General features: G+C 36.4%; 3 protein-coding genes across 6 annotated transcripts; 2 read left to right on the top strand and 1 right to left on the bottom strand.

Moving 5' to 3' along the window:
- The first annotated feature begins 33,369 nt into the window (after nucleotides 1-33,369).
- LOC141712022 (uncharacterized) lies at nucleotides 33,370-38,258 on the top strand. Of its 2 annotated transcripts, none has more exons than XM_074514778.1 (5): nucleotides 33,370-33,815; nucleotides 35,194-35,303; nucleotides 35,393-35,761; nucleotides 36,557-37,295; nucleotides 38,154-38,258. In XM_074514778.1, exons 1-5 carry the CDS (start codon nucleotides 33,575-33,577, stop codon nucleotides 38,222-38,224), a joined length of 1,530 nt encoding a protein of 509 aa, XP_074370879.1. In that variant the 5' UTR covers nucleotides 33,370-33,574; the 3' UTR covers nucleotides 38,225-38,258. The 2 variants fall into 2 exon arrangements, with proteins under 2 accessions (XP_074370879.1, XP_074370878.1); XM_074514777.1 differs by having other exon boundaries at nucleotides 33,371-33,815; nucleotides 38,142-38,258.
- Nucleotides 38,259-38,278: 20 nt separating this feature from the next.
- On the bottom strand, nucleotides 38,279-40,290 carry LOC141712023 (uncharacterized). Of its 3 annotated transcripts, none has more exons than XM_074514781.1 (3): nucleotides 39,444-40,290; nucleotides 39,246-39,349; nucleotides 38,279-38,413 (listed from the first exon to the last, which is right to left on the bottom strand). In XM_074514781.1, exons 1-2 carry the CDS (start codon nucleotides 40,225-40,227, stop codon nucleotides 39,324-39,326), a joined length of 810 nt encoding a protein of 269 aa, XP_074370882.1. In that variant the 5' UTR covers nucleotides 40,228-40,290; the 3' UTR covers nucleotides 38,279-38,413; nucleotides 39,246-39,323. The 3 variants fall into 3 exon arrangements, with proteins under 3 accessions (XP_074370882.1, XP_074370880.1, XP_074370881.1); XM_074514779.1 differs by lacking the exon at nucleotides 38,279-38,413 and adding an exon at nucleotides 38,787-38,923; XM_074514780.1 differs by lacking the exon at nucleotides 38,279-38,413 and adding an exon at nucleotides 38,853-39,073.
- A 3,867-nt stretch (nucleotides 40,291-44,157) lies between these two features.
- On the top strand, nucleotides 44,158-45,082 carry LOC141714046 (uncharacterized). Its single transcript, XM_074517591.1, has 2 exons — nucleotides 44,158-44,325; nucleotides 44,501-45,082. The coding sequence occupies exons 1-2, from the start codon at nucleotides 44,158-44,160 to the stop codon at nucleotides 45,080-45,082; spliced, it is 750 nt and encodes a 249-aa protein (XP_074373692.1).
- The last annotated feature ends 27,007 nt before the right edge of the window (nucleotides 45,083-72,089 follow it).

The raw sequence follows: 72,089 nt of genomic DNA, 5'->3' as shown, positions 1-72,089 counted from the left end.
GGGTCATAAATAGGCTTTCTGGTATTTAAAATGATTTTTAAAACATTTTTCGGAATTAAAACGGGTCGTTGGATCAATTTCGGGTTAATAAACAGGGTTCGGTTGGCCAATTCTGGCTCCGAAATAATTTTAGAATAATTATCGAGCCTTGGAAATAATTTAGAATAATATTTTAAAGCTCGAAACTATTTTTTAGAATTTTTAAATCATTTTTAAATAATTAAATCTAATTAAATAATTAATTAAAATCAATTAATAATTAATTAAATTAATTAATCAATTAATTTTCGAATTAATTGACCAATTAATGAATTAGAAATTAACTGAAATTAATTAACTAATTAATTTAGATTTATTTGTGAATTAAAAATAATTTTTAGAATTAAAATAATAATTTTTAGAATTTTCAGAAATTAAAAACGAATTTTTATAATAAAAATAAATAGGAAATATGATTTTTAAACATTTTTTAAACAGAAATCCAATTTTTGCAAAGTCTGGAAACTACAGGGACCAAACTGCATCGTTTTCAAGACTATAGGTACTAAACTGTAATTTTCCAGGGGGTCGCCGGAAAACAGTCGGGGATGGCCGGAGAACACGTTCCAGGGATGCTCAGGCCACCATCACCTCCAGATCACATCTACACAACACCAGGAACACAACCATGCAATCAATTCATCCTAACAATCCCTGAGTTGGCCGAAATTTGGCCGTGAAATTTTCCAGTTTCCGGCGAACATCGGAAAACTTCAAAACACAACTCCCTTCTCTACAGACCTCGTTGGTTCATGAAACTTATACGACTACATTGCAAATTTCACAGAGAACACAACCCACTATAACACAACATCAATCTATCACAGAATAAGAAACCCCCAAATTTCAATTAAGAACATTCATACGGGTTATAAACCCTAATTTTAAAATTCGAAAATCAAACTCAAATTTGAACATGTTATTGAACTCCAAATCAGACGTATGACATATGAAAATCATCAGGAAAACAAGCTCTACAACATGCAATCATCAAATCATACAAACAATCATCCGAACAAAAATTCATATTTTTAATAAAATAAATTCGAAAATAAATAAATTTTTAGAAAAATAACCTTGATTTCTGCAGGTGTATGGATTACAGAATCTGGTAGAGCTCTTCAAGACCTTCAGATTGGTTACTCGAGCTTTCCAAACCGAATTCAATAACACCTCCAAATGCTTGTTTGATTCTTAGAACAGTTTTAGGAAATTAGGGGTTTTCTCTGAAAATTATATAATTATCTGTCTGCAAATGATTTTGATACCAAATAAATTACGGTAAAAGACTATTTATAATTACGGAAAATTAGTATCCCGTTGGATCATTCCGGATATAAAACGGTACGTTTATTTGTAAAAACTGATCCAAACGGTATCGGTTTTCGGGATAATTATCCAAATCAGTACAATTTGTACTGCGGTCTTGGTCTCAGCGCCTGGTTACACGTATTACTAAGTGATAATTGTGATAGTTTAATAAAAAGCTCCCGTTTATCGAAAATACGGGTTTTATTGATTTACCGAAACGAATATTATATCGAAAATGTTGCGCCGGGACCCGCGCAGGACAAACCGTACGCCGGATCGAAAAAGTCGAAATATGGAATATGCTCGGAATATTACAATTAGGTTAGGAAGGAGTTCTCGAAAGAGTTTCGGGTTCCAAAAACGTAGCAACGGTTGACGTCGGTTGGTTCCCGTTTTTATAAAATTGATTTTAATTACCCGGAAAAAGATTTTAGAAATTTCATATGATTCTTATAAATCCATAAACCAATATAAAAATAATTAGGAAGATATGACAATTATCTATATTTTATTTTGGACATATAAAAATTAAAATACTCAATTAATATTTTTTTTTTGAATATTCAAGTACAGATAACACTTAACAATTAACTCACATAATAGATACTGAACACACATATTAATTATATAATAGCAAAAATAATTACACGATATATCCCGGATATTACAAGATATAGGGTTCCTGTAGCATTATAAATACATCATATTCGTCTTCCTCATCTTTATTATTAAAATTTGTAGAGCTTTTTTACACACAAAAATCGGCAATCTTGTAAAATTCGTAAAAAATTCATCATAAGTCGAAATTCAGTGATTCTAGACTTTTCAGAAAACTATTTTTATTATCTACACCTTTCATGTTTCGTGTTTTTCAAGAAAATATTGTTTAGAGGGTCAAAAAGGCTATATTCATATCTGATAAGGTTTAGAGGTAAGTTTTCGATCGATCTTACTAGTGTTTTCAAAATTGTGTACTATGCGTGTATATTTGATTATCAAAATATGGGCTAAGTGATGATATATTTGAAAGTGTTGTGTGTTATAGTATACGTATTGTTGTATATTTGTTGTGTCGAGACGATAATTTTGAATCTTTGATTTGTGTCATGGTTTATGAAAATATCGAATAAGAACTTAGGACCGCAATCACCAGATTGTCGTGACAGTTCTCTGAAAATTTAGGACCGTTATCACCGCGTTGTAGTGGTCGTGGCATGAATTATTGATTTTGAATTATTATTATTTAAATCATTAACACACATTTAGGATTAGATCTGTTCATACCTGAGCCTGTAGCCTGTCCTGGCTTATAGGTCTTACCTGGTTGACTCAGTCGCGGACTGAGTCAACTTTCAAAACTCTGCATGCATCCATTTTTCTTTATCTTTGATTGATTTTAGCCGTGATTCTGTTCTTCTCCTGCATATTATCTCAATAAAACGGTTAGGGTTTTATAAAATCAGTTATAATTGAATCAAATCGAAAGTATATATGTATATAAACATGATTCGAATGTTCGATTTGATGATTCTCGATGGATTCATATAAGAATCATCGATTTTTATCATCGAAATCATTCGTTTTTCCAACCCAAACACGATTAACCCTCAATCGTATGTTACGAACGATGAGATATGAGTAATAAGCATAGTATCTGTGTATATTCATCGAGTTTTTGAAAAAAAATGATGAACTTGATCTAGGGTTTACAGAGAGAAGGAAGAGGCGAAAAAGAAATGAGAGAAGAGGCTAGGGTTAGGAATGAAAACGAGTGCACTTAGATTAATCTAAACAAATGATCAATGGCCTAGATAAAAACGTTTTAATTTTCTGGGTTTTTAAAAATGGGCTGAAATAGAATGATTTTGGGCTGGGTTTTATATATATATAGGTTGATATGTTTTTGGGTCGTATAATGACTTTGGGCCTTGACTATTATTTGTGTTGGATTTAAAAAGAATAATATTTAATCCAAAAATTATTTATTTGTATATATTTCGAAAATAGATTTTTTATAAACCCAAATAATCATATCTATATATAATTACTAATAATAAGATATAATTTTTATCTTAAAAATAGTATATATATATATATATATGTATTTAGCCTTTATAAATCTTAATTGTAATTTAAATAATTACTTGAACAGTTTATTTTCCCGGTTAATCAAAGCTATATAAGATCTCACTAAATCTGATCAATAAATTTCTTTATTGACAAATCTGAATTTACGAGACTTAATAACTTGATTGAGAAAATATCCTTTTCATGAGATAGGCTTAAATATCCCAAAAGATAAGAATTCCATTGTCTATCTAATTTATTGATTCCAACATTCCTAAATCCATGCGGAGTTTAGCGAATCTTTCGAAATTCAATGGTTTTGTGAATATGTCAGCGAGATTGAACTCAGTATCTATATGAGTCATTGTTATGTCACCTTTATTGACATGATCACGTAAGAAGTGATGTCTCACATCTTTGGATCTTGAGCGTAATACGGGATTTTCGCTAAGATCAATAGCACTCGTATTATCACATAATATTGAGATCACTTCAAATTTTATATTATAGTCAGCAAGTGTTTGCTTCATCCATAATATTTGAGCACAACACTTTGCAGCTGCTATATATTCAGCTTCTGTAGTCGAGATGGATACGGAGTTTTGGTTTTTTGAAAACCAAGAAACTAGGCATCCACCGAGAAACTGATACGTACCACCAGTACTTTTTCTGTCAACTAAATGCCCGGCATAGTTCGAATCAGAAAAATATACTAAGTTAAATGGTATACCCTTAGGATACCAAAGACCAACATCACTGGTTCCTTTAAGATATCTCAATATCCTTTTTACCGCTGATAAATGAGATTCTTTTGGTGCGACTTGAAATCTAGCACACTTACAAACACTATATTGAATATCGGGACGACTTACAGTGATATAGAGCAAGCTACCTATCATTCCTCGATATTTCTTTGTGTCTACAGGAATTCCTTTTGAATCTTCCGTTAATTTATCGGATGTAGACATAGGAGTAGAGATGGGTTTGGCATTTTCCATTTCGAATTTTTTCAACATCTCTTTACAATATTTTGATTGAGAGATATGGATGCCTTCATCTGATTGACTTATTTGCAATCCTAAAAAGAAGTTTAATTCTCCCATCATACTCATCTCGAATTCTTTACTCATATTTTCTGAGAATTCTTTACATAGTGCATCATTTGTTGAACTAAAGTTGATGTCATCTACATATATTTGTACGAGCAATATATCATTATTTTTTTGCCTCGTAAATAAGGATCTATCGGCCATTCCCATTCTGAATTTATTTTCTAAGAGGAACTTGCTCAACCTTTCATACCAAGCTCTTGGAGCTTGTTTTAACCCATATAGGGCCTTATATAATTTATAGACGTAATCTGGATGGTTTGCATCTTCGAAACCGGGAGGCTGTTTGACATATACTTCTTCTTCTAATATCCTGTTTAAGAATGCAGATTTCACATCCATTTGGTATACTTTGATATTTTTATGACATGCATAGGCTAGTAGCATTCTTATTGCTTCTATTCTTGCTACCGGCGCATATGTTTCATTAAAGTCTATACCTTCCATTTGGGTATATCCTTGTGCGACTAATCTCGCTTTATTTCGAACTATCGTTCCATTTTTATCTAATTTATTTCGAAATACCCATTTGGTGCCAATTATAGAGGTATCACGAGGTTTTGGGACAAGTTCCCAAACTTTACTTCGAGTAAATTACAGTAGTTCCTCTTGCATTGTAGAGATCCAATCCTCGTCTAATAAAGCCTCTTTAGCGGTCTTAGGTTCTATTTGAGATAAAAAGCTAAGATGATTCACAACGTTTTGAACTTGTGACCGCGTTTGAACTCCCTTCCTTAAGTCTCCAAGAATATTTTCAAGTGGATGACTTCTTATAGTAGGAATGGCTTTGGGTAGTTCATCCTCTTTTTCATCTATTTCTAATGGATTCTTATTGACGGGACTCCCGAGATCCATATTTTCAAATTGTCGAATGATAATTTCAATATCATCTTTCTCAACATTTTCTTAATCAACAAGATCTTTATATTTCGTATGTGGTTTACTTTCATCAAATGCTACATTCATTGATTCTTCCACCACAAGCGACTTTAGATTAAACACTCGGTAAGCTTTACTATTATTCGAGTATCCAAGAAATTTACCTTCGTCCTGTTAGTGTAGGTGCCCTAGAGGCAATACATTATTCTTTTAAATCTTTATGTCAGTTGATCATTCAATAAATGTATTTATTATGACCTTAATTACTGCGATATTTTGTTAGCATAATAAATGTCCTTAGAATCATGATACAAATTGTATAGTTTAAGTACATGACTTGAACTTGAGATTATATAATATATCATATTCTTAAAGGTCCCTAGTCAAGTATTATTATATAGGACAATAATAATACATAGATAGACTAGTATGTTGTTTGACAAGATAACCACATCTCATTGGTTATAAGTATGGGGATACTAAAGTCAATACATAGGTACATGTGAGAGTACATGGTACTGGACAGACCCACAGTGAGATTCTTCATGTTTAATAAAGTCATAAGAAAGACTCACAGTGATAATGGTGTAACGATCCTTTGACTTGAAATCATTATATTTTTATACGAGGATTAATATACTTTGACTACATTAAAAGTTACTTTTAATCGAGTGATGATAAAAGTGGACATCGGGTATATTATGAGTCGTATGAGAAATATGAATGATAGATAAAGGATTTAACCCTCCTATAATTAGGAGAGATATTATTGGCCTCTTGATTGAGTGAGATTATAAAAGCATGGCCATGCTCAAATAATGATTTGTCTTGATAATCTACTCATGGATCAAGTAAACCCGGATTAAATGTTGAAGAGGATGACTAAATACATGCCTCGAGTTTAATCTATAATATGTATGGTTAAAGGGAATATATTACATGAAAAACATTAATCACGAAAGGTTTTATCTAATCACGATTTAATTATTGTTTAATTGGGTAACAATGATGTATTACTAGATACCGCTCATTGTTTATAATTTTATTAGAGAATAAAATTATTGCCAATTAAATAATAGCCTATAGGGTCGCACAAATAGAGCACTTAATGGAATATTTAATTTAAATTATGGATTTAAATTAATTGATGATTATTTGAATTTTATTATAATTAAGTAAGACTTAATTGAGATAATATAAATTCAAATTAAAAGGAATGTTTTTGCCCATAATAATTAAGTATGACTTAGTTATTAATTAAATAATAGAAATTCGTTTTTATTATTTAATCCAATACCTACTAGGGTTGGACTTTGTTGTTATGGGCCTTTTTAATCAGCCATTATAAATACATAATGATAGGTTAAAGAGGCATGTACGTTTTTGAGAAAAACCCTAGCAGCAAAGAGAGGCAGAGGCAATTCAGATCGTCAAGAAGGAGGCTAGTACATCCATTCTGTTAGATATATTTGATAATGTCATGGCTAATATGTTTTATGTTTAGTTTTCAGATCTTACTTGAACAGGATAAATCAGTACTTAACTGTTGATCAGTACTTATACTGGAAGTCAGGACTTAAGGATATCAGTACTTATGTTATCAGGAGATAATCATCAGAAGATAGATATCAGAACTTAAGTGCTGAAGGACGATCAGATAAGGACAGTAGCTGATTAAAGGAAAGAAGATCAAGATAAACATAAGAAGAGATATGCATGAAGAAGGAATTCTTTAAAGAATGGTATACTTGGAAGAAAAGATATCTGATTGATATATTTTAGGAAGCAGAATTATATTCCATATCAATTAGCGATTATCTTGTAACTATGTAGTATATAAAAACAGACATAGGGTTTACACTATAAGTGTTATCATTATTAGAGAAGATTATTCATTGTAACCCTAGCAGCTCTCGTGATATTTGTTCATCACTGAGAGGTAACAGTTCCATACTGTAACAGAGTTTATTGTTTCAATAAAGTTTGTTTTCTGTTACTTAAGTTCTTAAAGTTCGATTTGAGTGTACTATACACTGTGTTCACCCCCTCTACAGTGTGTGTGTGACCTAATAATTGGTATCAGAGCCTATCTGTTAACATACCTACAGTTAAAGATCCGAACACAATCATGTCGGACACAGAAACTCCAACTAAGCCTACCAAAACTGAGGAACCACCAAAGACACAAATTCAGAGTCGGTATGAGACCATCAGAGTTCCCATACTGAGACCATCTGAATATCCCATATGGAAGGTAAGGATGACCATGTTCCTGGAAGCAACAGATCCAGAATACCTTGATAGAATCAAGGAAGGCCCTCACAAACCAACCAAGCTCGCTGTTGCAGTTGCAGGTGAAGCAGCAAAGACCGTACCAAAGGAGAAGAGTGATTATACTGCTGAAGACATAGCATCAATTGCTAAGGATGCTAAGGCACGACACTTACTGCATAATGCCATTGATAATGTAATGTCAAACAGGGTAATCAACTGCAAGACTGCTAAGGAGATATGAGATGCTCTGGAAACAAGGTGTCAGGGAACTGACACAATTAAGAAGAACAGGAAGACAATACTCACTCAAGAGTATGAACACTTTGACTCAAAGACTAATGAGTCATTGAATGATTTATATGATACATTTGTCAAACTTTTGAATGATTTGTCATTGGTTGATAAAGAGTATTATCTTGAAGATTCAAACCTTAAGTTCTTGTTAGCTTTTCCTGAATGCTGGGATTTGAAGGCAACGACAATAAGAGACAACTACAATCTTGATGAAACAACTCTTGACGAAATCTATGGAATGCTCAAGACTCATGAGCTGGAGATGGAACAAAGAAGCAAGAGGAAAGGAGGAAAGTCAAGGACAGTTGCTCTTAAGGCTGAAGAAGAATTCCCCAAAGCAGCTTCCTCAAAGAAAGACAAGGGTAAAGCTCTTTTCATAAAGTCTGATACTGAGTCATCAAGTTCTGAGAGTGATGATGACTCAGATTCTGAAAGCTTGCCTGAGACTGATGCTGATGAGGAGATGATGAAGCTGTGTGCTCTTATGGTGAAAGGAATCAAAAAGATTGCATACAGGAAGTTCAGGAAGGGAAAAAAGTTTTCCAGGAAAGGCATAAGTTCTGATAAGAAGAATTTCAGAAGATCTGAAGGCAGATGAGGAAAGTCTGACAGAGGAGATTACAACAATGTTAAATGCTATAACTGTGGTGAGAAAGGCCACATATCTCCTGATTGCAAGAAGGTAAAGGGTGACAAAGGCAAGGCTCTTGTCACAAAGCAGAAAAGCTGGACAGACACCTCAGACTCTGAAAGTGAGGAAAACTATGCATTGATGGCAAATGCTGATAAAGAAAGTGCTAAGAGCAGTTCTTAAGCTGCTGAAATAAAGGTACCTCAGACTACTTATGCTTTTCATACTGATGATATTAATGAGTTGAGAAGATATCTTAAAACCATGTTTGTTAGTTATAGAGATCAAACTTTAACATGTGAAAGATTAACTTCTGAAAATCTTGCATTTAAGAAAAGAAATGATTTCTTAGAAAAAGAGTTAGTCATGTTCCATCAAACTCAGAAGGATAGAGATGATGCTTTTTATGTTAGGAATGAAGTGCTAAAAATAAATGAATCTCTAAAAACTGAGTTAGAAAAGGAAAGAGAGATTATCAAGACTTGGACTAACTCTGGCAAAACAACTCAAAATTTGCTAAGTAGTGGAAACTGGAAAGAGGGCTTAGGTTATGGAGAATATAAGAATGATAAAGGAACTGAAGAAATTAAGTCTGTTGATAAGCAAAAGCCAAAGTTAAAACCTGTTAAGTTTGTAACTGTAAAGTCTGAAAATGAAAAATTAGAAGTTACAAAGAAATTAACTTCTGACAAACTAAAACAGGAAAAGACAGCTGAAGTGAACATAGGCTTAATGACAAAGAAGCAGCTTAAGCATAAGCTGAAAGATGTTAAGAATGCAAACAAGGTAAAATCACCTAGGAAAAATAGGAATGGAAAGGAAGGTGTGAATAAAAGCAATAATTATAAACCTGTTCCTGATGCTTCTAGGAAAACATGTCATAACTGTGGAAGTTCTAATCATCTGGCTTCTTTTTGCACGAAGAATAAGAATATTAACTCCTTACCTTCAAAGTCAGGAGTTAAGAGTCAGTCTGTTAGATACAAACCACAAAATCCTTGTTTTCATTGTGGTAGTTTATGGCATTCCATTTATACTTGTAAGGAATATCATAGCTTGTACTATGATTATTATCAAATAAAACCTTCTTTGAAGAAAGTTTCCATTGTTCCTTCTAGTGTAAATTCTGACTCAAAGTCTGATAGTGTAAGTTCTGATAAGAAAAATGTTAACATAAACTCTGATGCTAAATCCGCTGCAAATGTTAACAAACTTAATAAGGCCAAAGGATCCAAGCAAGTCTGGGTCCTTAAAACTAATAATTAGTGGTCTTTGTGATTGCAGGGCAACAGGAAAAATATTCTAGTTCTGGACAGTGGATGTTCAGGACATATGACTGGAAATAAGGCCCTGCTATCAGACTTTGTGGAGAAAGCTGGCCCAAGTGTTTCTTATGGAGATGGCAACATTGGAAAAACATTGGGATATGGCAATATCAATCTTGGAAATGTCATAATTAAACAAGTAGCTCTGGTCTCAAGACTTAAACACAACCTACTGAGTATAAGTCAAATTTGTGACAGAGGTTATCATGTTGATTTCTTTGAAGAACACTGTGAAATTGTGAGTAAATCTAAAGGCAAAGTTGTTCTGAAAGGATACAGGCGTGGTAACATTTATGAAGCTAAGCTTTCAACAAGTACTGATGGTTCTGCAATCTGTCTGATGAGTAGAGCATCAGTTGAAGAAAGCTGGAATTGGCATAAGAAACTCTCTCATTTAAATTTCAACAATATAAATGAACTGGTCAAGAAAGATCTTGTGAGAGGATTGCCAAACACAGTATTTGCTCCTGATGGTCTTTGTGATTCATGTCAGAAAGCCAAACAAAGAAAATCTTCATTCAAGAGCAAGACTGAATCATCAATTCTTGAGCCTTATCATCTACTACATGTTGATCTATTTGGTCCAGTAAATGTCATGTCTATTGCAAAGAAGAAGTATGCGTTGGTCATAGTTGATGATTTCACCAGATACACATGGGTGTATTTCTTGCATACAAAAAGTGAAACTGCATCAATCTTGATTGATCATGTCAAACATCTGGATAAAATGGTCAAAGATTCTGTGAAAGTTTTAAGGAGTGATAACGGCACTGAGTTCAAGAATTTGATAATGGAAGAGTTCTGCAAAAGCCATGGAATAAAGCAGGAATTTTCTGCTCCTGGAACTCCAAAGCAAAATGGAGTTGTTGAAAGGAAGAATAGAACTCTCATTGAAGCTGCACGAATAATGCTTGAAGAAGCAAAGCTTCCAACCTATTTCCGGGCTGAAGCTGTGTAGACTGCTTATTTTACTCAAAATGCAACACTCATTAACAAGCATGGAAAAACACCATATGAGATGGTGAAGAAAAAGAAGCCAAATCTGAAATACCTTCATGTATTTGGATGCAAGTGTTTTGTTCTCAAGACTCATACTGAACAGCTATCAAAGTTTGATCTAAAAGCTGATGAAGGAATCTTTGTTGGATATCCACTTTCCACAAAAGCCTTCAGAGTCTATAATTTGAGAACAAAAGTAGTCATGGAATCTATCAATGTCTCTTTTGATGACAAGAAGATTACTGGTCTTGAAGATTTCATTGACCATGATCAGCTGAGATTTGAAAATGAAGACTCAAATTCTGATACTGAAAATCCTGAAAGTCTAAGTCCTGATACTGTAAACTCTGATGGAATAAACTCTGATGTTATTGAAACTGTGGTGGCTACGCCAAGGGAAGATGCACCGATGCAGGGGGAGCATACTAAAGATCCTACCACAGCTCAAGAAACATCAGAACATACATCTGGCTCTTCAAATTCTGATTCGTCAAGTTCTGATAAGCCAAGTTCTGATAGTGCTGAAAATTTAAATACTGAAGACTCCAACTCAGAGAGCATAGTTTCAGGGGGAGCATCGGAAAATGAAAATGAAGATAGCATGGATCATGGGGGAGCATCCAGTTCTAGAGGAAACCTTCCATCTGCAAGGAAGTGGACAAAATCACATACACCTGATTTGATAATTGGAAATCCTGATGCAGGTGTCAGAACTAGAACAGGTACTTCAAATGAATGTCTTTACAATTCTTTTCTCTCTCAGACTGAGCCAAAGAAAGTGGAAGAAGCTCTTCAAGATGTTGATTGGGTGCAAGCAATGCAGGAAGAGTTGAATGAATTTGAAAGAAACAAAGTCTGGACCCTAGTGCTAAGACCAAAGAATAGATCTGTTGTTGGTACAAAGTGGGTATTCAGAAACAAAACTGATAGTGATAGCATAATTACAAGGAATAAGGCAAGGCTGGTTGCAAAAGGATATTCTCAACAGGAGGGAATTGATTATGATGAAACATTTGCACCAGTTGCTAGGTTAGAAGCCATAAGGATATTCTTGGCTTATGCTGCTCACAAAAAGTTTACTGTATTTCAAATGGATGTGAAAAGTGCTTTTCTCAATGGAGAATTGGAGGAGGAGGTATATGTTGAACAACCTCCAGGTTTTGTAGATACCAAACATCCAGATTATGTCTACAGGCTTGATAAAGCACTTTATGGACTTAAGCAAGCTCCTAGAGCATGGTATGAGACTTTAGCTCAGTTTCTTCTGGAAAGTGGATTCAACAGAGGGACAATAGACAAAACACTGTTCTACCTCAACCATGGAAAGGACTTACTTCTGATCCAGATTTATGTTGATGATATCATTTTTGGATCTCTAAATGACAAACTTTGCAAGAAGTTTTCCAAACTAATGCAGTCAAGATATCAGATGAGTATGATGGGGGAACTTAGCTATTTTCTGGGCCTTCAAGTCAAGCAGAATGAGGAAGGCACTTTTATTTATCAAACCAAGTACACCAGAAACTTGCTGAAGAAATTTGGAATGCAAGATTGTTCAAGTGCATCCACTCCAATGGCCACTGCAACAAAACTGGATAAGGATACCGGTAAATCAGTAGATATTACTGACTACAGAGGTATGATTGGCTCTCTACTCTATCTAACTGCTAGTAGACCTGATATCATGTATGCTACCTGTCTTTGTGCAAGATTTCAAGCAGATCCAAGAGAACCTCACTTAACAGCTATAAAAAGAATCTTTAAGTATCTTAAAGGAACAGCTGCTCTGGGATTATGGTATCCTAGAGAATCAGATTTTAAACTAATAGGTTACTCAGATGCAGATTTTGCAGGTTGCAAAATTGACAGGAAAAGCACAAGTGGAAGCTGTCAATTTCTTGGAGGCAGATTGGTTTCTTGGTACAGCAAGAAACAAAAGTCAATTTCCACATCAACTGCAGAAGCATAGTATATTGCTGCAGGAAGCTGTTGTGCACAGATTCTTTGGATGAAGAATCAGTTACTGGATTATGGGTTAACATATTTCAAAATCCCTATTTACTGTGATAATCAAAGTGTTATTGCTATGACAGGTAATCCAGTTCAACACTCTATGACAAAGCACATCAGCATCAGGTACCACTTCATCAGGGAACATGTGGATGAAGGTACAGTGGAATTGCATTTTGTTCCCACAGATCAACAACTAGCAGATATCTTCACAAAACCACTGTGTGAAGCTACTTTTACAAGATTGGTAAATGAACTTGGAATGGTTTCAGGTTCTTTCTCTAAATCTGCTTAGTCTTGTTCTGTGTTATCAGACTTTATGCTCAGTATTTACAGAATTAATCTCATTGTGTATTCTGTGCTTAATTGATAAATGTCTTTAAGTACTGACTGTTGTCTGATATATGTTTCTAAACTCTAATAAGTGATATGTCTGTTCAAGTACCTATTCAATCCTATGAGGATAACTGTGCTAGATACTGATCTAGTAGTCTTCAATAAACAAATGATTCCATGTAAGAAGTAATTATTTCAGTGGAAATCTTATGACACTAGCAAATTCTGATAATTGAGCTTAGTTAAGTTTACTTTGTATATCTTATTACTAAGTCACAAATTAGAATAATGCTATTCATCTGTTAAGTTCTGATACTAGTAAAACTGCTGAATGTACTAAGTGCTGATAAACCTCACTTATCAAAAGAAAAAGCAAAAAGATCAAAGAATAAAATCAGGTACTCCTTTGAGATCTAGAGTAAAAATGTGGAAGGGACGACCCAAGTGCATTGCTGGTATTAAGTAAATATGCATTAGAAAAGCAAAATATTTTCTTGGTGACTTTTCACACTCTATGATTACTGGAGAAATACTCTGATAATAGCATAAATTCTGATAGACAGTCGTGACTCACTTACACTGAGAAGCCACTGCAAAATAGAATTTCAAAAGATGCATAAAATTAGCACAAAACAGTTGAGGTGGACTCAAGCATGAACTCATTCATCAGTAGGTTTCAGGACAATGACAGCTCTTTAGCAAAATTTTAGTTATGCCTTATTTCTAAGATGTACTGAAGTGACTCAGACTTTACTCTTTGTCTGTTATTTAGCTTAATGCATACACTAATCACTCCATATGAATGATGAAAATTACTGTGGTGGTCTATGTTATTTTAGATAAACAATCACTGTGTCACTTTGCACAAATTCTGAGGACAAGTTCTAGTTACACGTTCTAATGATTAAGTTCTGAAGTCTATAACTCAGAACTTGTATGAGGATTTACTAAGATGGGCATTCCTTTTTCGAGTTAAGAAATTATGTTCTGATGACTGTTAAGTTCTGATATAAGTCTAAGTTCTGATATTACAGTCCAATTTTTTTTTTCTGTGAATAACATTTGATAACAGTCTCAGTTAATAATTGAATATGTTGAAGTGGAAGATTAATAGTCACTATGGTTAGGGTTAATGGTATTTGTACCTGAACAGTCCAATGTTACTTGTTTCTTGTGCGCTTTAAACCATGTTTCCTCTTTCCAATGAATGTTATTCTTTTTCAAAGTCTAGGGAGACGAGGTAGAATTAATTCTACCTGTCAGCATTCAATTTCTTTGCGTCTCCTGGAATTCTCTTGCCTATATAAGCAACCACTTCACATCAGCCTTCCCATCACACTTTTATCACAAACTCACTCTCGTTTTTCATTTATCATCACAAATGGCTGGTTCTACAATTATGGTGATGAGACTGTTCATGTCTTTTTGAATGGAATTCCAACTCCATACCCTATCACCAACATTCCTCACAATCTCTGGATTCAATTTCCAGAGGTTATCAAACGTGATCTGGTGGCCGTTCGAAGAGAACTTCATCTTCATCGTCTCCGCCAGCAAGAGCGAATCATCCGACTCGCCATTCTGTTTGTCGAGAGTAGGAAGAAGAAGAAATGATTTAATCTTGTCTTCTTCCTGTTTTTCTTCATCATCAGCTTTGTCAGGCTTCTTAGCTAGGACTAAGGCTGTTGATGTTCGGTTTAGAAGCTTAGGGAAAATCTTGTATAAGTATTGATGTAATTTCCATTTCATAAATGTATTGTCTTGATATATTAATGAAAGTTGTTTTTACTTCAAGATTTTGTCTCTGAGTTATTTTATCTTGTGTTGATAAATCCTGATTGATATTCTGATGACCATATAAATTTTGTTTTATATTAAGTTCTGATTCGTTTTCAGCACTTACTTATCTAATTTATCTTGGTCATTTTCATGTGATGTATTTTCATAATATTAATGACCATATAAATTTTGTTTTATATTAAGTTCTGATTCGTTTTCAGCACTTACTTATCTAATTTATCTTGGTCATTTTCATGTGATGTATTTTCAGAATATTAATGATGCAGTGAAAAAATAATTCAATCAGTGATAACGGTTTAAATTTTGAATTAAAACTGTTTCTCTTGATAAATGGAATGGTTTTTCCTTGAAACTAGGCAAATGGGTAAGTAATGATTCCTGTTTTCTCGAGCCCAGTAACTGTCCGTTATTACTGCATGTCTGACAGGTGTCCAACGGTAACATTTTTGTTCAGAGTATAAGTACAACAGAGAGAAGATTTCTTTAATCTTTTATTTTCTTCATATTTTATCTCTCTCCTTACTTTTACTCTCTTTCTCTTTATTTTTCACGTTGGTTTTTCATACAGACATTATATCAAACACCTAACAGGCATACTTGAATCTCAATTTTTTTTCACATGGCACCAAAGGATTTAATCATTGATGGAGCTAAGTTTGTCCCCAACAACTATGCTGCAGTTCTTGATCACACTGAAGCTCCATCTGAATTGCACTTTGTGCAAGATCTTCTTGCACATAGTGAGGTTGGGTATGCATTAACACAGCCTGAATTCTTTTCAAGCCAACAAGTTCTGAGGTTTTGGAGGACTGGACTTTTTGATGATGGTGGTCAACGTGGAACTCCCAGTATTATCTTCCAAGTGGGTGATTCATCCTTTGTAGTCACTCCTGGTACAGTACGCAGGGCTTTACATCTTCCAGAAGATTGTACTTTCTCAATTCCAGAGGACTCAGCCCTTCGGGAGTTAATGGATGAATTAGGATATGAAAAGAGTCTGACGAAACTTGGACAGTTGAAACGGGCTAATATCAGAAGAGAATGGAGTTTCTTCTTTGATTGCATCACCAAAGCTTTTGGGAACAAATGTTCGAATTTTGATGCTATTCCAATTATGAGTCAGCACATCGGGTATGCAATTATCAATCAAACTCATTTTGATTTTGCAACTGCTTTAATTGGTTTTATTGGGGATAGGATGACAGAGGATCGAGATGTTGTTTATTTTGCTAGATTCTGTCAACTTATTTACACTTATTGTACTGATGAACCTCATTTAGTCAGCACCAAAACCCCACCTTTTAAGGTTGCAAAACGATACTTTAATGACCTGGTAAATGCTGATACTAAGAAAAAAGTGGTTAGACCATTACAGATTCCTCAGTCTGTAAAACAGATCCTAGTAAATGATGATCCTGATACTTATAGATCTGTTTACTCTGATGTCCAACCAACTCCAAACACCCAAAATCCATCAACCTCAGTACCTACCTCTCATTCTACTCAACCTACCCTCAGAACATATCTCAAATCCTATCTCTCCACTTCACAGACTGCTCAACCTTCATCTTCAGCACCTACTGTGAAATCTTCATCTTCCAAGCCAAAGAGGACAAAGAATGTTCCTCAAACACCTCAAAAGAGAAGGAGGATAGCATTGAGAGATGAATTTGATTCTGAGGAACTGGTTTCTGCTAGAGAACCTGTTGTAACTGAAGCTGAGAAAGAGATTTCTCAGAAGGATTCTGAAATTGGGGGTTCTAGGCTTCTCAAGAGGCTTAGACGAATGACAGTTCCTGAAACTCCCAAGGAATCCAAATCAACAAGGAAGTACAAGAAACAGAGGGCACAAAGGCCAGTTTCAGATTATGAAAAGGAAGCAGCTAAGGAAGGAGATCAGGAATCTCTAATCTCACAAGACAAGGAATTTGCTCCAGTCACTTCTTCTCCATCAACTCCATCTCAGGAAGCTGTATCTGACAAGGCTAACTCACCATCTGTGTCTCTTGTTGATCCAGGCACAAGTGCTGATATTGATGTTCAACACTTGGTTGTGTCTGAAGTATTTCTCTTAGAAGCTCCAACAGCAAATAATCCTTCCACAACACCTGTTACTGATGCTGTTCAAACTCCAGAGTTATCAACAACACCTTCTCTGCATCAAGATGCTGATGATCAGACTTTAGGTGAGCATCAGGATATGGCTGTTGATCAGAACTTAATATCAGATCAGCAATTAGAGGATGTTGAAGCCTCCATTGCTACTCACACTGTTGTCTTATCAGAAGATACTGATTCTTTAAGTTCTGATGCTGCAAATGCTGGAGATACTGGTGATGCTGCTCCAACTGTAGATGCTGATGAAGCAGGTCCTTCAGGACATACTCCTCAACAGACTCTTCATAAGTTTGAACTGGTAAAGAAGTTTGTTACCGGGGAAGCACCAGTACCTTGGAGTGAAACTCCTGCAGGTCAGGAGTGGACTAAGGAATGGAACTCAGTTTCATGTGTTCCAACTGAAAAATATCTTGCTGAGCACTTGACTAAAGCTGATGAAATGTTAAATTCTAATAATTTTAAAACCCAGCTTAGAGTCACTGCATTGAGTACTAAACATCTACAAGGTCTTCATTCAACTACTCATGCAGAGCTACACAAGATTCAGGAGAACTTTATCAAACAGGAACAAGTTTGGAAAATTGATAAGAAAAAGTTCTTTCAACCTACCATTGACAGGATTGCTTATATTGAGAAAACTCAAGAGAAACAACAAGCTCAGATTGATGAAATTCTAACAAATCAAGCTTCTCAGCAATCGCAACTTACTGAAATCCAATCCTCAGTGGAATTACTTATCTCTCTTTTACTACCTGCTGATGCCAAAAAGGGGGAGAAGGTAATTAAGTCCAAATGCAAAACTAACAAGACACTGCAAGGAAAGGATGATGGAAATGATGATCAAGGATACTCTGGAATGGGTAGCGGTCATAGTCAAGGTAGAAGGTTTACATCAAGACAAGCTAGTCACAGGACAAGTTCTGATACTGGGAAAAGAATAAGTTTTGCTGCTGGTAAAAGGATAAGTTCTGATGAACTTCTAGATCTTGATGAGGAAATGTCAAGACAGTTATTTCTTCAAGAAAATCCAGGAATGGACTTGGAAAGTTTAAAGGAAGAAGAAGCCAGACTTAAATCAGAGAAAGTCATATCTAAATCTGAAGCTTCTGGTAAAAAATCACTTCCAAAACTCAAAGGCATTGTGATCAAAGAAAGGACACATACTGAAGCAACATTGGTTAGATCACAACCACAGATAGATCCAAGATCCAAGGGTAAAGAAAAGGTTGGTGAACCTATCAAGGTTTATGTACCTCCTGAGGAAGAAGAAATTACTGATGAAAAGGATGATCTTGCTCTGACTTCAAGAAAAGTTCTTAAAACAACCTCTAACATGGCCCAAGTTGTTCAGAGTCAAGAAATTGTAAGTTCTGATATTCAGAAGAAGCAAGTAACCTCTGACATAGCTCAAGTTAACTTGATATCAGAAAATAGATCAAAGACACTCCTACCAGGATTCACTAAAGCAAAACAGACTCAATCTTTGAAGACTACTGCAAGTGGTTTTGAAGCAAGAGTAGTTACTGGAAAGGAAGCTAGAGATAAAACTGGATTGGGAAGTACTGATGAAAGAAGAGTAAACAACACTACCAATGATCCAACTTCCTTGAGTGAACCAGGTATTGGAGCAACTCCTGAGAGATTGAATCAACTGAAATCTATACAGATGGTTTACCATATCTACTTGAAAGAATACATCATGTTGTATTTCATGACAGATGGTAGGGTTTATCATATAAGACAAAATGCCATTCCATTGAAGTATTTTGAAGAATTGGAGCATGTACTTTTCTTACTTCAAGTGGATGACAGAATAACAGGGACTGCTGCAAACTACTTAAAAGAACAGATTCAGAGACAGAAAAGGCTTTATTCTGTTAAGTCTGACAGCATATATGTTCCAAAGTACAGAGATCACAATGGTGATATTGTTGATATGAAGCCTAATACTGCACAGATCAGAACATATCTTGGTATTAAGGGACTTGAATTCAATCTAGAGTCTGACAAAGCTTATGTCATAAGACTAGATCAGGAGTTGAGAAAAGCAAAGATCAATGATCTCAGAGCTGCAATCTTTCAAACTGGTGAAGATACTGCAGAGCTTAAAGATGTCAAAAGGAGAATGATTGATGAACTCAGATATGCTGAGAAATGTTTGTTGAAGAACTATCTCAGAACAAATCCTGACATCAGAGAGATCAGAAAATGATGAAGCCAAGTCGAAGATCTACAACTGCTTAAATTCTGATATTTATACAGACTGAAGTTGTTATCAGAAGTTGAAATTGGTAAAAGCTTTAAGGACTGTAAGTTGTAGTTATCTAGTCTAATTCTCATGCATTTGTACTTAATGTTTTTGACATCATTAAATATCTGTTAAACTTGTATATTATGTTAATTTACAAGTTGGGGGAGATTGTTAGATATATTTGATAATGTCATGGCTAATATGTTTTATGTTTAGCTTTCAGATCTTACTTGAACAGGATAAATCAGTACTTAACTGTTGATCAGTACTTATACTGGAAGTCAGGACTTAAGGATATCAGTACTTATGTTATCAGGAGATAATCATCAGAAGATAGATATCAGAACTTAAGTGCTGAAGGACGATCAGATAAGGACAGTAGCTGATTAAAGGAAAGAAGATCAAGATAAACATAAGAAGAGATATGCATGAAGAAGGAATTCTGTAAAGAATGGAATACTTGGAAGAAAAGATATCTGATTGATATATTTTAGGAAGTAGAATTATATTCCATATCAATTAGCGATTATCTTGTAACTGTGTAGTATATAAACACAGACATAGGGTTTACACTATAAGTGTTATCGTTATTAGAGAAGATTATTCATTATAACCCTAGCAGCTCTCGTGATATTTGTTCATCACTGAGAGGTAACAGTTCCATACTGTAACAGAGTTTATTGTTTCAATAAAGTTTGTTTTCTGTTACTTAAGTTCTTAAAGTTCGATTTGAGTGTACTATACACTGTATTCACCCCCTCTACAGTGTGTGTGTGACCTAACACATTCCGTAGTCAAGTTCGTGAGACGTTCTTGAAGGTGCTCGTGTGGATACTATAGAGGTGTTTCTCCGAGAGGTAGACACAAAGCATGATAGCTAGGATCTCCGTTGAGTTCGTGAAAGTTAAGCTCTTGAAAGGTATGATTTGTTATCTCCATAATCTGCCCATAATTATACATGGATCCTGTTTTTGGGTTTCGAAATTTTTGTTTTATTTACGTTTATCCGCTGCGTTTTATGCCTTCGGAACCCAACACGTCCGACTTAGGATCAAATTTTGTAAGGTATTCTTTTGAATTTAATATGAAGCATTTGCTTCCGAATACTCGAAAGTAGCTTAACTTTGGAGTTTTGCCAAAATAGAGCTCATAAGGAGTCTTTTGTTTTATAGGTCGTAGCAAAACCCGATTAAGAATATGGCAAGCCGTCGACATGGCCTCGGCCCAAAAATATTTTGGTCGACGATATTTATTTAGCATTGTGCTAGCCATTTCTTGGAGTGTTCTATTTTTCCTTTCAACAATTCCATTTGATTGTGGGGTATACGGAGCGGAAAAATTATGTGTAATGCAATGTTCATCACAAAAGTTGGTAAAACTGGAATTCTCAAATTCTTTACCATGATCGGTTCTTATATAGACCATGGTCGTATTTTGTTGATTTTGAATCCTTTTGCATAGAGAGGAAAAAGATTCAAAAGCATCACTTTTGGCTTTGATAAATTTCGTCCACGTAAATCGTGAATAATCATCTACGATTACCAACGTATATGAACAACCTCCGAGACTTTGTATAGGAACCGGACCAATAAGATCCATATGTAATAACTCGAGAGGTCTTGAAGTAGATACCATAAATTTTGCTTTGTGAGAGGCTCGAATTTGTTTCCCTATTTCGCAAGCTTCACAAGTATAATCTTTTTGATAGTTTAACTTTGGTATACCTCGTACATGGTCTTTAGTTGATAAATTTTTTTATCAACTTCATGTTGGCATGTCCTAATTTTCGATGCCATAGCCATGGATCATCATTTATAGTGATTAGGCATACGCTCACTTGCTTGTCATATCGCATATATAAATATTTTTATTTCTGGGGCAAGTGAGGACCAACTTTCCGGATTTATCTAAAATTGAACAATGAGTAGTGTAGAAGATTACCTTGTATTCATTGTCGCATAGTTGACTAATGGAGAGAAGATTGTACTTTAATCCGGTGACTAGTTGTACTTCGGAAATTCTTACCTTTCCATTTTCGATATCCCCGATGCAGACAATATTTCCTTTGCTATTATCTCCAAATGTTACGCTTCCCGCGGTAAACTTTTTAATGTTGTTCAAGAGTGACCTGTTGCCGGTCATGTGTCTTGAACACCCACTATCAAGGTACCATATGTCTTGTTTCACGGCAAGACAAACCTACAAAACAAATTAATTGAATTTATAGGTACCCCTTTGTCTTGAGGGTCCTGGGGTTAGTAGATCATAAAGAGCATTTGAATATTTATAAGCATAGCTAAGCATGTCATTATCTTCCTTAGGAACATGAACCTTTCTAAGTACATACTTCCTAGTTGGGTAATTTCTAGATGTACCATAGAATCTAGATTGAGCATGATAAGCATTATGTCTATTATTATCATGAAGATATGCATATCTAAGAAATTGTTGTCTTTTAAGTGCATAATCATTATGGTTGACATGATGTTGGCTGCTTCTATTTGGAACCGTAGTAGGTTGATGAGACCTTTGTTGCCTTTGATCTTTATATTCCATATTTTTGTAAGGCACACCCTTATCATCTTTCTTATATGATTCCTTGCAAATCCATACATGTTTCCCCTTAATTTCACCATTCTTGAATTTACAATATTGAACAGTGTGTCCAATCTTGTTACAATAAGAACATTTATACGATGTTGATTCGGGTGAAGTCTTAGTTGGTGATACAAATCTCCGAATATTACTTTTAGGGGGAGAATTCTTATTATATCCTAAACCTTCATGATTGTATGAGGTTTTTGTATGCACCATTTGATCCAAAATCTTATTGCCTTTTGTAAATCTTTGAAGAACATTTTCAAGACTTCAATTATCTTTTTGTAAGGCATCAAACTTGTTGTTAAGGATTATTTCTTGATCCTTAACTTGAGCTATGAGCTTATGATTTTCTTCTTTCAACTTTTGAGCTTCAATTGTAAGCTCGTTGATCTTTATTAGCTCATTTTCTTTATCAAGATTGTCTTTAGAAGATGTTTCTTTATTTTTAACACTCGATTCCATTTGAATCTTTAGGTTTAATAGATCAACGTGAAGTTTACATATATTTTCATTCAATTGAACCTTTTCACGTACCATCTCTCCCTCTTTGAGGATTAGTGATATATTCTCTGTTTCAAGGTTGATTATATTTTCTTGAAGTTTATTTACTTCAACCTTGATGAGATGTTTTTGATCTTTTAGAGATGTAATCTCTTTTTCATCTTGGACTCTTGAGTCCATCATCCGAGTATACTCTTTATTTTGAGTATGATGTATTTCTTCTATTTTCATTTTCTCGGACCATACTAAGTGAAGCCTTTGATCAACATCTTTGTATTTATTTTTATATTCTACCACAAGTCCAATTAAATCATGCTTATTCATGTCCATAAGTGATAAATTAGATTCATCTAATAATGACTTAATTGAGACGTAGTTAGATGTTACCTCTTCATTTGTAGATGAGACTTCCCTAAATATAGTTTCTTCTCCGAGAGCCATCAAGCATAGATTCACCACTTCTTCACTAGATTCCGGAGCTTCTTCATCTTCACTCAAATCCCAACCATTTTCAGCCACGAGACTTCGTCCCTTTGAAAGTTTAGTACATTCACTTTTATAGTGACCGAGTTGTTTACACTCAAAACACACATCTTCTGTTTCCTCCGGAGATGTATCTTTTGGTTTTGGAGGAGTGTAAACGGGATGAGTAGTAGAGACATTGGCATTACTATAGGTATTCATATTTTGATTGCCTTTGCCTTTATTGTAGCTCGTTGACGGAAAATTATTCTTATAGTTGGAAGAATAATTTTGGGAGTAATTAGGCCTTCCGTTAGAGTTACAAACTCTTTGTTGATTATTTGTTGATTTTAGGAAGCCTTTTCCGTATCTTTGAGCTTTGCTTTGAAGCACACGACGGAGTTGTTTCGTGAGAAGAACAATTTCACTCTCATTGAGATTTTGAAGTTCCTCGTTTAACTCCTCATTATTTTCATCTTCATCTATTAATATGGCCTTTAGTGCCATATTTTTCTTTTTGTCCTCCACTTTTGGAGCAACCTTTTCCGGAATATTATCTTCTTCGTAAGCACGAAGATTTTCGAAGAGGTTATCAATCTTATACTCATTTAGATTGTGCATTTCTTTTATAGTAGTAACTTTGACTTTCCAACTTGGAGGTAGAGATTTAAGCACTTTTCTATTCTTTTCATTTTGAGTATAATTCTTTCCAAGTTGAGATAATTCATCGATTATACAAGTAAATCGTGTTTCCATATCGATGACATTTTCTCCTTCTTGGAGTTTAAAATTCTCATAATCTTGGATCAATGTTTCCATCCGAGAATCTTTTATATCAGTGGTTCCTTCATAGGTTACCACTAATTTGTTCCACATCTCTAGTGCCGACTTGCAATTATTTACACTTTTGTATTCTTTTTCTGCAAGTGTACTTGTGAGAACCATTTCTGCCTTGGCGGCTATATTCATTGTGGCTTCTTCCTCGAGATTGTATTCACTAACCTTCTTTTCGATGAGGATGTCATCGACAATTTTGGTAGGTATGCGAACACCGTCTTCGATAGCCATCCAAACTTTGACTTCTTGAGATCTTGCATAGATGTGAAATCTAGTTTTCCATTTTGCAAAGTTGGTGCCATCGAACATAGGAGGTCGTGAGCTTGACAATCCTTTACCACAACCAACGGGATTAATATACGCCATTTGGACCACTTTTTGTTATGCCTGTAAATCTGCAAATCACTTAACAAACAAGTTAAAAAGCACTGTTCTGATACCAATTGTTAGGTCCCGTATGAGGGATATGTTAAGCTAGAAGGGGGGAGGGTTGAATAGCTTAATTACCAATTTAAAATTTATTATGGCATTTTAAAATAATTTTATCCCTTTTCAAAACTTTATCGAGTGGTTATGCAGTTTATATGTGTGGAAAATAAAGTGCAAGGAAAGAAAATACCACACGGCGATTTTATCTTGGTTCGCGATGGCGCAACCTCTAATAGATCCGCTCACCCCTACTCCAGTCCCCGAGCTCCTCTCCCGGACTCGGGATTTTCCCTTAATATAAACTCGCTCCTTTAGTAGGAGGAGAAGCCTTTACACCCTTACAAATATTTATCTTGGTGTATAAAACAAGGGTCACCACCTCAAAATAAATGTAAATCCTACACAACTTATGTTAGACAATAACTCTCCGCTATCTCTTCAAAGTTGATGTAGATCCCTTGTGTGGACTTGGCTTCCTTAGCTTTCACCCGTCTCGGATCTTAGTATCCGGTCTTAGGTCTTTCCTCTTCTTCACGGTGCAAATACGACTAACTCCCCTCTAGTGCGTATGAGACTTGGGTCTTAGAACGAAGATCACCTCACGTCACCTCACCTCACTGTGAAACTAATAAGACAATCCACAAAACACAAAGTATAGAGATAATATGTGTTGAACTAGTATGTTACGGTACTAGCCCAAAAGATAGTATAATATTCAAATAAGAATATTAATACTCTATATGTATACTTGACTTGAGATATAAAATGTTATATCAAGTATACTTTTGATTACTCTGTCTCTAAGGATTATTTGTTAATCGGAGTAATATAAGAAGTCCTTTTGTATAATCAATATAAATTACGACTTCTTTGATCTTCAAGCTCAATACGTATACTTAACTCAGAATATATATTTATGTGTCAAGTATACTTATGATTACTCCGTCTTTGTAAAACATATGTTTATCGGAGTAATAAGAAGTCTTGTATATATGTATAAGCACTATGGCTTATGACTTCTTTTGTATTCTTCTTCTTTCGATTATATATTTATGGATCGAAGAAACTTTGGTTACAATCTCAGAATTGTACCTATCCTTTTAAGCTCTTAGGCTTATGGATTTAGTATACTTATGATTTGACGATTATGTGGTCAAAGTGTACTTTTAACTTCAAGCAACTTTATAGGTTCTATGATTCTTAGCCAAGGTCCAAATAATAGAAATGCAAGTAATTGGCTTTGAATTTGTGCTTTTGAAGTTTAGGTGGATGATTACGAAGTTTACTATTGATCGACTTATAATCCCCGGCCGGAACACTGAAGATGCTAGAAGGGGTTATAAGTGATACCTTTCGTAATGATACTATATACACAAACTATGCGTTGACCAAGATCAAGATAAATAAAATGCAAAGTAATTGGTCAACTCGTGTGATTAAATCCACCTTCGAAGATTAGACGGATGATTACGAGGTTTATATATATCGAATAAAAACCCCACGGAACACTAAGTTGCTAGAAGGGGATTATACGATATCTTTCGTAATTGGACTATATACACGAACTATGCGTTGGCCAAGATCCAAATAATAGAAGTGCGAGTAATTGGCCAACTTGTGTGATTTAATCTGTCTCTTATATTTGACAAAATTACGAAGATCACTATTGATCGATTTATAATCTCTCGGAACACTAGAGATGTTAGCGATATTATAAAACGATACCTTTCGTAATTATACTATATTCACGAAATATGTTGGTCAAGGTCGAGATAAATATAGTGCAAGTAATTGACCAACTGGCGATGCCATATATGAAATCTCACTCGTGAGGAGTTATTTAGAGATTTATGAAATCTCACTCGTGAGGAGTTATTTAGAGATTTAAGTACTTGTATATTATAGATCTTCTTCCTTTAGAGCTTCGGTTTGAAGATCAAGTACTTATTCGAATTCCGAGTTCGAATCTTCCTTTCTAATCTTAGAGAACCTTTTTATAGGAGATCTTGTATTAGAGATTGAGATGAAGTAAGAGAAATTAAGTACAAAGCTCAAAATAGAGAAAACCAAAGAAGAAGCTAAAAACTCACCACTTTTGGAAAATGGTCGAAAAAGTTCGTCGGAGGTTCGGCCGAATTTTGGCACAATGGACGAACTTGGGCAGCCCTTCGGGAGGCCGGAAAGTGGTGGTGGATGAGCTCACTTGGTGGAAACAAGCTTGGTTGGGTGAAGCTAAGCTTGGATATCAAAAATCTTAAGTACATGTGTATATATTTAAGAGAAAGAAGGTTTTTGAGAAGAAGTGTGTGTATAGAATTTGAAAGATATGAAGAGAGGCACTTCTTGAAAAATTTCCAGCAAGTATTTGGCTCTTTAGCTTAGTTAAAATGGGTTGGGGTGGGGGTTTATTTATAGAGGAAGTTGGGTGGAATGAATGTTTGAGATTTGAGAAGGAATGGATGGTGGATGAAGTGTATCACATGGATTGATGACATGGCAAGTAGGTTGTATTTCTTTGCAAGTGGTAAGGAAGCACAAGCTAGTATTCATTCAAATCTCAGCTTATATATATATATATATATATTCCTTTTCTTTTAATCATTCTTTAATTACTTTAATTTAGGATTAAGCACCATTAATTATGACCACCCCAAAATCTCTTAAATAAATATCATAAAAAATATAATAATTACCTAAATATTATAAAATGATGTCCTGCAAAGTTTGGTCAATAATGGTCAATGGTAGCTAGGTCAAACGTGGTCAACTGTGGGACCAACTACCTCGAAATTCGTGCCCGGACAAAAATTCTCGAAATGCTATAATTTTTTTTACCATGCATATAAAATACCATTTAAGTGACTCATACAAAATTTCAAGTCATTCTATTATGTGGAAGTATTTATTTATATTTAAAGCGATTCTGTCATCCTTTACTTCCGAATAAAAATACTATTGGTTTTGTAATGAAAGAGATGGATATTTTGACCAAAGTTTTGACTTGTATAGATACTTAAAATATCTTTCCTATTATATAAAATGTATTTGAGTGGTGGGAAATATTTTTGAGTATTTTTGAGTAATTTTCTCCGAGAAATGCTGATTTTACGAAATGGGAGAAAATTACTTTACGAACACACATAATGGGTGTAAAAATGGATATTAATACTTCAACCATGAATATTAGTAAATTTTGAATAAAAACTCTTTTTAAGGATGTAAAATATATTTAGGAGCGAAGAGTAAAACATTTTTGATTTAGCACGAGATCTCTAAAGAATATTTCTGATATATTCCTTATTCGAGCTTGTTGCCTTATTGATGTTGCAACTGTGATCTTAAAAATATCATAACTTGATATTTCTTATTTGATCAAATTGCCTTAGAGATATATTCCATAAAATATAATTTTGATGTTTTTAGAATAATGAAATATCTCTTTTATAAATAGTCTTGAAAATAATTTAGCTGATTTGACTATTTGACTTTGATCTGGATCAATTAAAATCATATTCTAATGGAGAGGATCTAAGTGTACTAAAATATTATATTTAATCGTACAAATACCAAAATAAATAATATATCGAAAATATCCTTTCAATCTTCCCCTTTTTGGTATTTGCCAAACAAACATAAAATTTAAAATTTTCAAGTGTGTGCTTGCACTTGGTGTATACATGAGTTTTAAAATATTTTTGCACATACAGTTTATGGGACTCAGCTTGATTCCTCTCTTAGGATAAATCCTGCAAAACCTTGTTAGATATTTCAAAAATATTGAAGTATAGTGATTATCTAGCAAAATTAGGCATTTGAAAAATTGAGGGGGTCTAAATTCATTTAAGTACTCTTTTCCCTTTTTATTTCCCTTTAGTTTACAATAAAACACTTTAAATTCTCTTCCCCTTTTATTTGGAACATAACAAAAAGTAGGTGAATCCCAATTTAGAAACTATATGATCATGTTAAGACATGGAATATGTGAAGAAGTGCAAGTAGTTTTTTATTGGTTTTCAGTTTCATTCATGCAGTCTAATTTCTGATTAAGCATGGGAAATTTTTGGTTAAGTATACATAGCTTGAAGCAAACAATCATAGTTTTATAGTCCTTATAGTTAGAAAACATGTTAAGTGTAATTCATTTATACACGTTTTATTTGGCCTTGTAGCATGCACAATTTCGGATTTTAAGTCCCTGCTAAAATATGCTAATTGCAGTTTAAAGATATAACTTCTTTTTATAAGAAAACATTTACTTACTTATACCTTTTAAACTAGTCTTGTGATTCGAGTTTTTCCATGCATGACTTTTCAATTTAAAGAATTATCAAGTATATATATCAAACTTTGTAAGCCTTAACTAAGTTCAATTGCATGTAATTTTGTGATTTTAGACCTTGATCAAATCATACTATGACATTTGAAAAAAGCATAGTTTTGTTTTAAGCAATCACAAAAAGAGTTTTATTGCAAATACAAACTTTTTTACGCAAGTCTTTTAAACTTGAACTAACATATATAACTGTTTATCCTTGATTTTAGTTCAGTTGCATGCATGATGTTTTAGTAGAAGTACGTATGACCGTGTCGAGTTATACAGATAATACAAAGTACAGTCTTGCAATAGAAATTATTACACATGTGAGAGCCTAATACATTCTATGTCTTTGTATTTTTACATTTCCAGAAGACTAATACATGCTACTTCAGTGCTTTTTATCTAAACTCATAACCGTTCTTGCAATTTACATGCGATAATCACTACTACATTCTAAGGAACCAACTATTTAGATTCAAATTGTTCTAAACTGATTCTAACTTATCATGTTATAAGTTAAATAAACAATTATTACAATACAGTTTGAATAAGTCCAACAGTGTGTACCTTTCATACCTGAGTGATGTGTGTGAGTGTGTAAATATCAAATACACTTCTTTTGCATTTTGTTTGTGCACTATGTGAGTTTTTGAGAAATGAACTTGTTAATCTGCAAAATGATTCGTATATACAGTTCCTAATCCATATATATATATTCTTTGAACTAGTGGACTGAATACAACTGGTTAGTAGACTAGTCAGATTTAAACAAAGTAGTTGTAGTTCTAGGATATCAAACTGTATAACTATCTCAATTATCAGCAAACTGAAATCATTTCCTTAGTTTATCAGTACAACCGTTTAGTATATTGACAACAGTACCTGTAGATGCATATTAGTGATTCATAAAGGCATAAATACAGTATTGCAAGGGAATTTAACAGAATGCAAATTTTATATTTACAAAAGCCAAAAATGTTCCTTTTCAATCAGTGTGGTTCACTGATTAAAAAGAACAAACATTTGCACATATCTTAACATTACAAAGCAAAAAGAGTGCATACACTCTAGAGAATTACAAGTCCAACATCTAGTTCCATCATTACAAACAAAGTTAAAGATACAAAAGTTAACATCAGATCAGCAGAGTTAAGTAGCACAGAATCAAACACCACTTCAAGTTCAGCAAACACAGATCATCCAACCATATTTCCATCCACATCACAAACATGAATCAGATCAGTTAAGAGTTTAATGGGGGGTCCTCTAGCATCCAAGCATATATCCTCTAATTCCTGAACTATATCTAAGTCATTAGAATCCGGAACTTGGAATGAGCTCACAATCTCTAGGTCAGTCAAACTAGGTTCCCCTAGGTTTGATCCAGCTAGGTTCTCTAAATAGGAAATTCTATTCTTACAGGATATAGTTACACTTTCTAGGTAAGCCACCTTGTCCTTAATCTCCTTATTTTCTATTTTAACCCTTTTAAGTTCAGTTTTAAGCTCACTAATCACGACTCTCACAGACTCATAATTTGAGAGGAAGATGTCTTCTTCTCTAAGTACTGAAGGAAGTACAGTAGGTTCAACCTCTTGAGGTTCACAGGTTGTAAGGGAGATCTGAGGTCTTATATGGTCTTTGGTGATATGAGAATCACCCAAAGTTTACAAATTTTTCAGGAAGGTGAACATTACACATCAGAAAGAAACATGTAATGAGAAGACCATAGGGCATGTATCCTACCAGATTAGCATTTATCATGTTTAACAAGATTACATAGGATATCAGAGCCAGTTATTTCGGACTCCAAATTGGGATTTGACCTGTTTTTCGAAAAATACTCGGAATTTGACCCATTTATCACATATGATATCAGAGCCGACTCTCGAAAGCTTGATTCATCAAGTTGCCGGAGGTGGGAATACGAAGGTTGGTGGTATTATCGTACAATAGACAAAGAACCGGAGGTGGGGACACGAAGCCAACAAATATTGTTCCAAAATGGCTAGAGAGGCAACGATACGGACCTATGGGCCATCTGTTATGGCCTGACGAGGACGTCATGAATTTAAGTGGGAGGGTTTTTAACACCTCAGTCTCGCATCAAACAGATTTGAGAATTCTGTTATATTTATAAGGCAAAGTACTACTACTACTATATGCACCAATACATCATGATCTTTTGGGGGTATGCGGTGGGTTTGTTGTTTACCCAAGTTGGTTGCATTTGGGACAATATGCTTCAGTTTATTTCGGACTCGGAATCGGGATTTGACCTGGTTTTCAAAATATACTCATGATTTGACACGGGTTGTCACATAAATAATCCATATTATAATGTGTCTAGTTACATTGCGTAAATTAACATCCATGGATAGCTCTGCACCGCCCATACACTTATTTGTAACGAACCAACGACTTCACTTAACAAATACATTTTTCATGCATATTAGTTTGGTTTTCTATTTTTGATCATGTTTAATCTTTGATATATAACAAACAACTCGTGAACAATAATATTACACATTAAAAATAGTTAAAAACCCACTTAGACCAACTTATTATCAGTTTCAATGGATTTCTGAATATAATATATGGTTTTAATTTTAAACTTTAAATGTTGGGAATATTATCAAAAATTAAGATATATTTAATTTTTTTTTAGTTATAACGAGTCGAACAATTTCGAGTCGATCTCTAGCTGCACATGTCAAAACTCGGCTCAAACTCGTTTGCTTAACACACATATCTTCGAGTTCGAGCTCGAGTTTGAGTTCGAATCCTTAACAAACCGAGCTCTTATCGAGCTGTGCTCAAATTTGTTCACAAATAGTTCAGTTCATTTACAAATATGTTGTATGTTACCCTCATATGCTCTACATATTATCCTCAATGATTGTGAATATACTCTGCGACTAGTACACGCAATTAACAATCTGTGTGCGAATAAAATAGTGTGAATATAACATTGAATATACAAAAGAACGCACGAAAAAAGATATAAACAAGAGATTTTCGAGTCTAGCGAAGACCTGTCTCCTTAAAACTAGCTCGCCTCTCACCATATGTGCGAGACGATAGTCTCATGGGATAAAACGATAAAACGACGTTGTTACGAGATTATAGTCTTCGACGAGTTTGAACACGCAAGTCACTATCACCAGAGCGAATATAGTTTGTGTTTGAGTGTGTATTGGACTACATAGTATTAACCCTGTAATGATATTATATTGGCGCAGAAAAATGTGTGCACTACTCATCATATTTAATTAATCGTGTTCATTAAATTTTGTTTGAAATGAATTAATATACCAAAACTGAATCGAATTATAAATAATAAATTAATGATTATTTATTTACACGCCCAAACCCCGTAAAAATAAAATTTATCAAAACTAATCTTTGATTAGAGAGGCCAATTTTCTGCTATGTTCGCACGTCGCACAAGCGGAAAATTCAAAGTCTCCACAAGTCTCATATTTGCCCCGAAATCTCGTAATTTATACATAAGAGATAAAATGAACACCTTACTAACACATTTGGAAACTCCACAAGTGTTCCTGCTGTATAATATTTTTCATTTCAACGGGAGAAATATAATTTTGGCACTAGCATTTTTCACTCTTAAAGGATGATTTTTAAATAATCATAACTCATTCATCTCTTAATCATTTTAAGTGATATAAAGTGTCTTGCAAAATTCACAGGAAGGAGCATACATTTCAAACATCACTTATTACGCACACGCAATACTTATTCACTTAATTATGACTCAAAAATAACTTGACAATATGGACATAAAATCCACATTTTTCTAACCGTAAATCTATATACGAACACTTAATTTGTTGTTCGAGAGAGAATATATTTTTTTTAAGATGCAATGAAGTCTAAACTTGTAGAATGATAAATAGTCATAAAATTAACCAAGAATCCAATAACATGCATGCAAGCAACACTATTTCTACATTTGCCCCCATCCATATACAAGTTGTCGAACACAAAATAAAATCCACAATAAAGTATGTAGTTAGAAATCACGAACGGTGCTTTCATAACCAATTCTATTAGCCGATGCAAATTACATTAAAAAAGAACCTACATTGACGGATTATATAATTTCAAATGAAACGTAATTGTAATTGTTAATATAATAAGAAAATAGAAAGTGAGCGGAGTGGAGTGACAAAAACTTCACCCAAACTCCCAAAGCCTCCACTTTCTTTTTATCAATTCACTTCCTTTTTTCATAGTCTCTTTCGCCTTTGCTTCTCCTCCACGTTCGGTAAACAAATCTCCAAAGCCGAATTCATCTATTTACACAATTAATTGTTTTGATTAGAAAAACAATCAACTAAATTATGTTATTTTTAGTATTTGAAATTGCAACTAATATTTACACATTTATGAATCTTTGAACCTGGATAAAAACATTTCAAAATACAGAGTGAAAATACTTCCATGTGTCTCATAAGAAAAATCTTATACATGTTAACAAATAATTGACGCAGTTGTTGAGCTATTATTACCTTACGGAGGTTAAAAATTCGATTTCTGTAAACACCTGCACCAGTGTAATAAATAAATCCCGTAGGTATAAAGTGTGATTTGTTTAAATAAATAAGATAAAATGGTGTGGGGGACAGGGACAGGGACAGGGACATAAATATTTATCTCTACGTAAATTAAGATAGGTCCAGTTCAATAATAATATTTCCGAATGTGCGTGTAAAAAAACAGATGTATATGTAATGTACACTTATTAAAAGGAAAAACAATAAAAAAGTGGCTGCAACTCGGTGACAGTTGTGTCTAGAGAGAGAGTGGAGAGAGAGTGGCACCATCAACACTTGTTCTTCATCACCTTCTAAAATACACACACTAGTCTTGTATCTATAATCCCCAACAATACTCTCTCCCTTGACTTTGTAATTCAAGATAATAAAACAGGTGAGTTGGGTTTGTACAGATGCTCTTGAAATGGGGAAAATCAGTGAGCAGCAATTGCCTTTGCATCAACAACAAGTTAATGGAGATGGGTCTCATTTTAATGGCTTTGGGATCTGTTTTTCAATGGGGGGTGTTTGTAAAGTTGTCAGCTTTAAGTGTTTTGTGGTTGTGATTCTTAGTGTTTCTGTGTTTCTGGGTGCTATTCGTTGGGGCTTGCCTCATCATGCTAAAAAATCTGGTTTTGATGCTAAAGAGTATATCAAGAATGGTGGTATGGTTTGATTTTGTGATTTTCTTGATTAATTTGTGTTTTTGCTGTTCTTTCTTGTGATTAGGGTTTTGAATTTGATTGTAATTGTTCATTTGGCTTTTGGGTATGTGAATTTTTGGGGTTGAATTAGTGTGCTTGCTTACTTTATATGTTTTCGGTATCGTATGCCAAATGGGATGAGCTGTTTTTAATGTATATGTTACTATGTATGTCTTAAGTTTGTTAACTTAGTTTTGCTGTTTTTTGTCTAATTGTTGTGAAGGCAGTAGGGGATTTTGTTTTGAGGATTTGAGAATGTGAAGTTCGTATTTGGAAATGAATTTATGTGGAGTATCTTAACATATGAATTTCCATTTATGAAGTGTCCTTTGATTGAAGCCATTATTATTATTATACCTTTGGTTATTAGCTATAACAATCATATGTTTCTGTGGGTGCTTGTGCATTGCTTGTGGACTTGTTTCAATAGCTGTTGAAAAGTTGTCTGATCAAGTAAACATACTCGTGTTGGAACTTTAGAATGTATATCATGAATGCCTAGGAGAACTCTAGAATCCTAAATTTTACTTGATATATTCTAGAACTCTAGCACAAGAATGTTTAAACTTCAATTTACTAAACAACTTACAACACATACTCTAGGTCGTGTTCATAATATTCTAGTGTATCTGAATATACCCTAGAACTGTAATATAAGTTTCATTCCGTTCTCACGGCATTCTATTCCGTCCAAGTGAACACAGCTTTAGGAGTTTGGGGTCGGGGGAGAATGTGTATCATGAATGCCTAGGAGAACTCTAGAATCCATAAAGGGTTCAACAGGCAATAATCTATAAAACATAGAGGATTTCTAGGGGTGCGAGCTACAGTTGTTAGTGGTTTTCTTAGTATTTTCACATTGTATGATGACTAAAAGTTCACAATAATCGATCTTTGCAGGGATTTTCCCTTTCTATTAATTCATCCTGAACTAAGATTCAAAATTAGAAAGATAAGGAACTTACTTAGTGGAAAGAATAGAGAACCTTTGAGTTACATGGTGCACGATGTACGTACATATGACAATGTTTAGTAAAATAAGTAGCAGCTTAGTAATTTATCTTTCAATTGGTTGATATCATATTCAGATCATGTTTATAACATTATTTTAGTATACAAATTGTCTTTTTCTCTCAGACTTTGCACCTTAGGCTTTATATTCTCAATTTTCTGCCTCAGACTACGCAGTTTAGGCTTTATATTCTCAATTATGAATGATTTTAATATCTCATTGTGTGTACAAGTCTTAAGATTAGCTTTAACCTTTTTTTATTAGAAATCCAAAATTGCTTGCTGCTAGTTATCAACAACATAATTAGTACTTTTATTCTGATTACAGCAACGGTTCAGGCATACTTCAGACTGCAAAAGCCAGTTTCGGTACTCATTCCAGTCATAAGTAAACTTGAATATGATATCAATGAGGAAATAGGGGTCCCTTCGATGAAGGTTCATACTCAATATTTACTTTATGCTCTTTGTATTGGTTTCAGTTTTTTTCATTGTAAAAATAATTTAATGATTGCCTAATTGTTCAGGTTGCAATACTCTCAATGCACCCTGCACATGTAATAAATTCGACGGATGTTATCTTCGGCTTGCTTTCTGATCGCATGGATGCTCCAGTAAACACAGTGTATCTAAGTGTGCTGAGATCATCTTTGATAGGGGTGTTTCTTCAACAGATAAACCTGACTCTGACCAATTCAACATTTGGACAACCAGCTTTGTTTGAGATTTTAAAATTTCCGGGCGGTATCACTGTAATCCCTGAATCTGTTTCCTTATGGCAGATACCGCAAATCTTCTTCAACTTTACCCTCCATAATTCGATTTATGATATAAAACAAAATGTTGGTGAGCTGAAGGAACAATTGAGATTGGGGTTACATTTGGCACCAGATGAGGTATGATACCATTTTACTTTCATTCATTTACCAAGGCAAGTGGTTAATATGAGTTTTCATAAAGGGTGTTCTAGGGTCTGTTTCTTCCGGGATTGGATGAGTAGGATTTAATATATTGTTTCAACATAGCTGAATAATAAACCCCATTGGAAATTAGTGAAGCATTTTAGCGCATGTCCAATGGTGGTGTTAAAAGAGATGCTATATCTATGAATTAACATTGATGTTGCTATAATTTCCGCATAAGCATGCAAGTGGTGGGAAATGAGTTCTTAAAGTAGCAGTGACCAATATAATTGTGCATTTGAAGATTATGTAGTTGACATATAGGTTTATTTACATATGTTTGGTGTCATTTTTGAAACTATACATTGGAGCACAAGTTCTATTTTAACATCAAAAATCACTTTTTGATTTCAGAATATAGGAATATCTATATGAATTTTAACACCACTGTTGGACATGGTCTAATACATTTTGTAAGTTAGCTGATTCTTTGTAATGATCAATGCATTCAAGATATATTATGGTTTATCCAAAATAATAATGAAATGTGGATAAATAATAAATTGCATCTGTGATTCGTGCTTTATACATTGTGTGTCATAAAAGAAAAATTACGAGTACCCGCTGCATCCTATGTCCTGGGTATAAATTGCTTGGACAGATTGTTTTCTTCCTAGTCAACATTTGGCACTTGCATGTACTGGTGTCAACCATAGATTCATCAGAAAATGGCACACCCTGAGCTTGTCTATATCTGATCAGAAACTAATAACTATGTTTTGAGTGCAGAACATGTATGTACAGCTCACAAATAAAATCGGCTCAACTGCAAATACCCCTGTTACGGTTCAGATTTCAGTTACATCAGACCTAGGGGGCATAGTACCCCAGAGATTAAAGCAGATTGCTCAAACAATCACAGGGTCTCCCTCAAAAAATCTTGGCCTTGACAACTCTGTTTTTGGTAAAGTAAAGCAAATTAGTCTATCTTCATACCTCAGGAATACTCTTCATGCTTCCTCTCCAACACCTTCTCCTGCACCCTCTCCGGGAGGAAATGAATATGTAGAACCTTTATATCCTTCATATATTTCTCCATCGTATTCACCTGCTCCTTTGCCCCACCTCCATCATAGATCACCTTGTCATCATGACTGTGACGCTCCCTCACCATCTGATGGTAACAACCCTATTACGCCAAGCCCTTCTGTCAGTCCTTATTATTCTCCAACCCCCATATCAAATTCTCCCGAGCCTTCAATTGTTTATACTAGTCCTCCTCACCCTAGTCCACAATGTGGTTCTGAAATTTCACCAAGCCCCGCACCATCATGGTCTAAGCCACTTTCTCCAAGTTACTCGTCTCCATCTCCAACCCTTTCACCTCATTCTTTGACTCCTGCAACTCCCAAGGCTCCCTCCTCTCAGACGACCCCAGGTCTATCCCCTCTGCCATCTGTAGCCTATAGCTCCAGTCCAGATGAGGAAAGGAGAAATGGGAAGAGTTCAAATTCGCCATCCTCATCATGTAAGTTCGTATAACAAAATTGTGAATATTTTTTAATTTTCTCTCTTAACCTGGCAGAGTGGTAAATTTATTCTTTAAATAGCATATGTTTGGTTTACAATATTGCTAATTCCCCAATATGTATATAGTCACTCTATTGTCCATGCTGAATTTTTAGTTACATATTTCATATGGAATATAAGGGCATGGAGATATTTAAATTAATTCATAATGTATGAAGTATTTATCCTTTGGTTGAAAATATTAAAATGCAATGGTGTTTTTAATGCTTTTAAAAAACTTGCTTTATACCTGTGTTGCTTCTAATCTTTATTTAGTTTACTAATGAATGATCTCGCCTCGCCCTTGTTTAAATTGTTGTATAACTATGTAGTTTGAAAATTGTCAGCCATCAAATGTATCCTTTATTTTAAAAAATTAATAAAATTCACGGATAGGGCAACTTTAGTGCATTGATACTATAATTTGCTATTCAGTTTTTTTGTATGATGCAAGAAATGTACTTCAAGCTGCAAGTGCAAGACTGAATTCTTTCTTCTGTGTAATGGAGGGGATACACTGTTTTATAAAGGATTAATGATCCAAATTCCAATAATCGAGGCGCACAAGTATTCGAGATCTGCATCATGTTACATTTAGCTTATATCTATTCTTGTTCCAGTTCAAATGTTAAACAATCATTTAAAACTCAACTTAATGGGTTATAAACTAGGAATATGTATGGCTTCTGCTTGATTGTACTTAATTATCATATATCCATAATGCTTGCGTCATCTGCTAAACCGGACAACTCTTTGTTGCTGAAGGTTATTTTTGATATCTTTTTGTATTCTTCTTACTTGGCAGCTTATGTTACAGCCCCTCCTTTGAAGACCGGGACGTTCTTGATCGTCATGCTCTTGGCATTACATCGGTTGTGCTGGGAATAGAGTTAACTGGCTTCTTCTCAAACTATCGGCAAATGGTTGTGTTAAGCGTAGAAGAGATTATATCTTGCAGTTTTTCTCTTGTCAACATGGTTGAAGTGTTTTGGGAAGTTCTTTTTTGGGGCATATGATTTACAAAATGGAGAAGTTGTAGACTGAAGCCAAAAGGTGGCAGACCTTCTATTATACATCCTGATAGCATGTAAACATCAGAAAATTTTCCCAAAGGGAATTAGTGAAGATGTTGGGTTATCAAGACTAATGCTGTGGTGCAGTATTTCAAGAAGACCTCCCTAGTATAAGTTAAATGTAAATTGTAAAAGTTCTTTTTGAGCATCTGCACCACTAGCTAAGCATAACATACAGAAAAGAAAGACAAGTTTGACTGTTCTATATTTTGAACATAACTGTAGTTTACAAACTCGTGAAGCAAGACGCGAGATAACAAATACATGAAATGACTATACAGTGCATATTCTGAATTTATACTTGGATGGATTGGAGTTTAGGCTGTTAGGTTATTGTGCGTATCATATGAAACTGTACTGGTGCGCCATGCAAATCCCTTGGCAGTTGATCAGCTTCGATTTCTTGTTTGTTAATTAGTTAAATGGATAATTTATAGTTTAGAACCCTCAGCAATTCTTCCGCCCAGTTTGATCAAGAGCTATATAAAATATATGGAAGTCTTGCAAGACCAAGCTGCAATACTTGCAAGAGAGATTAATAATGAAAAAGCACAAAACTATACTGCAATGCTCTTACAAGAGAGGTTAGTTATGAAAAAAACAGTATATACAACTGCATCCCTGCCCTTCAAATTGTCTTTGCAATTTTAATTTTGTCCTCATCCTAAAGCCAGATTTAGCAATCAAAATTGTTAACTCTGAAGATATTATGCCATTGAGCTTGAGTGGCAATTCGAAGGACGTATATGCAATTTGCGTCTTAAATTAAATTTGTATATTATATAAACATGACAGCCTATATCCATTTTAAGTGGTGCTTTGGTCTAAAAACTTACCTGGCCAAGAAGCAACTGAAGCAGCATAAGACTACATCTACTTACAAAGTTGCACCAGTCCCAGGAAGAGAGATTTAGCTAAAAAATCATCCACCAGGATCTATCTGCAAAAATATGTACAAGTTCTGTTAAACACAATATCTGCCATAATTACAAATTGATGCCATTTAAAATGATTTATTTAAGTATAAAACTGACCTTCTGTAGAAGCAGAAGTCCAACGTGACAGTAAATTGAAAGGCCACAATGAGAGCAATACTTGAGTCCAGTTCCAGCTTAACAAATTCCTGGCTACTCGAATAAAGTCCTCATCATTTTGTTTGTCATTGTTTGCGGGATCATCTGGTAGCTCATAGCGACATACTGGACAGGAATTATGCAGGTGCAACCATGGAACAATGCAATCTGAATGGTAGAAATGTCCACAAGGCAGCTCTTTCGCTTCCCCACCAACTTCAAATGCATCTTTACAAACAGGACAATGAGAGTCACTGATCAAATGGGAGGGTGTTAGAATCAAAACTGGTAACCTTTCAATCGCAGAAGCTGGTGCTGGACCGGGGCCAGGTCTCAATTCTTCCATTTCATCAACTGAAGGCTCAGGTTCCTGGTGGACATATAAGCGTTCGCGTGGAGGGATGTGTCTTTGTGGCCGAGGAGGTCCTCCAACTCGCAGAACAATGTCATCGTATCTACTCTCATAATCAGGATTAAGTGATCGGAACGGGTTGGGCTCTAGCATGAGATTTAAGTAGTCTAATGCACCAGATGCAGCACGTCTTGATGATCCGTAGACATCTAACAGAAGCCTGGGTCTTGACACATCAAATTCGTACCATAAGTCGCATAAACAAAGAGGGCAACAAATTTGAGATCTAGGCATCCGGATTGTCCGTTGGCAATGTGGACACCAATAGTAATGGTTCCTTCTCATTCTCTGGACTCCATTGACAACTACGCGAGGACGAGGAGTCAAAGACATTGTGCTGGAGATTATTAGGATAATAAGATGAGAATTTACTAGAGGAGGTCCTCAAATTTTGAGGAGGGAGAAATTTGATAGAAGGTTTTATAGGTGAAAGTTTTTGTGAAAAGAAAAGAAAGGGATGGCCTAATACTAGTTTATACAGATTCTGTTTTTGTTGCTTGGAGAAAGGTTTCTATTTTTCCTGTACAAGTTTTGTAGCTTAATTATGATGTCTTCCTATAAACAAGCAAAGGATAAGTAAGGTCAGATATCAAGTTTCATAGAGGCTTTGAACAAGTGCTACTTCTATCTTTTCATTAAACTAAGGGTGTTCCTTGCAGGTGAATATGTTTATTATTTGAGAAGAGCTGAAATTCAACCCATATCCAATTTGCAGACATAAAAATTTGAAATGATAGGAAAATAATTCGATCAATATAAATACGATTTGAAATGATTTGTTATTAAAATTTTATTATCTTAACTAAATTAGACAATTTCCCTAATCTTCAATTAATTTTAACTCGAGGAAAATCGATTGTTAATGAAAACAAACAAAATTCAAAATCCAATATTACCGCCCTTACAACGTCATATATGTTAGGCTGGGAGTTAAACCCACAGTTGGAGGCCTACGATAGGCCCATGTGTCAAGTTTGGGCCCAAGTATATATGGGCCGATAATCTGGATTAACCAAGACGACAAGGTCTGCTGCCCATAAGGCCCACTATTCCCAAAAGGTGGAATGGGCCGAAGATAGTGGGGAGGGACATTAACTCAGACCGGAAGATATATACACCTGGGAGGGGTTCAGTATTCACAAACACAATCATCAGTATTCTCTCGTATTCTTAATTACCCTATTTCTAAAATCGATTAACTTATACTCACACCGGAGGTGAATCGGTGGATCATCCCTCGCATTCTTCTCTTTGCAGGCCGAAGTCTACTTCTTTGGACGAAGACGAGGTCAACCGAAATTAGATTATAATATTTGGCGCCGTCTGTGGGAATACATGATTAAGTATAGAGATCTGAGACAATGACTAACGACAACGGTGACCAAAGGCCTCCAGGATTCCCTGACCCAAAACCCAACCACACCTTGCAATCTGTTATTACTCCTCGAAATTTGGAGACAGATTTCGATGAGGAGGCTAAAATAATCCCAACCCCTGAGGAACATGCCATGTTGAGGAAGTTGAGGGCTGAGCGAATAGTTAAAGAGAAGGGAAAATCGAAAGAGGCCGAGGAGGCTGAACATGCGAAGGCTAGGAAGAGGGAAGCCGACGCGCTGAAACTCAATGACATCAAGCTGAGAAGAGAAGAGTTGAAACTGGAGGAGAAGGCGCTTAGGGCGTCGCTTGAAGAAATCGAAGGAGCGAAGAGTTCTCGAAAGGAGAAACAGGTGTACGCTGAGGAAGATGAGTCACAGGACTCTGACTCATACCACAAGAGAAGGAGAACGAAGGTCGTTTTGACATCGAACTCTGATAGGAAGGAAGACGATGACGTGTCCGGCACTAGACTTTCCAGGCTAGAAAAGGCCATGTTTGGGGACAAAAAGTTCAACAGGGAACCGGTCGTTACCGAGGAGATTGAGGCGTATCGGCCACCCCAAGGAGATGAGAAACAATTTCCGAAGATGACAGAGTTCAATGGAAGGGGAGATCCGGAAGATTATTATGACAAATATGAACTATTAATGACTGGCATGGGTCACAGCCAGGCGATGCTGTGTAAAATGTTCAAAACGTACCTGAAGGGGGCAGCGTCAATGTGGTAAAAATTACTTTGGCCACGGTCGATTCACTCCTATGAACAGTTGAAGGGAAAATTCATAAGGCACTACTCACCTCTGTGCCGAAGAGAGAAAGACACCGAAAGCCTTATCCACTGCCGAAAGAGGGCGAATGAGTCCCCAGGCGACTATCTAGCCAGGTTCAAGGAGGAAGCATGAATGGTGACCAATTTAAACAAAACCAAAGCTATGGTATACATGACTACAGGATTGGACCCGACTAAAGGTAAGAAGATATTGTCCTCACTTTAAGATTATCCCCCTAAGTCCCTTAATGATATATATGTGAGGGATGAGAATATCCGAAGAAAGATGGAGATTCTGGAGGTGTATAGAGAGCCCCGAAGAGAGGATCGAGAATGAAAATGAAAATGGCCGATCACAAGAAGAATGCAGACAAGTACTGTGACTACCACCAAGATAAGGGATATAACACCGATAAATGTTTCCATCTGAAGAAGTTGATAGAGAGAATAATTAAAGCCGGAGAACTAAACGAATTTATGAGAGACCTAAGGGACAAGCTGGAGAAAACTGACACGAGAAACACGAGGCCCGAAGAAAGGTATCAGGGAGAAGTGAAGACCATTTTGGGCCCTTGGTCTGGACAACAAGAATGCTAGGAAGAGATATGCTCGACAAGTCTACTATTTATTTCAGTTCAGCCCCGCCAGACAGGCCATGCCCCTCTCCTTCACTAAAGAGGACTATGAGGACGTCATACTACCTCATGAGGATCCCTTGGTCATCAATTCCATAATTAGAGAGAACAATATATGGAAGGTGATGGTAGATGGAGGCAGTTCGGCAAACATATTATTCCATCGGACATACACTAAGATGAACTTGGCAGGACAAGAAATGAAGCCGTGTCGGGAGGCACCGCTCGAAGCCTTCGGTGGACACCACATCCCTTGTGAATGTACAATCACTCTTCCCGTTCTTATTGGTAAACTGCCATATACTGCTAAAAATAGGTCAAATTCTATATTGTGAGAGTGGAGAACCAGTATAATGCATTCCTCGGCTGACCATTCTTATCTGCCTTCCAAGATGTGGAATCCATACCTCACCTCAAGCTGAAGTTCCCCACAGAAAAAAGGGTAGGGGAAATGAGGGGAGACCAGGAAATAGCAAGACTAATTATGCTTGAAGATCTTGACAAAGGCAAAGAATATGAAGAAAGTGATTCAAATGGGAAAAGAAAGCGTTCGGAAGCCGAATCAAGTGGCAGTAAACAATTACTAAACGTTAAGTTGGAGAAATTCGGGGCCGACGACCGAAGTGGAAGAGGTCGAACTATACGCCGGGTGTTTGGGAAAGATGGTCTGTATAGGTAAAAATATGAAACCCGACCTGAAGGAGAAATTTATTGCAGTAGTGAGAAAATACCATGACGCCTTCACATGGGGTCCCGAAGAATGTCAGGGCTCTATCCGATGACGGCCAAACATTGTCTAAATGTGAAGCCCGAGGCTCATCTCGTCCGACAGAATAAAAGGACATTTGCCGCAGAGCGACATAAAGTTATCGAAACCGAAGTTGAGAAGCTATTAGAAGCCAAGTTTATTGAAGAAATTGAGTATCCAGAATGGATCGCCAATGTAGTGGTGGAAAAGAAAGCAAATAATAAATGGAGGATGTGCGTAGATTACACCGGCCTCAACAAAGCATGTCCAAAGGATCACTACCCCCTGCCGAGCATTGATCAGCTTATAGATGCCACGGCCGACCACTAAGTTCTTAGTTTCCTCGATGCTTTTTCGGGATACCACCAGATTGCCATGAATACAGCAGACATCCTGAAGACAGATTTTATTACACCAAAGGGAACTTACGCTTATAACAAAATACCTTTCGGACTTAAAATGCGGGGGCAATTTTTCAACGTATGGTAAACAAGGTCTTTAAAGAACAAATTGGCCGCAACTTGGAATGCTCTGTGGACGATATTATTGTTAAGTCGCTTTTTTGAGACCATGCCGAAGACCTCCGAGAATATTTTAAAACTTTAAAGAAGAATAATATGAAGATCAACCCAAGCAAACACATATTCGGAGTTGCTAGTGGAAAGTTCCTGGGCTATCTAGTAAGTGAACGGGGCATAGAAGCCAACCTAGAGAAGATAAGGGCAGTAATACACATGGAGCCTCCGAAGTGCATTAGAGACATTCAAAAGCTAACAGGCCAATTGGCGGCACTTCGGCGTTTCATATCAAGGTCAGATGAAAAGGCATTATCCATTTTTGCTGTGTTGAAGGGTTCGAAGGCTTTTGAGTGGGGTCCCGATTGCCAAAAGGCTTTTGAGCAAGTGAAAGATTATCTGACTAAGGCCCCCTGCTGATGAGGCCGAATCCAAATGGAACGCTGCAACTCTACCTCGCTGTATCAGACCGAACTATGGGAGCAGTGCTAGTGAAAGAATATGAGGGCAACCAACATCCAGTTTTTTATGTATCTCATATGTTAAAGGATGCTGAAACCAGGTACCGAAATGTCGAGAAGTTCGCATATGGGTTGGTCGTGGCCACCCGAAAATTGCGACACTACTTCCAAGGGAGAACAGTGCAAATAGTGACCAATCAGCCACTCAAAAAATTCTGACAAGAGCCGAAGCCTCAGGGAGGGTGGTCGCTTGGTCAATCGAGTTGGGTGAATATAATTTGGAGTACATTCCGAGAACATCCATAAAAGCCCAAGCACTAGCCAATTTTATGGTAGAATGCACTTTCTACGAGAAAAAAGGACCTCATGCCCGAAGAGCAATTGATTCGGCAACCGGGAAAATGAAAACTTTTGTTGATGGGTCAGTAGCTGGATCAAAATGCGGGGCAGGCTTTATATTGTCGTCCCCCGAGGGATCTGAGATTTGTCAAGCCATTCGGTTTACTTTCCTCCTCACCAACAACGAAGCTGAATACCAAGCCTTGCTAGCTGGATTAAGCTTGGCGAAGAACCTCGAAGTAAAACATTTAAGGGTGTTCAGTGACTCCATATTGGTAGTGAAACACTTCTCGGGAGAATACAATAAAGGGAGCCGAAAACTCGAGCCTATACCGCCAAAGTAAAAGAACTATCTTTGTCTTTCCTATCGCTTGAACTAAGCCAAATTGCTAGGGAAAACAATAGTAGAGCCGATGCATTATCTCGGCTCACATCGGCCGAGACACAAAGTCTCACCGGGTACATTTATCTGACCGAGGTGACGACCCCTTCGATCTACAAGAAACAGTGCATACAATTCAACAGATGATAACGTGGATGACGCCGATTTTAGCCTTCTTAGAAAAGGGAACATTGTCCCTCAGTAAGAAGGAAGCGCAGAAAGTCAGATACAGAGAAGCCAACTACACCATTATAAATGAGAGACTTTACAGGAGGTCGGCTTCATTGCCGCTTCTCCGATGTCTGGATACGGAAAAGCAGAAACTTGCTCTAGAGGCGGTCCATGAGGGCATCTGCAGTGAACATCTCACCGGAAGGGCTTTGGCCTTCAAAATTCTCCGACAAGGTTTCTACTGACCGACCCTAAGGGCTGACGCAAATCAATACGCAAAGAAATGCAGGCAATGTCAGTTATTCAACCCAATTCCGAAGCAACCCTCGGATAAGATGATTTCAGTATTGAACCCCGTACCCTTCGCCATGTGGGTGGTAGACATCGTGGTAATCTTGTCGACTACCAAGCAGGCAAAGTATTGTATAGTCGCCATCGATTATATGACTAAATGGGTGGAAGCTCGTCCTTTGGCCACCATAACCGAAGAGGCGGTGAATCAATTCATGCTGGAGCAGGTCATACTGAGGTTCAGGATCCCCAAAGTATGTGTATCTGACAATGACAGTCAGTTTATCAGAAACAAGTTCCGAACTTTTTTACACCACTTCAGAATCCAACATAAATTCAGCTCTGTGGGACATCCACAAGGAAATGGCACCATCGAAGTGGCAAACAAGATTATTTTCGATGGCATTAAGAAGAGGTTAGGCGAAGCAAAGGGGCTGTGGGATGAAGAGCTTCCCTGGGTCTTGTGGGCCTACCGAACGACACCAAGGTCGTCCACAGGAGAAACTCCCTTTTCAATAGCTTATGGGACATATGCACTCCTACCAATCGAAGTGGGCCTCGAGTCCCATCAGATGAAAGTCTTTGAAGTTGAAAACAACGAGGTCGGTCTCTGGGCCAATATAGATCTATTGGAAGAAGAAAGGGAAGCGGCCAATAAAAAAAATTAAAATACCATCTAAAACCGCCCAGTACTATGATTCGGGAGTGAAAAGGCGAAGCTTCTTTGTGGGTGATTTAGTACTAAGGGAACTAGCCACATCTATGCCCACTAAACAAGGCAAGCTATAGCTAACTGGGAAGGCCCCTATGCAGTTTCTGAAGTGGTAAGGCAAGGGACATACAAGTTGAAGACCATGACCGGGGAACCGATCAAAAATACTTGGCACGCTTCTAGACTCAGAAAGTTTTTTCAGTAAGCAATCCGAAGCCTTTTTAGCTGATTTCAGTTTATTTAATTCTGTCATTTAATTCTGTATTGCAATTTGAATTCCCCAAAGGAAAGACATGTATGAACAATTGTGTGTCAATGAAAATTATGTGTTTCCAGTTCCCATTTCAATTTAGCAATGAATAATACATTCCTAGTTATATATTATAGAACTTGAATTGCAAACTTCGGATAGGGACAACAAACAGGCCAATATAGTGTTTATCCAAAGACATGCATTATGCTTTAAAAAATTTACTAAGGCCCAATATAAGGCTGAAGAAGTAAAAGTTCTACAATTTTACTAAGGCCAAATTGGTGGCTGGAGAGGTAAAAAGTTTTAAATTTTACTAAGGCCCAATATGAGGCCTAAGAAGTAAAAGTTCTAAAATTTACTAAGGCCAAATTGGTGGCCGAAGATGTAAACAGTTTTAAATTTACTAAGGCCCAATATAAGGATGAAGAAGTAAAAGTTCTAAAATTTTACTAAGGCCAAATTGGTGGCCGAAGATGTAAAAAGTTTTAAATTTACTAAGGCCCAATATGAGGCCGAAGAAGTAAAAGTTCTAAAATTTTACTAAGGCCCAATATGAGGCCGAAGAAGTAAAAGTTCTAAAATTTTACTAAGGCCAAATTGGAGACCAAAGATGTAAAAAGTTTTAAATTTACTAAGGCCCAATATGAGGCTGAAGAAGTAAAAGTTCTAAAATTTTACCAAGGCCCAATATGAGGCCGAAGAAGTAAAAGTTCTAAAATTTTACTAAGGCCCAATATGAGGCCGAAGAAGTAAAAGTTCTAAAATTTTACTAAGGCCAAATTGGTGGCCGAAGATGTAAAAAGTTTTAAAGTTACTAAGGCCCAATATGAGGCCGAAGAAGTAAAAGTTCTAAAATTTTACCAAGGCCAAATAGGTTGCCGAAGAAGTAGAAAATTTTAAATTTACTAAGGCCCAATATGAGGCCGAAGAAGTAAAAATAATACGGGAAATAATGACAAATTTAAATGGAAATGAAGATGCACCAAGGGTAAATATTTCAAAAACAGTCTGAAGGCAATAAAATATCCAGCCCGGAGGCACAAATATGCAAGCCCGAAGGCATTTAGTTCATACAAATTTTCAAAATAATTACAAATACTAGATTAGTCCGAGAGGTCTTCATCAGGGCCAGAAGAAGCAAGAAGAGGCTCGTCAACAACAGCCTTCCCGACGGGGTCGTCCATGCCTGGTTCAAATAAGGCTTTATAATCCCAGCCCTTGTTGTGAGCCTGAACAACCACTTCGTGGAAACCCATATGGAAGCACCTCTTCTCGGTAACCTCCAGCTTCTTCTTTTTCTTCCGAAAGGCCTTTCTTGCAGCTTTTAGTTGGATCTCCCTCCTGGTGACCTTTGTCTTCAGTTGGGAGAGCTCTTCTTCCAGGTTCTTTTTATCTTTCGACAAAGCTGAGGCCTGCCCCTCGGACACCGCAAGAGCTTCGACGCCCTCTTTAATTCTTCCTCTGCCTTGGTCGCCCTGACCTCAGTATGTGAAACCTCCTGCATCCTCGCATGCGTATCCTGGACCTTGTCGTCCACAGCAAATACCCAAGGAACAACATGAAGCAAAGCAACAAAAGGGTGTTCAGTTAAACAAAAAAAGGGGGCAGGAAATGAAAAGACTAAGGAAAAAGACATACCATGGTGAGGCGAGCAATAAGCTCGGTGTAGGCGTCCAACAGATCAACCGTGGCATAAACCGGCTGGTCCTTCGGAAACATCAAACCCCTGCACAGGTTAGGGCCAACCTCTCTGGTGGCGGCAGGAGCCCTCGAGAGGATAGAATCGGAGCACAACACTCCCCACTTCGGAGTGTAGGTTTCAATGACTTGGCCACCAGGAACCCGAAGCCGTTTACGAGGGTCAGAGGCAGCCTCAGAGGCCTCCGGTCGATTCTCCCCTGTTAGCTCCAAAGAAGGAGTGTGAGAATGAGGAGGCGAGATGATCGGCTCCAGAGTGTTAGCATCCTCGGGGCGAGAAGATCCAGTAGCCGCCCTCTCCAAGGCCAACTTCTCTTCAGCCTTCTTCCTTTTCCTCTCCAATATTGCTTGTCAGGTAGACACTGCAAAGAACAAAATAGATAAAGGAAGTATCAGACGCCGAACAAACGGGGCACAATAAATATATAGACGAAAAAAGAAAAACTTGAAAAACATATAAGGGAAGGGTGTTGCCATTACCTTATAGAGCGAAGAGCCAATCCCTGTCCTGACTACTAGTTAGTGGGACTTTGGCCATCTTCAGAGATACCAAAGAATTATAATTTGTTGCTTCTTCATGTGACAGCTTTGGCATCACTAGACGGCTTGGTTCGACTTCACGCCAAACTCCGAACTCCTCCAGGTAAAGGCCGGAGATGTAGCACCAGTGCGTGTGGCTCTTCTTGTTGCTAGAGTTGGTGAAACACCAATCCCCACGGCCAGACCTACGGATGATAGTGTATAACCCCGCACTCTTCCCGTTCCGTCGAAAATCATAGTGAAACCAGAATAGACGGGAAGAGGGTTCGACGTTCACCGCCATGCAACGGCAGTGGGAGGGATTGATGTGGATGAATCCGTTTGGATCCATCTGGGCAAGTGCTATCTTCATATGCCAAAAAAGCTTCTTCAGCAACTTCAGAAGGGGAACCCAAAAGCCGCATTTAAAGGCAGCTTCGGATATCCCGATGGCACGGCCACCGCAGCTTGAAGGCATATGAGGGAAATTGTAGAAGCGATTCGATCTCTTCGGCTGGTAAAGGTGGTAATACCCCCTCGGTATCTGGTATTTAGCATAAAATTCCTCTATATTCGAAGACTTTATTGCGTCGGATTGTTCGCAGTAGGAAAGGAAGTAATGCTGCTGAAGTGGGCCGGACCACTTGGTACTGGAGGTCTTCCGACATGTAACTGATCCATAGCTCTGCATCCGAAAATGAGGAAAAATTAGCCATGTACTCAGACCACATAATCGAAGATAAAAGAAAAGATGAAATAAAGGCGGCCGATTACAACATGCCAGGATCGATTCGGGAATGAGACGAAGCACTTTCTGGGGGACTCGAGGTATCGGCTCCCAAAGTGTATTGTAAGTCTGGAGCATCCTGAAGAATGTCCAAGACTCACAGCACACCTGCATGCCATCTTTAAATCCCAACGAGACCTCAAATAAAAAGAAAAAAGAAGAAGAAGAAACAGAGTAAAACCCGAACACGGTTCCAAGGGTCAAAGATTGTTCTAAGAGCTTGAAAATTCTGAAGAACGTTCAAAACCCACAAACAGTCTGCTTTGGCCTCCCCTAAAGACCCCAAAGCAAAATGCTAAGGAAAGAAGAAGAAAAGAAGAGAAAAGACAGAAAGATTCGTCCTGGTAACCCCCTACCCTACCACAGAGGCTATTGAAGGAACTGAGATCTTGCGTTACCCGTAACTGGTTCCCTGGAAGAAATGCCCTTCTTTGTGCAAAGAGTTTTGTAGTCGCGGAGAAATTAAAGTGAATAGTTGTAATAGAATGAGGATATATATATAGGGGAAACAGGGATATGACCCTTGAGATTTCTTATCCCAGAGACGTTGGTTTTGAAACCAACGGGTGAGATCCAACCGTTTAGAATTCAACTGTTAAGATGAGACTCGCATGTCTCGAGACGGACAACTATTTTCATTAAGACAGGCGTAGTTCCCCAACCGACGCTCACCACTGAAGATAGCTCATGGGCTGAAGCATTTGGACTTCACCTCAGAAATCCATTTGTAGCCGAAGCCCAGGGACATGTTGGAGGCCCACTACGATAGGCCCATGTGTCAAGATTGGGCCGAAGTAAATATGGGCTGAAGATCTGGAGCAACCCATTAAACAAGACGACGATGTCTCCTGTCCACAACGTCCACTATCCCTAAAAGGTGGAACGGGCCGAAGATAGTAGGGAGGGACGTTAACTCAGTCCGGAGGATATATACACTAGGGAGAGGTTCAGTATTCACAAACACAATCATCAATACTCTCTCATATTCTTAATTACCCAATTCTAAAATCGATTTACTTATTCTCACACCGGAGGTGAATCGGGGGATCATCCCTCACATTTTTCTCTTTGTAGGCCGAAGTCTACTTCTCTGGACGAAGACGAGGTCAGCCAAAATTAGGTTATAACACCAACAAAACTTATTTTTGTAGACCTCTCAAAAAGTCTCGTAACAATAAAATTAACCGACAATGATTATAAATTTTCAGTCTGCCCTTTTTCATAATCGATATGCAATGACCTAACAATTTTTTACATAAGGGCTGTCGAATTTTATCAATTAAATATTTGACACGTAACTATTTGATTGCAAAATAACTTTCGAATTAGGGAGAATTTTAGAATGCTATATAAGATCCAAATGAGATCAATTTTAAATAAATTAAAATTTTAGACATGAAATCAAAGTAGAGTTGGAACTCGACCCAGATTTTTTAAAAAAAAAACAAGAGTATTAGGTTATAATATGATCCTAAAAATGCCACTCATTAATACATACTGTAAGGTATTAGATACGTCAGTTAGTTAACATAGGATTAAAAGTAAAGATCGTAAGAGCTTGAAAATCGTAATTCAACGGACATACATAATCAAGTAAGCATGGAAATAAAAACTAGTGCAAGTCCTAGTTATTAGTCTACCTTAATTTGTGATAATAGAGGAATTTGTTAATAATAAAATTTAAAGTTATTTGTCAGATTTAAGATATGCGATGATGGTCCACTACCGAAAAGAAATAGGTTTGTGATGGTTTTGTGTTTTGTGGTGGGTCTGATGACTGAGATCAAAAAAATGATAATGGCTTCGACTTTCATATTTTTCAATTTGTCTACGTATCCCGTACTTAAAGGGATCAAGTCTCGCATATTTTGTGAAGAACATGTAAATCTTATGAGTTGGAGTTTTTGTGGATAAGTGTTAGGTATGAAGTTCAACACATATGGGGTGATAAATGTGTTTTCTTGATTTTCTTTGATTTTACTATCTTGAAATCAGATTGTGTTTTGGCTTTGGAACTTCAACAGTTAGATGTAAACTTGTAGTGATAAATAACTTAATGTAAAAGACACAAGCAATTTAAACTCACTTGATTTATATTTAAATCAAATTTGTTGTGCTACACATCTGTGTTCTTGAATAATAAGAACTCAACTACTTCTCTTGAGAGAATACAAGATTTCTAGATCTATTTTGTTATTTCTAAATAAAGGCCCCGTGACATATTTTATAGATCAATATGCACAGTTTACAGAAAATGCACTAAAATGGACTAACATATTTACTAAAGCCCTTTTTACTATTTCCACTTTAAGTGAAACAAATCTGCATACAATCTAACAAGTCTGTGACCCTCCTTTGTCTAGTCCATCTTGGCTCTTGATCTTGCATACTTCAAGCTACATTTGTAGAATTTCCGTTTCAGTGATAAAATAGTTTGTTGACTGATAATTTTGAATCTTCAAGTCGTCATTAATCTAAGTTTTGAGCTGTTATCTAGATCTATTTTACTGTATAGAGAAGTCACATATTGATATGTATAATGACTTATCGATATCTCTACTTCTATATAAGTATTATGACTTGTCGATATGTCCACTTCTCTACATGCAGTTTTGACTTGTCGATATCTCCATTTCTCTACATGCAGTTTTGACTTGTCGATATCTCCACTTCTCTACATGCCTTGGACTTCTCTACAAGTAGAATGACATCTCTACAAGTAGAATGACTTCTCTATAAATATAATGATATCTCTACAAGTAAAGTGACTTCTCTATAAGTTATTCTGACTTATCGATAGATATCCCCGTTCATCTTGATCTGTGACTTACGATATGTGACATAGAACATTTTTTCAAAAACAACATTATTCAATTCCAAACTTCTATACTTCTCTCCGAGGCAAGATTAGAATTGATCTTCTTTCAGAGTTTATTCCTTAGCTTGATGGTTGTTCATAGAAAAATCTTCCAGTTTAATCTCCTTAACATTTTTACAGACTCAAGAGATACAATTATAAAATACAGAATATTATCATATAACTAAATCTTAGGGTTGTCATGGTGACTTAGTCTTGTTATGTGCATGTATGTCTTGCACAACAATCTCCCCCAATTTGTGAGAATATTACGTGTCACAAATTCATGCCTGATAACAAGACTAACCCAAAGCTAAAATTTAAAAAGAAACTAATAGATTGACAAAGTCCAGGTTTTATACATGAGAGGCATCTTGTAGTTACACTGAGAATTGAATTTAAAGATCAACTAAACTTTTCAAATCTTGATTGTTCTCTAATCAAATTCTTGAGCTCGACAAGATATAAAAGTTCTTCAATTATTTCAGTCCCTCTTAGAGCTTCCACCAGTTTTAACCATTCATTTACTGAGTAACTGTCAAGATATTTTATCCTGTACCTTGATAATCTATGAGTCTTGATATTCAAAAATACACCATATTGAGAAACTTTACTCAACCCTTTGGCTTTTAGTTCATTTGACCTCTTCTCAAACATCTATATCCTTAGCCTATTTGATGGCATATGCCTCCTTCTTAGCCTTCTTACTTGCATGCCTTTCATCTCTTTCTCTCAATCTTCTAGCCATTTCAACCTTCCTCATTTTTGTAAATGCTTCATTCCCATTCATCAAACTAATCAATCTTTCAAGCTCTACTGTAGAGTAATTTTCAATCACTTATTTGTTGACCAAGTTGAATGTGCCATCTTTAAAATAAATTTTCACCCCTCCCAGAGTTTCTACACAGACTTTACTATTTTTTTCAGCTAGTTGATTGTTGTAATCATCATCTGACATTTCATCAAAAATTGGTAGAAAGTCATCTTGATTAAAGCAGTTCCAAAGAGCACCCATTTTAATTTCTATTTTCTTTCATTATCTCCTAGTAGACTTGACATGAGTTTTGATTGGTGGTAAGTATGATGGGGGTTTGATCAGTATCTTCAAGGAGGTATGATTGGCTAGGATAGGTATTTTAAGTAGAGAGTTGGCTGTAGGTTTGTAAAGATATATAGGCTTGAGGGTTTGGATGTTTTGAGTTTGTGTTTGGCTAGGGATTTGGGTTGAGGTTTGTGGAGTTTTAGATGCTTGGCTTATTGGTTTTTTTTTGTATCTTTATCATCTCTTCCACTCTTCTTACTCTCTCCATCTTTATCACCACCTTTCTTCTCATCTTTTTTCTGAGAAGCCTCTTTCTGACTGCCTCTACCTTTACTAGATTAACTAGGATTTGAGCCAAAAGATTTAGGTTCGCTTTTCTTATACTCATCATCATCATCATCATATTGATCAATATCTTTTATGTTTATATCAGTTTTTGGTAGGAGGGCATTAACATTGTTCACATATCTTGATAGAATAGATATCATCTCAAGGTCCTCATCAGACTTGATCTTCTTGGTTTTCAAGCATGTCTCAGTGATCATCATGGTCTTCTTATTCTTCATCACACAGTACTTTGGTATTAAAAAGTGTATGCATTTCTTGGTAATTGGACAAATGTAGGCCACTCCTTTGTTAGGTTTAAGATATGCCTCATGAAAAGCTTCTTCTTGGCCTGATTTGAGTTCCCAAAGTAATTAAGTGTCCTAAATGATCATCACTTTGACTTTGTTTATAAAGATGTCCAGTTCTGACGCTCTCTTTGATTTGAGAAATGCTAGTGAGACTTGCATACATTTGTCAACTCCAGAATCATTTATGTTAACCACAACTCTTTTTTCCTTCAAAATCTGTCTGATGACTAGTACCACTTTCAAGAAGTTCACATTGTTGTTGCAACTTTCTTGTAAGTGTGATGGTTTAGATTCACTGAGACTCCCAGGCCTTGCATAAAGTCACCAAACTCTTTGTCATAAAAAGGACCTTCAACTGGCATCATTATTCTCTCCTTCATTCCAACATCTGTATTTTGACTAGTAGGTTTTAGCTTGGACTCCATCTCCCTCTAGGTTTGGTAGCAAAAATATGAAAATCCTGGGGGATCTATGTCCTAACAACTTGTGGTGTTTCTTGAAGAGGTACTTTGAGTGCACCCATGATAACTCCCAGTGACACCTTTATCTGCATCTAATAGTAATTTTGGGAGTCTATCAATATTTTGATGTCACTCTGTTGACTCTGGACCAATGATGTGAGTTTAGTGACCTTAGAGACAAGAGAATTGTTGGAGGTTGTAAGCTCAACCACTTGATTTTGGAGAGATTGAATTTGATCAAATGAAGTAGATGAAGAAGGCAATTAACTTGTAGATACTCCTTAAAAAGATTCTTGGACCACTCTTCTAATCTCTTCCATCATTAAGGCAGATGGTTCATACCTGGACTTATAAAGTTTTTCCAGTTTGACCTTGTTGTCATTATTTTGAGAAATTTGATTCTGGATAATCGTATGAATGGTCACAAAGGACTCATTTAGTTGCTTAACACCGACTTCCATAGATGTGAGATCTGGTTTGGCCACCTTATCCACAAATTTGCTAAAATTGTTCTTGATTTCCCTTTGACTTGGCAGAATCTCATCAATTTTAGCATTCACCATGTGCTTGACTTGTTATTGATGTATGTCCAGTATTTTCTCTAAGGCTTTACCAATGAAGTTGAATGACTTTAGTTGAGCTTTGTGAATCTCTGTGACATCATCATAAACTTGTTGTGATATAAGCTCTTTAGCATTGCTGTCAAGAATTATGATGTAGTCTTCCCTGAACCTTGAGAGAGCTTCCTTCATATCAATAGTGAAAGATTTAGATAACCAATCATCCATATTTCCATCTCTCTCAGCTGCATCAACAATTTTTTGGTATTGGTCTTCAACTTCCTCTCTGTAATTAAGAAGAATTGCTTGGTAGTCCTGGTTTGACATATCAGATGTGAGTAGTTGTTGAGTTATATCTACAAACCCTTCTATCTGGTCTAGAAGCATTTCGTCTACAGTTTGCGGTTGAGCCTGTGTATCTTAAAGCCAAGTGGTAAGAAGATATGTATGTTGGGTAGAATTGGGAGTTTGTTCAGTGTTTGGCTGTATAGTGGTTGAGGTGGATGGTGTACATGATACAAATGTCATATTTTGAATCACAGTGGGAACTATGGTTATGACAGTATGTTGATCACTTTGAGAGTGATCCTCCATTTGAATTAGATGGGAGTTGACCAGGCACTGTTATGTACCATGACCTCAAACTCTTGTTCTTCTTGCAAACTGGCACTTGAATGTGCTATTGTACTTGCCTCCCCATTAAGTGGATCATTGGAAATTGGGCTCCTAGTTTCAATTTTTAGTACAATTTCAGCTAGGTTTTTTAGGGGATTTGTTCCTGCATGAAAAAACTCCTATTGAATTGGAGGGGATTTGTTCCTGCATGAAAAAACTCCTATTGAATTGGAGTGGATTTCAGTTGTGGTAGGCTCCTGTAGGTGTTCCTGCATTTGTGTTGCTACAGGACTAGACGTCATAGCTGTACTAGATATTGTACTACTCCTCATGTCAGGCATGGGGTAAAGATAAGTTCTAAACATCTCCCACATAAAGTCAGTGACATTTAGGCTTACCTTTACCCGATTTTTTGTATTTAGTGATCCAAATAGAATTTTGGACACTGACTTACAAATGCTTATTTGACTTACATCTATTCCTTCAAGTAAATGTATATCATTCACTTTATGATTTAAAGTAAACATAATAAATCTAGGATATAATATTTCTTTACCTCTACTGACCAAATGCATGGTCAGCCTTGTGCTTAGCTCTCCAAGAATCAGACTTCGAACATTAAAGTATTTGTCATATGCCATTGAGTACACCAGCTTCTGGACCACACTTGAAATATTGTCATAACCCGTCTTCCTGCATGTGAATGCCCTGATAATAGTGTCAAATACAAAGCTCTATTTTTTCCTTAAATACTTCTTATTGAGCCTGGACAAATCAACTTTATCACTGTAATTGATAAATCTTATGAACTCAGAAAGTTCCTCTGAGCTAGGAGCTATACCCATTCTTTCTATAGAGATGCCCAGTGCCTTGTTTATGTTAGTTGCATTAAACTCCACAACCACACCATTGATTGTGCAAGTTACCATCATGAAAAATGTTTGATTATCATCTATATTGGTGTGAAGAAAATAATGTTCCAGAATTCATTGAGAACATCCAAGTATAGTACAGGGTTGGCCGTTAGGGCTCCTACAAGTATAGTACAGGGTTGGCCGTTAGCGATTCAAATCCACGTCTTCTACTGTATTCCCTGACTCTCCTTGGACGAAGTGTGGGCTTCGATCTCCCAAGGTGTACCTCTCCTTAAAGCTCCGAAAATCCAAAACCCTAACTGGATCCTTGAGAAAAATGGCTGCCTCTCTCAAACCCTAGGATCTTATTTCATTTTTTTGTTCTCGTGTTCTCACCACATCTAGCTTCAGGAGAATTAGAATATTTATAGGCTACAGTAGGGATCATGGACAATTAGGTCGGGCCTCCAAATGACATTCTGGGCCATGCCCAATGTCATTAAATATTAATTCAATCCACTAAGGAATTAATATTTGCATTACCTTTCCTATTTTCGTAAATTTGTGATTTAATTCGGCTCCCATATTATCTGCTTATGAAATTCCCCATGTTTAAGATATCGAATATCCATTAATTAATTTAATTTCTGACAATTAATTTAATCAATATCTTTTATCCTTGATCATCCACTCAACCTTATAATTGTGCAAAAATAAATCTGCCTGCAGGACTAAAGCATAATTATCTTTATGAGCTTTCAAGAGGACATCATCACCCGAAAATATTTTTCGGACACGGTTTCCTTTTATAGTCAACTCTGTATATAATATCATTGCCCAATACATAAATTCGCAATTTAAAATAAATTACTTAATGTATGAATCAAGACATGTGCATTAAATACAAGTGTCAATCACAATATCCATATAAAGGGCCTAAGCAATAATTATATCTGTTATACCCAAAATTTGGTATTGGATCAATGCGGGTCAAATGCAGACTACTTATACTCGGTGTTGTGTTGTATAAGGTTAGGACGCGCCTAGGTGAGCAGGACGCGTCCACAATTTGCGGGAGTATTTATTAAGGATGATTTTGTGGTAAGGAGGTTTGGAAGCATTTACCTGTTGAATAACGCGTCCAAGGATGTAGGACGCGTCCACCATGGTGAAAGTATCTGACAATTGTGGTCTTTTGGCAATTGAGGCTTTAGGACGCGCTAGTCATGCTTAGGGCGCGTCCTATCACTGTGGAATGATGTGAGAGGTAGTTGTTGAGGAAATAATACAGGCTTCACGAAGGTGAGGACGCGCCCAATCTCTTAGGACGCGTCCTGTGTTTGATTAGTGCATCCTCATGAGGATAAAGCAGGGAAAAACATGCTTAGAAGGGCGCAATGGATGATTATTTCTACTAACATATTTGTTGCAGGTACTTGTTAAAGAATTCCCTCCTTAAGACGGTCAAGGAGGGGGATGTCCATGAAAAGCTTGAAGGCCTCCAGGGGTATGCCTGATGATTGAAGGCCTCCTCCTGTATTCAACGGGTGTCCTCGTTGGGGATGTGGGGTTAATGTTATGTGTGCTTTAGAACTCTGTTCTTGTATTCAACGGGTGTCCTTGTTGGAGAATTTTGGAGTCATCCTGCACTTTGCACCCAAGAGCTTGGGATCACCTGTCCTGTTATCTGGTGGGTTATCCTCATTCGGGGGACAGGGACGCGTCCGACATTTGGGGTGAACCGTGGCTATACCTGCGTCCGTAAATCAAGGGAGATAGTTGTAGTGGAGTGTTATTCTTGCGTAGGGAGATGCATTGTCCGTGAAGTCCTACGATTACGGACGAGCCTTGGGCCTTCGCTGTTGGGCCTCATAGTTGGACATTCCTAAAGCTAGCGGAAGATGGATTCTGGATGGGCTTCTACCGGACCTAGGAATAAGAAGTCTAAGCCCATTATATTTCTTGTTCCCCAAGAACTATGTCAGGCTTGATCCCTATATAAAGGGTACGTAGGCACATTGAGAGGGGTAAGAAGTTGAGAGCTGATAAAGGAGCCACCACTTACTCTGATCAATCTCAGCCTAAAATAACCACAAACCACCAAACACCACTTGATTTTCTGGCGAAGAACCACTGTCATAGATCTTAATTCCGGTGAAAAACCTCAAACTTTGTTGTTACCAGATTCCCCCATCAACAATATCGTAGAATCTTAGTTCTTCTTTATTGTCTGAACAAAAGAGAAAATTATTCTACTATTTTGATCCCTTTCAATATGTACAAAGTATACAAGCATTATTCGATAGTAAATATATACTATTTCTAAATAATACTTCAGCCCTTCCAGTGGTTTGTCTAACACCACTTAGACTGTGAACCTTTATTATATTATATAAGGAGCTTGACAATCTAATCTTCTGTTATCCCATTTAATACTAGATTGTCTATAATATATAATATACAAACAATGTGAAAACATGCATTCAAGATTCTAAATAATTATTATAATAGTATATACTTCAAACGAATAGTTCAGTATAAACCCTAACAATATCCCACTTATATTCAAGCTATTCTTTGAGTATATCAGTGTTTATTACAATCAATCCACTACTAACTATATAACTATGTGACCAAGTGTCTGACTCCTATCGCTTCCACGTGCTCCTGAAAAGCCTTAGCTGGTAAGCTCTTCGTGAAAGGATCTGCCCGATTATCCTTTGACGCTATATCAGCCACAATAATATCTCCTCGCTTAACGAACTGTCGTATGAGGTGATAGTTACGCTCTATGTGTTTCGCTACCTTATGGGCCCGTGGCTCCTTGGTATTCGCCACAACACCAGTATTATCACAATAAATCATGATTTGTCATGGTAAATTAGGAACTACATCCAAATCTAGCAGGAAGTTTCAGAACCATATAGCCTCTTTGGTTGCCTCAGAGGCTACCATATACTCGGCTTTCATGGTTGAGTCTACAATGCATTTCTGCTCCACACTCCTCCATATTACGGCTCCACCTCCCAAAGTAAAACACATCCCGAGGTGGACTTTCTCTTAACCTTATCTGTTTGGAAATCTGAATCGGTATATCCCAGATGCAACAAATCCGAGGACTTGTAAACTAAAATATATACTCTTTAGTTCTACGCAAGTACTTGAGTATTATTTTTACTGCTCTCCAATGTTCCTGTCCTGGGTTTAACTGGTATCTTCTAACCATGCCCACAGCAAAACAGATATCAGGTCTCGTACATAACATAGCATACATTAGGCTTCCACATGCCGATACATAAAAAACTGCCTTCATGTTCTCTATCTCCTTAGGTGTCAAAGGACACTGACTCTTTGATAGAGAAAATCCATGCCTGAAAGGTAAATTACCCTTCTTGGAGTCCTGCATGTTAAAACGAGATAATACCTCATCTATGTAGGGCTCTTGAGATAAAGCCAACATCCTTTTCTTACGATCCCTTATAAATTTGATCCCAAGGATGTATGCTGCTTCACCTAAGTCCTTCATTTAAATTTATTTGAACAACCATGCCTTTATTGAAGACAATATTTGTTAGTCCCTAACAATGCAGCAAGAATTACAGAAGGGGGGGTTTAATATAATTCTAGTAAACTTTTTCTTGAACTATAAAATGTTCTAACTCAAACTATATATATAAGTGTTTTGATTTACAAGGTGCGAAATCACAAGTTAAATAAATCAAAAATACAAAGTAATAAAAACACGAGTCTTTAAAACTTTCTGGTGGATTTGAAAGTATCCACCAGATATATATATATATATATATATATATATATATATATCGAATTAAGAACTCTGTGAAGAACAAATTGTCTAGCAACTGCTTTACAAGTGAACAAACAAACTACAGAGAAATTCTTACAGTTACAGCTTTTTCTATTTCTCTTCTAAAAGTGTTTTCTTAGTTATTTGTTCTACTAGTTACACTTGGTTTATATATCACCAAGTTTACATGGTAATAAGACAGGATAATAAAACAAAACTATCAAGTCAAACTCCATGCTGCTTCACTACTCTATTCCAGCATCTTTGAAAATCTTCTTAATCTTGCATGGAAATGATAATACTTCTTTGTTCTTCATTTCCTGTTAAATAGGCTTCCACATTCCTTTTGCAAACACCCAACACATGTGACTGTGTTGTCACTGTCAACAGATGTTTGAATTGATCATCCGCCGGGTACATGCTTGTTATCCGTCGGGTTGCCTTGTTGATCATCCGTCGGGTAGCTTTGTTAATCATCCGTCGGGTAGCTATTTGACACTTGACTTCATTTCACTTATGCAAAATTACAAGACATCTTATATTTACAATTAATTAACCTATTCTGCATATCTAATAATAGTCAGTATGACTCATATGCTACTACAGAATCTATACAAAGTTGTTTGTAGAAATGTGCTACAAGACTTATTATTACATATGCTACTCACTCGATGGATGTCAAATCATCATCCGTCGGGACTATATTTGAGTCATCCGTCGGGACTATATTTGATCATCCTTCGAGTGCTACAAATTTCACTAAGTTAAATCTACTAAGGTGTTTTGTTAATGTAATCATCAAGTTCACAATATATTCCCAACAATCTCCCCCAATTTATGCCTACTAGAATTATAGCCATAAATTAAGAGAAACTCGATGATAACAAAACACCCTAAAAATACAAATTTAAAAGGAAGTAGATAAAACTAAAAAGTGCTGCAATATTTACTGAAGAATTTACAAGACAAAGTGTACAAAGATTTGCTCACAGTCATTTTCAAGGTGCTACTCTAGTCTGAGCAGATTGATCTATTTCCTTGATGGTCTGGATTTCTTTCCAAGCTTCCTGTTATTTTCTTTTATCTGATTTTGGAGCTGTCTGTGGAATTCAAGTTCATCAGCTTCTGACAGATCTAGCATTTCTTGCATTTCCAGTGGAGTCTCATTGCTAGAGATGCTCAGCTGGTCCTCTAGTCTGAAGAATCTTCTAACTCCCTTATCATCCAAGAATTCTATCAGCCAGTAGGGCCTTATATGCACTCTACTTTCTGTGTAAGGAATAGTTAAAGTCTTTGGGAGTGCATCTTTGGCTCTAATACTCCTCAGTTCTTCAATCTTCTTTAGAACTAGTCTTCTAGCTGTCACATTGAATCCAAAGTTCTTCTTGAAAGATGAATAGACTTTTATCAGTATAGATTGGCTCTCTTAAAGAATCCTATGAAGTGGCCATGTCATCTCTTTTCCTGCCTTGTACTTGAATACTAGCCTTTCAGGTAGATTCCTGTAAGCATCAATCCCTCTAACTTCTTCCAGTTCATCTATATAGAGGTTTAGATCATAGAATTCCTTGATGTCACAGATGTACATGATATCTCCCTTGTTGACTTTGGTTTGAGCTTTGGTTAGGGACTTGGATCTGAGAGTTGAGGGCTTCACTTTCTTGACTGCTCTGGTCTTTGATTTCTTTAGCTTCATAAAATGAGGTATATTTAGTTTAGGAATTGGTAGACTATCCCAGTCTATTGGCTCATCCTTTGGAATGATAGGTTCACCATAGAAATTCTTGAATGGATCTATCTTGAATTCTTCATGTGCAAACAGGGCATGGATGTTTGAGTTGTTGTAAAAGTAGACTCTTTGAGAAAGTAGTCTTCCATCTCCTCATCACTGAAATTCAATTTTCTCTTAGAAGGAAGCTTATATCTGAATTTTCTTTTCTTTTGAGGTGCTTCTTGCATTTTCTGATCTTTAGATTCAGTGGTTTTTAGATGGTTGTTCAGGAATTTGTTGTGTGGGTTTCACAACTTGCAACTTGGCCAATATAGCAGCTTGCTCCTTCTTTTGTTTGAGCTTTTTAGCATCTAGAGCAGCTTGCTTCTTTTCTTGCTTTAATATTGCCTTTTCTTCCCTTTTTGCTTCAACAAATTGAGGGTGTCCAGCCACCACACAAATTTCCTTACCATTTCTGAAAAACTTGGCAATTATCCCTTTTAGAGCTGAATCTGCAGGATCTTTGTAGAATGCTATAGACTTGGCCAACAGCTTCTTCTCATCAGGCTTTGGTGTTTCATACACTATGTCCAAAGGGTTCTTGAGTGAAGACTTTGGGTAGTTCACCTTTGGATTCATGATTAGATCTGCCTTTGGGGATTTGATGTAGGATGACTGGCCTCTCTCCAGATAGTTCATGCTCATATCATTCACAGAAATTTGCCTGACTTGAGAGTGATGAATGACTGATTTTTCTGGCTTCTTTGCTAGACCAAATTTCTTTTGAATATCCTCATCAATTTTCTCCCAGTTGATTGGACTCAACTGCTTCTTCTCAACTGCTCTCAAAGTGGCTGCTACTTCATTTATCAGATCAATGTTATCTTTAGCCGGTGGCTTTGTAAAAGCAATTGTTGGCACAATTGCTTTACTCACTTGAATTTTAAGAACTTTTTGCCCCCCTTCACTCCTAGAACTCTCTTTCTCCCCCTTTTTGTTATCAGCAAAAAGGGAGGAGGCTGTGCAGCCACCAGCTTCTGAAGCAAGTCTGTTTGTTGAGCTTGGTGTAGATGGATTGTTGTAAGAGAAGCTTCCATAACAACCATTCTTTTGTCCAAGGAATCCACCTTGGTTGCAAGATCAGAGTTTTTCCTGAACTGTCTTTTGATGTCTATCATTGTTGTCTCTGGAAGTCTATCTTCCAACTTATCATAGATGTCTTTCTTAAGTTGTTCAATTTCATTTTTGATGAGGGAGACATTTTGACTTTGTTGGTAGCCTGAGATTTGCTGTAGTTGGAGAGAAGCAAGATGTGCTTGCAGAAGCTTCTTGGTGCTAGCATTTGTGGTTGATTGAAGTGCAGACTGTGTTTGGCGGATAAGTTGGATGAGTATGGTCTTGAAATGGCGATCATCACATTTTTTGAAGAAGGCCCATGATGGTAAGCTTGATCTGGAACTATGGCCTACTTCTCCCCATATGTCCAATGGCTCTTCTTCACTATCTCCACCCTCACCTCCAAAGAATTCTTCTGAACCACCAGTCTCATAATCAACATCACCAGCTGTTGAGGACAAAGTTGTGATGGCATCCTTAGCTCTTTGCATGGACTGTATGGGGTGCACCAAATTAAACATTCTTTCTGCATTGTCATTGCCCTGTCCAGCTAGAAGTTGATATGCTGGAATATGGTGAGTAAATGTCTCAGCATCCAAGGAGGGAGAATCTATAACAACTTGAGTTTGCTGAGATAGTCCCTCCCTGTCTGCATCCTGGATAATCATTAACTCACTTACAATGACATCCACCCTTATATCTCCAGTACCTGCATTTTTCTCATTTTCTCTCTTTTCTTGCATCAAGGTCTCACCTTGGCTCCCCACCCTCACACCCCCACCTTCACCATCTAAGGTGGGACTCCTCACACTCGCTTTTGCCAGTCTTGAAGAAATGGATTGGATCACTCTTTTCCTCTCCTTTTTCCTGGGAGCAACCCAGACTCTCACTCAAGTCACTACTTTCCCTCAATCCTAATAGTGATTGCACAATTACTAAGTCATCTACACTTGTAACTATAGTTGAGCTTTGGAGTTGTGCAGAGACACCCGACGAATGATAAATATCCATCGGGTTAGTAATTTGACTATCTGACGGATGACTGCTGTTAGGCACATCCGTCGGGATACTATCACTACTCGACGGATGAACAATATCCATCAAGTGAGTAGAAATAAATGAGTGTGGAGTGGAGACTATTGTAGACTCTGTGCAGATTGATGAAAATTTTGGCACAGATGTCTCAACAGTCTCAGAAAGAAATGACAAGTGAGCCAACAAATCATCTAGAAGATGATGCTCACTTGCATGGATTTTTGGTTTCTTTAACAGAGTTAAAGATGGAGAATATGGTTGAGATGTTTGAATCATGTCAACATCCAAAGAGTGTGTGGGAGAATTTGGTGTTTGAGGTGTTTCAATTTGTACAGATTTTGGCTGTGACTCCATATTTGTTGGAGCCACATCAATTTGACTATGAGATGGTGCAGTGACTGGGTCTTTAACTCGAGTTTGCACTATGTGTGTACCCTGTGCATCCCCAAGGGTTTTAGTTTTCTTCTTTCTTGTGTAAGTTTGTGGTGAACTTGTGTCCCTACCCCTTTTGTTCTGTGCTCCTGGTTGAGAGCTTGTTTCAATAGTTACATCCTTTTGGGAGGATGAAAGTCATGAAACTAGAGTTGAGCTTTTGTCCTTATTAACAACCACAGTTTGTTGGGAAACTGTGGTGTGGCTTGGTTTGGGTACACTATGCTCACCATCCTTATTCTTAGGGCTTCTTTAATTTTCACCCTGTCCCTCTGTAACGCCCCCAAATCCGGGGTCAGGAATCTGGGTCGTCACACAATCCTTCAATCATGTGTAACCTGCATTAACTCAATAATCTAATAATTTCATATCACAGACCCCCAATCTCACACACTCACAAGTTATAGCCTTAGAAACGACGTACAACAAGTATCATCTATTATTAGAACTCAAATATACTTTACAGGATCTCAAATAATTATTCATAACCTCTACATGAAGTTACAATAATTACGACTGATATCTTATACCTATCTGATACTCTGGCCCACTTGAGACAAAGCTGCCAGTGATTCTCCCCATGACTGCAAGCGACTAAGTCTTACACCGGCATGCTGGTTATCTGTTGTGTTGTGTCATTTAAAAAAAAGCAAGAGTGAGCTATAATGCCCAGCATAATAATGTACAGTGTGAAAATGACTGTATGATAAACTCAAGTAAAACGTCATATATGATGTTTATGTTTTATTCAAAAATAGTTTTCATTGGTGATACACACCTTCTTTTGAAAACAATTCTCTAGTGGATTTTATTATCCTGCGAATACCTTAATGGTAAACCCAGCACCTAGGCTTGGGTTACGGTATTGCATCACAATTCCAATTGGAAGAATAGGAAATTCACTGGAGCCACCATATACGATGATCAGTCGTACTACGGAAATAGTAACCTTTTCTACATGTAGATGGACGATTCCCTTTTATTATCAGTTATCACCCTGGCCGCATTTGGGCTTTTTTTGTGTCCATCCCTCTCAGGTACACACTTCGTGTCTATCCCTCTCAAGACACGATTTTGCGTCCATCCCTCTCAGGTACGCATACTCCACATGTTCATCAGTATATAATATACCTTCTCATGTGGTAGTAAATTGGTAGTCTCCCCAGTCCACGAAGTACTGGAGTCTACCCCTCCTTGTCCTTGTAAGAATCTCATCATAAATCTGGAACTTATATTGTTCCCCAAGCATATTGTTTGTTGATAGGTACACTTTGATTTGTACGTTTATATATGTACTTTCGAGAATTTCCGGAGGAAGTACTAAGGATGTGAGTTGACCATTGTCAACATATTTGTTATATAAGGGGGAGTTTCTTTTGAAACTATAATCACAATATTTAAAATAAGTCGAGATAATATTCTCCGACGATCTGAAATTATTCGAATGGTTTTCCGAAAATCCAAAAGTATTTTGAATCAGGTTCTATGATTTTTAAATCATAATTAAACCATTGAATAACTAATGCTTAATAATCAAATATTAATCGTTGAATAATTAAACCTCAAATAATTATACTTTTAAAAGAATATTTGAAATAATATTTCTCAACTAATATATGTTTAAGTAATATAATAATCTTTAATATTTAATCGAGTCTGAAATAAATATTCACTGGAGAATACTTCTCCCATAATAAATGAATAGTAAATAGATATTTATTATTCAAACGATAAAGTATAGTTGAGGGAATACGATCTTTGGAAATCATTTTAATAAAAGTTTGAGGTGTTTAGTATTTTGTAAGTGGACGTTGAGTCCTTTTAAAACGTACTACTATGGACTTTTAATCGTCCTATAATATCACCGGGATGATCACCGGGTTTTTATCTTAAAATCCCGACTGACTCTCGGTCTTATACTTATACATCACGCTCTACTATAGCGTTAATATTCTTAATTAAAACACATCTGGAATACTTCCGGGTTTTCATCAATTTTTACCGACTGACCCTTGGTCTAAATCATATACGTACCACACTACTCGCTAGCATTAATATTTTCAAATATAAACTCCTCCGGATACTTCCGGGTTTTTATAACTTACTACGACCGACTCTCGGTCTAAATATAACATTTCAACTCGGTATGAACATATACCAAAAATTATCAATAATTGAGCAATGTAATATATCTCAATTTCGTAAAACCGTTTAAAGCAATCTCATGCATTTATCACAGTTTGTAAAATATTCACAACACAACAGTTCTCATAAGGTAGGGTTTGAAAACTTTCCTGGGTATCTTGAGGTGAAGGATGCTCTAGGTTCCGCTTGGAAATCTATAATCATAAATAAAATTCGTTTTGTTAGGTACCGTTCTAATTTACGGCGACTCGCACTCACGCGCTACTTATTATGCACCCTCTCAAATTATATTACCCTTATTATTTCTTTAAGTCCTTGTTCTTATTATGGTCGTTTCCTTTTTCGAAGTGTCTTAAGTCCGTTTTCATTTTCCTCGTCGGCTCCGCTTATGGATTCTATAGTTTTCTAGTCGCGCGGTCTCGGCTCCGATATTTTTATAAAATTGAAAAATAATTATTTTCACTTGAAATTTTTATGACAGTTTTTAAAGTCGATTTACTACTCTCTGTAAAAATTTCATGATTTATGAACATTATTAAGTCGATCTTTTTTATTATCAAAGTTCGTAATTCGTAGCAGTTTTTGTCGCGTAAATCACTTTTAGTAAAATGCCCATAACTTTTGATCCGTAAATCGGAATCAAGCGATTCAAGCGCCTAAAAGATCCTTATAACATTGTATATCATAATCAAGGGTTATTTTTAGTGAAACTACAGTTTAACTCTTCAGGATTTTCTGCAGAAACTTAAAGTTACGTTTTGTTTGTTTTAGCGAGATTACGGTTACGACCGGAGTTTCGTTTATGCCTTAAATTTTTATAATACCACCAACAATCAACATATCATCATCACCACACTAACTCCTATTAAGAACATCATGTTCTTGAGGTAACAATAAGCAACCTTAAATTTACTTAGCTAAACATCAAGATTACAACAATACTTCCACCAAAACTAGGTTTACAACTATGTTCTAAAAGAATCTAGAACTTAAATCTTAAATAAGGTTAGGTCAAAGATTTCTACCTTTCTTGAGAGCTTGAGATGTGTTCTTGATGATGGTGAAGTCTTGGGAGTGCATAGTATGGTTTTTTTGAACAACCATTAAAATCAAGAAACCAAAGAAGAGTTACTATTCACACTATTCATTATCATCTTTGTTGAATTTATTTCACCCATCAAACCTTGATTAAAAGAGCTCAAAGATTTATCTTACCTTGTTTTGGTTGGTATGAAGCTTGAGAATTAATGGGAGGATTTATCCATGGCTAGAGCTTGGTGATTTGAAATTGAATTCCTTGTTTAATTAGAAGGGGTCGAATAGAGTTGTTTAGGGAGAGAGAGAGGATTTTTTGTGTTTACTTCTTGGTTGCTTCTTGGAAATAATGCAAGTGATAGCTTGTATTGATTTTTATTCTCTATTATATCTTAGGATTTGATTTATGTTGGCAATTCTTGGACAAAAATTAGTTAGCCTTTGTAGTTTACAAGCTAAGCTACTTAGCTAAGCTCTTTAGCTTACTATTTGCTAGCCCTTGGTTGATCATCCTATACCTTAGCTTACTATTTGATAAAGTAACCATGGTTAATTTTCTACCATGGTTAGTTAGTGTGTTATGTTTATTTAATCGTTTACGCGTTCGCTCAGTCGCTTAAACGTTTTCGTAATAATTTCTCGTAAACGGTTCGCGACGTAAATCCTTTCGTAGTTATTCCTTATGTTTTGAATTATCATACTTGGATATAAATCCGTAGGGTTTTAAATTCGTAATTATATTATAATTCCCGTAATCCTCGATGATTCGTAAATATGGTCGTTTTTCAAAGTTCGTTTTCTTCGAAAACTAATAGCGTTTACATACACTCATTTGGTACGTATAATCATAATATCAACTTCGAAACTCATTTTCTCATGCACAACATAGTGTGGGCTAAAAAATTTTTCCCGTCTGTCAGGGTTAATATTCATTTAGCATTTTATAAGGTCTCAAAAATTCAAGTTAATATATTACTATTCATAAAGGTCTTTTACCGATGTTAAAAATTTGGATTCTTACACCCTCACCTGTCTTTCCCACCTTCACACTCCCCTCTTTGTGTTTAGTGGATTTTATAACTGGCATCTTTTGAGAGACACCATAGGGGACTTTCTTTGTCTTTGTTTTTGAAACTTTGGTTTTGGTATCTTGGGTAGGCATCTGTCTGGTCATTGACACAGATGCCACTGCTACACTAGAAGGCAAAGAAATGTTTGAGTTTGGAAGAGTAGAGACAGTTGAAATTACCTCACTTACCTGAGGTGCCTCCATTACTGGAAAGTAGAACAGTGACACCTCTTTGTGGTGATCTGCTCTATTGAGATCTGCAATAATTCTTCTTTCTTGAACCCAACAATTTAATTTGTTGGTTGGGTTCTCAATCACAATGTCCTCACAGAGGTGGTTAGCAAGCATCATGAAAAATCTAGCATAATAAACACTCTTATCCCTCTTATTAAGCTCCCCTAACTTAAACCCCAACTCAAACAAGACTAGATCACTAAAATTGAAGTATTTATCAGTTACCAGCATGTAAAGCATGTTGAGCATGGAGATATTAACAAAGTCAAAATTGCTAATTTTACCAAAAAATACTTTAGTAACTACATCACACATGTAACTCCATTCTTTCCTAAGACCCAATCTCCTAATTTCACTTAATTTAGAGATGGTGAGTGCATAACCCATGGAGTTTAACATGTTAACAATATCAGTGTCTGTGTGTGGAGTAGAAACAGTATTATCAGGAATCCTAAAGCATGCTTTAACAATATCACTATTAACACATAATTCCTTACCTTTAATAGTAAAAGTGATGGCCTTGTCAGTTGAGTTGTACACTGCAATTGTCCATATTTCCTACACAACCTCACAGTAGATAGTGGGAGACTCTAGCATGGCATATTTGAGCTTACAGCCTTGCACAAAATCCATCATTTTGTGGTAGTCGCCAGACTGTTGAATCCCATTGTTCACTAGATTTGTGAAATTGTTCTTCTCATTGATAAAGCCAGTTTGAGACATGATTTTGACGACTGGTGCCATTGTTAGAGAGTAAAAATTACAGAGAGAGAGAGGGTAATTGCTTTTGAGAAAGAAAGAAGTTGGAGCAGATGAATTGAGAATGATAAAAGAAAAGTAATGAAAATGAATTCTGCTTTTATACTATCTCAGAAAATAACTGTCAAAAATAATAAAGTAAAATAAAGTGACCAATAAAAATTGCCCAAAATAGCCGTTTAAAAATAAACTGTAAAAATTTCATCAATTATCCGTCGTGTTATGCTTACAAACCATAAGTATACTCGATGGATAATGTTCAGAGTATTAACGGCTAGGATTGAGACAATTCGATGGATGAGGATAAATCAATTATTTGTCGAGTTATAAAATATTCCAGAAAAATAATTAATTTTATTAACAAATTGTATTCCGACGGATGATCGAACTCGATGGATAATGATCATCTGCCGGGATGTAAATTTTGACTTAGCCAAAATTTTATCCAAGACTGAAAAATCAACTAAATTTCTGGCTGCATTACAACTTGCAAAATATCTGAAAAGATTCAAGAATAATTAAGCATAACTAACTCACTTACCAACCTTGAGAACGTGGATTAATCCAGTGGCTTGCTAAATATGTCTGCAAGCTGTTTTTCACTTGGAACAAAATGCAGTTCCACAGTACCATTCATTACATGTTCCCTAATGAAATGATACTTGATGTCTATGTGCTTTGTTCTTGAATGTTGTACTGGATTCTCAGTAATGGCAATTGCACTTGTGTTATCACAGAAAATAGGAATTCTTTCCACTTGCAGACCATAGTCTAGCAATTGGCTTTTTATCCACAAACTTTGTGCACAACAACTGCCAGCAACAATATATTCAGCTTCTGCTTTAGAAGTAGAAACTGAATTTTGCTTTTTACTGAAGCAGGACACTAGCTTGTTTCCTAGAAATTTACAGGTTCCTGTTGTACTTTTTCTATCAATTCTACAACCTACATAATCTGCATCTGAATAACTAGTTAGATCAAAACCAGAATCTCTAGGGTACCAAATGCCAAGTTTTGGTGTACCTTTGAGATATCTGAAAATTCTCTTAATAGAAATTACGTGAGATTCTCTAGGATCAGCCTGAAATCTAGCACAAAGACATATAACAAACATTATATCTGGCCTACTAGCTGTTAAGTATAGAAGTGAGCCAACCATGCCTCTATAACTTGAAATATCCACAGACTTTTCAGTAGTGTTTAATTCAAGTTTAGTTGCAGTGTCCATGGGAGTTTTTGCAGATGTGCAATCCATTAGTTCAAACTTCTTTAAAAGAACATAAATGTATTTAGTTTGACTAATGAATATTCCATCACTAACTTGCTTAACTTGTAAACCAAGAAAGTAAGTTAGCTCTCCCATCATGCTCATTTCATACTTACTTTGCATCAATTTGGCAAACTTTTTGCAAAGTTTTTCATCTGTAGAGCCAAAAAAATGTCATCTACATAAATTTGAACAAGTATGCTAGAGCCATTAACATTTCTAAAGAATAAAGTTTTGTCTACAATACCTCTAGTGAAGTGATTCTCTAAAAAAACTTTGACAAAGTGTCATACCAGGCTCTAGGTGCTTGCTTCAATCCATAGAGTGCTTTCAAAAGATAGTAGACATGATTTGGGAAATTTGGATCTTTAAAACCAGGAGGTTGACTGACATAGACTTCCTCCTCCAAATCTCTATTTGGAAAAGCACTCTTTACATCCATTTGATAGACCTTGAAATTGGCATGGGCTGCATAGGCTAAGAAAATTCTGATGGCTTCAAGTCTTACAACAGGAGCAAAGGTTTCATCAAAATCAATTCCGTCTTGTTGGCAATAGCCCTTAGCAACTAATCTAGCTTTGTTCCTGACCACTATGCCATTTTCATCCATCTTGTTTCTGAATACCCATTTGGTGTCAATAGGATTCTTTCCTTTAGGCTTGGGTACCAGCTTCCAAACATTGTTCCTTTCAAATTGATTTAGCTCTTCCTGCATAGCTAAAATCCAATCAGGATCCAACATAGCTTCTTCTACCTTCTTTGGTTCTTCCTCAGAAAGGAAGCTGATGTACAAACATTCATCTTGAGTTGCTTTCCTTGTCTGAACTCTAGAAGATACATCACCAATAATTAGATCATAGGGGTGATCTCTTGTCCATTTTCTCTGTTGAGGTAGATTAGCTCTAG

Source organism: Apium graveolens, chromosome 3, assembly GCF_009905375.1.
Source record: "Apium graveolens cultivar Ventura chromosome 3, ASM990537v1, whole genome shotgun sequence".
Lineage (NCBI taxonomy): Eukaryota > Viridiplantae > Streptophyta > Magnoliopsida > Apiales > Apiaceae > Apium > Apium graveolens.
Note: the sequence above shows the minus strand (reverse complement) of the source record. Positions and strands in the feature narration are given on the sequence as shown.

Coding starts and splice junctions, on each gene's coding strand:
- LOC141712022 (XM_074514777.1), top strand. CDS start 33,575: ATGGGGAAAATCAGTGAGCAGCAATTGCCTTTGCATCAACAACAAGTT. Junction 33,816..35,193: donor AGAGTATATCAAGAATGGTG/GTATGGTTTGAT, acceptor TTCTGATTACAG/CAACGGTTCAGGCATACTTC. Junction 37,296..38,141: donor AAATTCGCCATCCTCATCAT/GTAAGTTCGTAT, acceptor CTTACTTGGCAG/CTTATGTTACAGCCCCTCCT.
- LOC141712023 (XM_074514781.1), bottom strand. CDS start 40,227: ATGTCTTTGACTCCTCGTCCTCGCGTAGTTGTCAATGGAGTCCAGAGA. Junction 39,350..39,443: donor GACTTCTGCTTCTACAGAAG/GTCAGTTTTATA, acceptor ATATTTTTGCAG/ATAGATCCTGGTGGATGATT.
- LOC141714046 (XM_074517591.1), top strand. CDS start 44,158: ATGGAGCCTCCGAAGTGCATTAGAGACATTCAAAAGCTAACAGGCCAA. Junction 44,326..44,500: donor GCCAAAAGGCTTTTGAGCAA/GTGAAAGATTAT, acceptor TGCTGAAACCAG/GTACCGAAATGTCGAGAAGT.